Genomic DNA, 72,089 nt, shown 5'->3' with positions numbered 1-72,089 from the left:
CCGCCACAATAAATGATATTTTGAAACGATTAAAAGTTGGTACCTTTATCTATTATCTTTTTCATGATAGAACTAAGACACTTTGTTAAATAACCATACACTTCGTAGTTCATATAAGATAATTATAATTTATAAGATTACAATATGTTTGACTGTTTTCTTCTGAGCTGTAGTTTATACGTTTCAAACCACAAAACCGGCCAAATGTCTATGGTTTAACCGGTTCAATTTTTACTCGCCCGGTTTAAACTATTTAATTGGTTAGTATTCTCTATAGAGAAGAATTCAATAAACTGTTCATTTACAAGTTGGAATATGATATTCATTAAATTATAAATAGATTATACTGGAAATTGTATTGTAGTAAACTGCCCTTAATGCAATAATAACTAATAACAATAAAAAAATGAATTATGTATTTAACTCTTATAAAAACAATTACCTTTTTTTCTACTTCTTGTTGCACTCCAACTGGAACCAGCAACAAATCTAGAGTCTGTACACAGACATTGAATAAATTTAGTCCAACTATAAAACTACTGGATCGGAAAAGAGCGATTCTAATCATAAGATACCTAATGAAATCGTCGCTGGAATTGAGATACTATTGAAAATGAAAGATAAAGATCTCAAATATTGTTTTGTTCTAGATTTATAGCAATGAGTTAACCATATAAATAATTATAACAGAGTTTATGCCATGTATAATCAAATAAAGTTTAGTGGTTACAATATAGATAAATAGATAATCCTGTCTACCTCATAATATTACAATCTGCTCTAAAATAATATAATCCCAAAGGGAAAAAAAATCTCAACAATAATACATCAAACTCCAATTATAAGAAAAAGTCAACGGTGATTGGAGTCACCTTCTCATCATCAACTCTAAACTCGAAATCATTCTCTAACGGTGTCAAGTTCAAATCCAGACTGAAAATCCGTCTACTATTCACTTTCTTCACCACCGGTGATGAAGGTGGCAGAGACTGGTCAGACTGGTCATCGTTGGTACTCATAGCGGCCCTATGCCTCCTCATATGTCCGCCCAACGCTTGTCCTATAGCAAACTCAAGCCCACAAATCGAGCACTTGTGTGATTTGGGCTTAGTAGACAAAATAGTCTCCTCATGATGACCTCTCGTATGATCGCCATCAACAAGCCTAGGCTTTTTATGACTAGCTCTATGGCCTCCGAGTGCTTGGAAAGAAGAGAACTGACGGTTACACGTGTTGCACTCAAAAACTCGGGTAATTGAATCAGCACCGTATGCTGATTCAGTGCCATGTGAAAGTAGCATTAAGTAATTCGCCATGTTAGTTATCGTCGTGTCGCATGCTGCTTCTCTTGATCTCTTCATAGGTATACACACCATCTTTTAATGTAATGTGCCAATGCCTAGTAATTGGTTTAATGTTGTGGCTTGTGGAGTTGTGGGTGTAATGTGTATATATATATAGGTAACAAAATAGTGCTGACTTAGCTTACTTTGACCAAAGTGTGTGAAAGACGAAAATGACCTTTTCTGCTTGTGGGCCACGGCATTAATTAGAGAGTTGAAGTGTGAAGACAAATATATATGGGTGGGTTTGGTAGAAAATAATAAAAAGTAAGGGGGTGAAGTGAAACAAGTGGAGAAAAATGGTGTGAAAGTGAAAATAGTAGGTAGCTGCCATGAACCACGTAAGCCTGACCGAGTACATTGAGTTGAGTCATGAGTAAAGGTTCCAAGAATGTTCAAATGGTTCTGGAAAGGTTCAACTTATTGAGTCGGTTATGACATAAATAGCATAACATGACTTGCACCCAAAAAGCAAACAAAAAGAATTTGATTCTAGTTTTATATACAGTATATTGATTTTGAATTTTGAAAAATACTTTCTAGATTGTGCTTTTTTTTGGTTATTCTAATCAACTATTGGGTCGTTACGTTGTTTCGGTATGAATCATATTCCAGTGTTTTATAAGGCGTTAAACATTTAATTTATGTTACGTATAAGTTATCCATGTTAATCGAGTCATATGCCCATGCCCATGAGCACGAGCAAAAAATTAGGAAAGCTCGCTCGATTTTATTTTAACATTGTTTATTGTTATATGTGTATAATTAAAGTTATATCGTTTTATTGTTATTTATAATATATTCATTAGAGCATTCCCGACAGGTGCTCCTCTAACCTCATCTCTTTTATTATACTAAAATACTATATTTTTTTGTCTCTGTTTTAATTAAATAATACTTTTAGAATTACATTTTCTTTCATTCATTAAAAAATTATAGAGCTTGAACATTATTTTTTTTAAAATTTGCTCATTAACATAAACTTTTTTCTCTCTTGTCCGCTCACAATCATTTATAACTATTTCATATAATATAGAGAATCCACTTACATAAAAATAGAGGACATGTTGCGAATGCTTTAAGCCATATGTTAGATTTAGTAATTATTTGAATAGCCATTGAACTATTAAATCGGTTTCATGAATCAAACAGTTAGTCGTTAGCTGTAAAATGACTAAACTATTTATTAACTAGAAAAATGGATGAGATTATCACCATAGAGTAAGAGATATAGAATAAAATCGTAAGCCGCGATATGCAAAAATAATTTTTAGACTAAAATTTAAACATGTCAAACACAAGAACCACAAGTGGTAATTTACTCTATAATAAAATACATTAAAGTGTAAAAGTATCATATATTTATCATCTCTTTATTCTTATAAACAAGTTGTGTGAATGATATGAAATTGTTGTGAATATTAAAATTATTCATACACCAATAAGATTAATATTAATATTAACTTGTTAATGTTTTATGTTTTGCATTTATAATAGAGGATAAAGTAATAGAGCTATAGAAGTACTATACTTTCAAAAATCTAAAAATGTACAAATTAACTCATTTTTGATCAATAACTAACTTTTATCTCCCGTATTATGTAATTGTTTTATATTATTCGTTTTCAATGTTTATATATTTTATTATATTTTAATTTTATTTATTGTACGAAAGCTAATAATATACTTTGAATTTGATGATATGATTTCATAAATAAATGAGATGTTATAACCCGGTTTAAAAACTATATGGGTTTAGTAAGACTCATGACCCGATTATTTTTTTTTACTATAAAATTGCATATTAGTTATAAATAATATTTTAAAAAAAATCATATATTAATTATAGTGTATCCTAAATTTATAGGATTTTCATAACAAATATTTAGTGAGATTAATTTTTAATATAATCATATGTTATAACATGCTTAAAGGCTATCTGAGTTTGGTGAGACCTATACCCGTAAATTCGGGTCAAAAACATGAGAAGTCTTAATTTATAAATAAAACAATCTGATAATTTGAGAGATCGTAGGAAACGACCAGAAAACTTGCAGAGGTTTAGTGTATATATGTATTTAAGATAAGTTAAAATAGGGAAGTGAAATGACAACAAAAGGCATGAAAAACGAAATTGTGGTGCCACCTGCCAGCAATTGATTGCTCATTCAACACGTTATTTGCGGCTAGCTACCATGCAACAAACCCGCATTAAAATTAGTTGCATCTATTTCCATTGTTTACTACTTTACACATCTATTATGAGCTATGCAGTTAATGTGGTAAAAAATCGGTTAGCGGTCAAGGTTATTGCAGTGGAATAGCGACGAGAAAGCGATAATTTTAATATCATGCATCATATATATATTAATAGTAATGTCAAAAGTATAAAAATTGAAATATGTTTCAATCATAGGTAATGAAATTTTCCTCCGAGTTCACATTAACCAAGTAATTGTTGGTAGACGAAAGAGCGAGAACATGACTTTTTTAGGGTTTGGATAAAAAAACTTGTTATAAACAAATAAAAGATCAAATTTGAAGTTTGAGCTATTTTGATCTTTTCTTAATTTAGCCTAAATATATCAACCTTAAAAATCGGTGCTATGACAGCCATATAGGAATAAAAAAATCGGTCAAATAGCGGCCTGTAGTGCCGCTAATAACGGTTCCGCTATTCTGGACCGCTATTGGCACTGCTATTTTGCAAAGGTTCGCTAACCACTATCCCACTGCTATCCCACCGCTATTCCACCGCTATTGACTGCATAGATTATGAGGATTACACATTTACACCTATACTCTAATTCGGATGAATGTTTCGAAGAAACATCATTTAACTTGTTTTAGAAAAGTTGATTCTTGCGTTTTTGTCCACCCGATGAGAAAGTTTTTATTTCTCGACTATTAAAATATTTTAATTGGTACGCGCAAGAAACAGGTCAAATCCGTAGCTTTTTTGTTCCATTTCCCGTTAATGGAGTTTCTCAGTTGCTCACTAGCCTCTTATGTCCATATAAAGGATACGTCGAGTGTAAATACCCCCTTTAACTTCTTTTATGACGGTCTGAATATCTTTTACGAGAAAAAGAAGGAAGACCCAACTATTTTTCTTTCTAAGAAATCCTCAATGAGACTAGAACCCTCGATCTTCAGGCAAGAGAAACATTAGAAGACACCAAAATACCATTAAACCAAATTTCGTTTGGTGTTTACATTCCCTTAACTCATCATTTAATTTTAAAAATTACAAAACTACAAAGCAATAAAGCATAATCAGTTAATCACAATCTTGTCGTTTACAAAATCATAATGTTACAGAATACAGACTTTTGATGTTTACATGAAAAGTTTTGCGGATAATGATATTTAGTTGATTATGTCATGATGATATGCTAGTGGATCAACTTGGAGTCGAAAATCTTGTAATTACATAAAAGAATTTAAATGAATGGATTATAATATTATGAAGCTCCGTCATACACCTTCCACGCGGAAAATACACGCACCAGATATTACTGTTATGATTATGAATACACACTTAAAATATTTGACTCATTAAATATTTTATTTGCTTCTTTTTATTTATGACCGGATAAATGGTGTTAAATATTTTGCTTTAAAAAATCAGATTGTTGTCATAAGTGGTGTATGTGACTTTTTTCAGTTGATTTTAAAACATTGTAGTCCTTATTAATAGAGTTAATAGAGGATTAATATTACAGTCTACTTACAAGAACCTTTTTAATAGCCTTAACGTGTTTAATTAGTCGGTTACACATCACGTTTAACACCATTAAATGCAATCGGCGCAGCGACGTGAATAACACGTCACATTTAACATGATTATATATAAAGAGTTCAATAAACGGTTGACAAGAAATAAAGCATAATTACCATGATAAAATAATTTTTTTCAGAATTTACGATCCATATAATTTATAAAAGTATAAAGCCACACTGCTTTATCATATGTCATGTAGATTTGTTAACAGATTTAAAATAATTAGTTAAAACATGTTATCTTTTTTTTTTCTTGTCTCATCAACTTTTGACTAAATTTAGGTTAGTTTCATTTAAAAACTCAGACAAAGTTAAGAATTTATAGAAACTTTTAAAAACTAAATATTTTTTAATTTTTTTATATAATGACATTATTTTAGAGTAGTTTTATCATATTTAATATATAAATTTTTGATTTACATATATAAATCACAAGTTTACATATATGTAAAATTTATATAATAGCAAACTTTCATATGTGTAAAAGAAAATTAAATATGTGTAACAACTAATTTGTATAATTGTAATCATATATATAAATATAAAAAATGTATATTGGTTTTTAATGGTCCCAGCTATTACCTTTTGGTCACTACTGGTCCTAACTACTGAATTGGCTACTAATGGTCCAAACTTTTAAAGTATTTGTTTCTAACGGTCCGCGACTAACAGAATCCTAACATCGTTAGTTTTAGGTCACCGGAAAAACAGGTTTGGCCAGAAAACTCAACATTTTTGTCCAAAACATCTTGGTAACTTCGTATCGACCTTTAGGAACCTTTTAATAGTAAATGCCCCAATTATTGAGGTCGTCGGAAACCTTAGAACCATCGTCGGAATCGGTTGATGGTGCTCAAGTAGTGGTAGTTGGTTAGCGATGAGTCAATTGGCGGTGGTTGCGGTGTTCAGGTGGTGTTTTCCGGCAACAAATTTGAATTTTCCGGCCAAAAGCGTTTTCCCCGACGACCTGAAACTAACGGCGTTAGGATTCTGTTAGTCGCGGACCATTATGAACAAATACTTTAAAAGTGGGGACCATCAGCAACCAATTCATTAGTTGGGACCAGCAGTGACCAAAAAGCAATAGTTGGGACCATTAAAAACCAATGTACCTATAAAAAATGATAAAACTAAACTCAAATAATATTAACATACAAAATTTTTTATATAAAACGTTAGTTATTATGAGTTCCTTAGAGTTCTTAAATAATATAAGATTTCTGTAATAGTACTCATCCGACTAAATTATATATGATCCGAACTCATTTACCCCCAAACGCTAACACGATTAATTTTGTGTCAACTCATACCATGTTTGAGTATTGTGCTATGAATTATCAAACTCTACCAAAATACCATTTACCATATTTAATAATATTATAAATATTTTCCAACAATATAGAAATGAAATAACCATAGTAATGTACATACTAAAGAGCTTCATGTAGTAGTCTAGTGGCATGAATGTTTTGTGACATTGAGGAATCTTTCCTACAATGAATTAGCACTTTTAACGGAAAAAAGGAAGAAAAAAAATCTAATGTACACACTCTTGTTTTCCTTTTGGTAGTTAATAGCCATTGAGCATCTTATAAATGTAGTTGTAAAAAGAAAACAAACACGATACCTACGTGAAAACACATTAGAACATGCCAACTAGAAACCAATCTATGATAAAATATTATTTTTTAAAACTTTCCTTCTACTTCACACATATTCAATATTTGGCATTTAAATCAGGTTAATCATGCAAGGTGAATATAGAGTTTAAGACTACGTTAGCCTGTCGTTAAAATATTTACCTTTTTTTCATTCACAATTACATATAGAAATTAAAGGTATGTATAGTGGGACAATTCTCCCACTTTTGGGGCAATTTTTGTTTGTAACATATATAAAAGAGGGGCGACAACCAGGGGGACGTGTTTTTGTCGCCTGGTTTCTTGTTTCAATTATTATTTATTTTAATCTTTTGTATGTAGTATATACATACATGCATGCATACACACACACACACCACTGCACATCTAAACAAAATTCCTCTTTTACTGACCGGACGTCACATAACAAAAATCGCCCACAATTTATAACCCCTCACTGCACATAATAAAAGAAAATTGGTGGTTGTTAAAGCACATTAAATAACCCGCAAATTTAAACGACCTTATGAGTCGGAATATAAAATTTTAAGTGGCTCATGTAGTGTTGTCCTGAATTTTGGCCAACCCCTTGAGGAGCTAGACAGTTGTGGGTGAGGTAAGCTAGCTCCTTCAGTTACTTAAAAGGGTCACTACTTTTACATTACTAAAATATAATATATTTTTTGACCTAGGAAAATAGCATCTTGATATATAATATAACTGCAATTAACAATTAAATATTAAAAAACTTTAAAAATAACTTTAATTGGAATTTTAATAAGTAAACAAGCCGAGCTTGAAATCAACTAAATGCGAGCTTAGTTTTGTTTTAGCTCTAGCTATGTCTAATGCTCAATCTTAACACATCTATTTCATTATTATTTAGTTAACTTGTTGTATACATAACTATAACTATAGCTCTATCTATTTTTCAAGTCTTTTATTACAAAATAGGACCTCTCACAATCTAGGGAGTGGACTTTAGCACTCTTAAAAGAGGACTTTCAGCTGGGCTAATAATACTAATAGAGAAGTAGTTGCGTGTGTATTAAGATTATTGAATACAACAAGAGAGTGGACATTATTCTATGTATAGTGGTTTAATCAAAAAGTGAAAAATGTTCGTCATTGTCATGTATGCATGAGGGCTCTCACTAACTTTCCATCAAAAACCCATAATGGTTAAACTAACAACACAAGTATTTATTTATTTATTCATTTTATTAAAAGGTGAGGGTTGAATTTAATTGTTTGGATTTGTAGACGTGTAGCTGACCCACACGCTTGCACTCTTTCCCCGTTATTACAGTTGCGCCCTTTGTGGCTAAAGCGCCCTTTAACGCCCCTTCATCCTTGGTTGTAAATGCTTTGCTGAAATTGTGTTGGTGATGTGGTAGGAGCGCCTCACCGCACTTAAGAGGAGCAGAGGTGTCACACCCCGACCAAAGGCGGCGGAACATGCCAAGGTGTAACAATTGTCCATAAGCACATGACACTAATTAAAGTGACAGTATTTAATAAACTTATTTCATTTCACAACATCGAAAATGTCACATAACAATTATCCATAAAATAACCATAAACAAGATATCACAAAATATGGCAAATTTGATATTGTTCATTTTTATTAATATCCTAAGGTCTTTGATGTCGTTTTCTTCACAATCATAAATCAACCAAGATGCAAACCTGCAACATTTCATAAAATAAAGTTTGTCAACACAAAGGTCGGTGAGCAATTCATAAGTTTAATCATATTAGTATATAATAAAGATAGCCACAAAACTTGCATACGAAACGATAAATAAAAGTGGTAATTTGGATAAATAGATATCGCTAAACACATTAGCGACACCTAGCTATAAGGGGATGCCAAATAGTCTAGGATTTTATAGTTATCGTTAATTGCATTACGTTAACGACACCTTGCTATAAGGGGATACCAAATAGTCTAGGATTTTATAGTTCCACCAACCAAAAGCGATAAACACATAGGCATATAAGCATAGAACACCAAATCGAGCAATTATTTAGGTAAAGTATACAACTACGTTTGTAGTTTAAGATTCAAATATAAAGCATTTTGTTGAATAAGTATGAAATGTCACCCCCAAAATAAAAGATGGAAAATGGGGTATGAAGTACTCACCTTCAAGTAGTAAACTTGAAAGATGATAATTTGGAGATTTGTCGGAAGGACGAGTTTAACGCACAATGCCTAAAAAGAAAAGAAGTCTTGAATTTAGAAAGATTGTCTTGAAGGTCTTTAAACAAAATAAATGTTGAGAAATGTAAATAATTAAAGTTCAAGGTTTAAAATGTGACTATTTAATAATTTATAATAATAACCCTTTAAAAATGTAAGTTTGCTCGAAACCGGGTTAAAGTATCTAACCTTAATATTTACTCAACCTATGTTAGGTAATAAGGTGGGTAAAATGCAATAATGCAAATCCCTTTGGAATAAAGATACTAAAACGTGTTTTTTTTATTGAGTGTTCGGGTTGTCGGTTCGGGTCTTGATAATTGGTTAAACCCAAAGTCAACTTTCCAAAATATTGAATGTTATAAGATAACTCAATAAAATTTAATAAGACTTAACCAAGTATGTAGTTCCATTGTTTTAGAACTAACAACGCACGTTAAGCGAGTGTTCGGTTTTGTCGGTCCAAACTTTGTTATGAGATCAAGTTGGATCCAACATTTCCAAGTACTTAAGAAAATATTTAAAAATCAATTTGTAACTATTTTTAAAGAAATATACAAGTCTTGATGGCTAAAAAAAACACACTTGTGTGTCTTAAGCGAGTAAGAATCGGTTTGGTTCGGTTTCCATCTCACAACAAGTTCATATATGGTTTCCACGTGTCCAAACACTAAAGAACTTGTATAATAATGTACAAATAAAAAATACCAAAAGTTAACAATAAAATCTTTAAACAAAAGTTCGGTTTTCGGTTCGGATCGTGTTTCGGGTTAAGACCGAGGTAAGATTATACAAACCCGTAACCATAGAATTTGTAAAAATGATTTTAGAAATTTAGATCTAACAATAAGTATGTTTAAACAATTATTTAACAAAACTAGTAACAAAGTTAGGTTTACGGTTTAGAGCTATTTACGGTTAAACCGAAGCATAGACTCTTAAAAACCCATAACCATGGAACTTGTAAACATGACCAACAAACTAAAATAAGCAAGATTAATATGTATGAACAAGTTATATAGATGTATATATATTAAGGACACGAAGTCCTCCTTGAAGCCTTGCCTTATGAGGTCCGAAACCTCACCGACCAGAATCGGAGAAGTAACTACCAAAGGTAAACAAAGGGTGTATATTATATATATGTTGCAACCATAAACAAGTATTAATAAGGCTACATAAACTAATTAATATGAAAGACTAAAACCTTCAAGAACACTTAAGAAGATAACTTTGAATATTTGGTGTTTTAGAGAGTTTTTTTTTTTTTTTTTTTTGGAGTTGTAGCAAGGGAAAATGAAAAGGAAAGGTGATGTATATATAGGGTAATGTTGGTGGTCAAAGATGGGTGTGAGACACAAGAAGTGTGAGACACAAGAATTTTCATGCAAAATGGATCAAGACAAAAACACAAAACAACAAAAAAAATAATAATAATAAATAATAAATAAATAAAAATAAAAATAGGATGTTTTCAAGACCCAACAAGTGTGAAACAATATTGTAACATAAATCCATTATTTTGATTATAACATAAGCTTCGGTTTACAAATTGGGACGGTTTACATAATAAATAAATACAAAAACGAATACAAACAAGACCCAAAATTGACGAATGTCACAAGAGGACTTTCACCCGCCAATGGTTTCTGGTTATCGCATCACTAGTGTACCAAGAGGCCATCAAGAAATAAATGCAAGTCTACAATCGGATATGCAACAACAAAAAAAAATTGTCGTTAAATCCAATGTTTAATTTTGATATACTTTTTTATGTACAAACTACAAAGTACTAACATTTTGGTGGTAGTCGTTTGCATATTATTTAGCGTCTCATAAATAACACATATCCAATCCCCCCCCTAATATCTTGAGAATCGAACAGTCACCCCTTAGAATAGAGGAAGCAACAGTATCGTCACACCAAATGCCTTTCTGAATTCATAATCTAAAAGTTCTATCAATATGGTGTTAATTACAATATCGTACACCAAATGCCTTTTTGAATTCATAATCCAAAAGTTCTATCAATATGGTGTTAATAACAGTTGACTTGATGCTTTTATCATTAATGTGAAATTATTTTAATAATTTAGCAAGGCAATTATTTATGATCCCTTTCAAACGGCATCATTGATTCATTTCTTCGGTAAGAAGAAATTTTGTATATATAATTATTTCCAAAATTGTAAGTAATTTTTAAACCTCTACGGCTCTACCTAGTCACTGAAGTGTCGAAGCAAATTATAAATACAATATCTTAAATATATATAAACGAAACATCTCTGTATTCTTTCAAGCTACCAGATTGTTTTATTTGTAAATGGAAGCTTCTCATGCATTTGACCCGAATTCACGGATATGGGTCACACCAAACCCAAATAGTCTTTAAACGGGTTATAACATCTCACTAAATTAGAAATTAATCTCAACAAATATTTGATATGAAAATCCTATAAAATAAGGATATACTAAAAGTTAGTATTCGATTTTTTTAAAGATATTATTTATAATAAGAAACAATTAATTATATAGTAAAAAAAAGAAACGGGTAATGGGTCTCACCAAACCCAAATAGTTTTTAAACCGGGCTATAAATCTCATTTATTTGTGAAACATTTTTATCATCAAATACTAAGTATATTATTAACTTGTTTACAATAATAAATAAAATTAAAATCCAAAAAAATATATAAATATTAGAAACAGATAATGTAAACAATCTCGTAATACGGGGAATAAAAACTTGATTATTTTATATGAAAAAAAGACTACAGTTATCAACGTTTATAGATATAAATCATTATCACAATGCAAGTATAAAAGCATAATAATATGCCAATAACTCTTGATATATATTTATATAACAAAATACAATATATTCATGTTGCGTTTATATACGATGTTGAAAAAGGAAGTTATGGCTCGTTTGAATAAAATTAACTAAAAAAATTTGATTTGAAAAACCTAAGTTGAGTTGGCTCATATTTGTAACCGAGCCAAACTCGACCCAAGCTCAGCTCTGGTCATGGCTCGGCTCATTGACTCGATCAAATGCTTGCTTAACTTCAAAATCAAGTTCGAGCCTAACTAAACTACCTTATTTAATTTTGAACTCGAGTTTGAAATCATCCTGGCTTGATTTGGGCTCGACTCGTGAGCATCCCTAGATAGGGTGGGACGAGAGTACGCCTCTCCTCTATAGTCTATCCTAGACCCTAAAAGATAGAGCGACTTAATTTTATAGAATTAATTGAGGTAAATGAAAACTACATGTGGTATTGGTTACAAATTAGGGATGAATCAATAAATAACAAGCGGAAGGCAATAACGAAAAAAAATCAATAAATAATATAAGTTTCATAATTGTTTAATTTAAGTTGAAAAGAAAAAAAAAACATGACATGATAAGGGAAAGGTTAAAATACAAAGGAATACAAAAATCAAAAGTGAAAGAAAAATTTGTGATCACATAAAAAACCCCAAAACAAACAATAAAAATCATAACTCAAAATACAAATAAAAAATGAAAAAAATTTAAAAACTCAAATGTTTCCTCCATCATTCCCGCTTCGAAAAAAATGACGAAAAGACACAATGCCGAGATCAAAAACACAATGACGAAAATGAACAAAAGGTACAATATATTGTAAAATATAACACAATGCTAAACAAAATATAACACAATATTGAGTAATATAACACAATATCAAGAAAAAAAAAGACAAAATCAATGACGAAAATAAACACAAAACACATAAGCAAAAAGACACAATGATCTTTTTCTTTCAATATTGTGTCTTTTTTTTAACGAGGAAGAAGGTGGAAATATTTTTGTGTTTTACTTTTTTTTGTTACTTTATTAAATTTTGAGTTATTATTTTTATTATTTTTAAAGGTTTTTTTTTTGCCTATAAATCTTTCTCATTCTTATTTTTGTCCCATTTTATAGAATAACTTGAAAAAATGGTAATTACGATTCTTATCTGATTTTTTAGTTATTATTTTGCTTATTTATTAATACTTTTATATTTAAAAAAGTTCATATAATTTAAATATATAATAAAAGTTGAGTGACTTTAAAATAATAAAAAGACCTTTAATCCACTCTACTAAAGCATTTAGAAGACTTGTTTACTTTGTAAAATTATCCTTTTTTTTTAACTATTAAAAGAACAAGTTTTAACTAGCTAAAAAACAAGTAATGTAATTATTTATACATGTAACAATAGAAATTTATTAATAAAACTAATAGAACAGCTCGTTTATGAATATGTATATATTTTTCTAAACCACGAAATGAAAATACATCTCTAAATTGGTCTACGTCAATATGTACGCTTATTCTTCTTCAAGTGACTTTAAATAAACGGAAAAGACTTTAAAAAAGTCACATCATATGTCAAATCATGTATATTTTCCTGATTAAATACGTACTATCTTTTAGACAGTTAAGCTTCTATTTTTAAATATATTAAAAAGTTTATTACCCTTTAGACTATACACTATGGGCGCCTTCAAGGGGGGAGAAAGGGCGTCGTTGGAGTTGGAACACCGTTGGGGGGCGCGGTGGAGGCAGACGCGGAGGGGGGGCAGGCATGAAGACGACCGGCGGCATTGGTAGAGCTCTCTCTCTCTCCTCTCTCACATACACACATACATATATAAATATATATGCATATATATCTATTGGGGCGCCTAAGGGGCATTAAACCATAGCGGGATGGGCTTCGATGCCCCGGCTTTTTACGAGGCACTGACGTGGCGCTGTGGAGGGCTTCGATGCCCCTCACCATAGCATACAGCCTTATAGGCATATAGCACAGTACTTCACATGGTATGAGACAAATAAAGCTGAGGAGTTTATAACCCTTTAGTGTGAGAAAAATAAAAAAAATAAAAAGGTCATTACCTTGGCTTAATAACATAAAGAAAAACCTTATTCTTTTTTTACAAATCATTAATTAAAAAAATGGAAATACTTATGTTAATGGAAATACTTATGTTAACGGGTGTAAGGACTTTAATAGTAAAAAAAAATAAAGTTACAATAACTAGGAGATGTTAATTTAAAGAAGTATTTCGTACTCTACTAATAAACGAGCTTAATTTTAAGCCCAAGCTCGTTTAAGCTTAACTCAATTCAAGCTTTTAACAACTCCATCTTAAGTAGCTTGGTCCGTTTACATTACTACTTACAATAACCCCCCTGCATGACCATTTTCCATCCATTTGTACATGCGTGGAACAATGTTGCATGTATCTTTTCTCCAAGTCAATTGTTGAAGAAAAAACCCCTTCTTTCTAACGACTTGAAATAATTTAAACAAGTGTTTCGTACTCAAATTTCTCCGGCAGTTATCTAAATGCTTTTGACTTATTCAACAAACAATATCCACCGCCGTATACCTTTCATACTTTTATACGGTAACTTAATAAAATGGGAGTAGAGGAATCCAAAACAGATTTGGTGTGAGTAATGTGAACATCATTAGAAAGTGATTAAACAAAGACACTCTAATATCATTACTTAATTGATAATAATATTATTAATGTAAAGGCTCTTATTCAAATTGTGAAATGCATGGTCAATGGTCATGGAACTAAAATGGGAAAAATAATATAATAAAAAGTGTATTATATAATCCTTGGTGGCGTGTGTATTAGGTATAAACTAAAGTCTAAACCGGACTAAACAACCCATTTGGTGTTTGGGTGCTCCAAAATTTAATTTTTTATTCCAATTTAGACGTTCGTTTAATACAAGACTAATTTTAAGTAACACATTATTGAAGACATATAAACATATGTACTTATTGATTAAGACTGTAACTCCATAACCATTAGGGATGGCAATGGGTCGGGTTTGGGTTGGGTTTAGGTATTCCCAAACCCATACTTGGTTATAAAAGTGTTTCCCAAACCCGTCGGGTTTTAATCGGGTAATTACACGTTGGGTTTCGTGTTTTTCCATCGCGTTTCGGGTTTCCTATCGGGTTTTGACAAAATACTCGTAGGGTGCTCAAAACCCGACGGGTTTCTACCGGGGTTTTGACAAAATATAACTAATCGATTACAAAGATGGTTACCATAAAGGTAAATATTTCAAATAATTGACATAAACAAGTTTCGACAAATAATATATTTGGAATATAGTGTGTATGTGTGTGTGTATGTGTGTGTGTGTGTATATATATAGGGTTATCCTAAAAATAATAAGTTTTCTAGGAAGAGTAGGAATAAATCATAGCTATTGGATCATGTTAATCAATGGTTGAAATTTAAAATTACTAAAAACCGACATAGTTTCCTAGAGTTATTCTTTTACCATAGGTTTTAATGCCAAATGTCAAAATATATTGGTTCTTACCATTCCTAGGAAACTCATTATTCTTATTTGAACCATTTTCTATATATATATAAGCTATATCTGGTACATAGGGTATATAATCGGTTAAATGGGTCTATGTTGTCGGGTAATCTGGTATATTAGAAATCCCAAACCCGTCCCAAACCCGCGAAAAATTTCAAAACTAATCCCAAACCCGTCCCAAACCCTAACGGGTCGGGTATTACCCGTCCCATTTATGTCGGGTTTCGGGTTTTCCCATCGGGTTTGGGTTTCATTGCCATCCCTAATAACCACCTCTTTTTCTCTGTACGGTATAGCTGGTAAACACTAAATGTTAGGCAGTTCTTGCGTTTCCAACTTAGGGGCTGTTTGGTAAATCTAGTGCTGTATCAATAAAAAGTCTGACTAATTAAAAGGTAGTATCTTAATCATTCAACATATCTCTAAAACTTAAACATTAAAAGGCTTCATGAGCCATAAAGAGATTTAAGCAAACACACTCTACCTCTAATCATTAAAAGGCTACCAAACAGTCCCTTAGATTTTTATATTGAACGTGCGCTACATATAACAAATAGCGAGTCAATATTTAACATTTGTTATATGCATTTAGATTTTTCTTGTTTCTTTAAATTCCTTGGGAAATTCATGTTCTATAAAAGAGATCGTTTGTCAATATCTTTCCGGTGTTCACAGAAGTCTACACGATAATAAACCGTACCTTTAAAATCTTGGAAAATTCATGTTTTATAACAGAGATTGTTAGTCAATATCTATCCCGTGTTCACAGAAGTCAGCACGATAATAAACCGTACCTTCAAATGCTTATGTGTGCGTACGAACAGGTACAAAGGTCAAACACTCAAACTTTACGATGGAAACTTGCAAACACATGGCTCAATTTTCTTGATTGAAACCATATCATGGTGGGAACCTTGACTGCAACTGTTCCAAACTCCACTTAGTTCAAATAATGACTCAGCAAGACATGTTTGTGGTCCATACGATTGCGGTTTGTAACAACCATTCCGGCTCATGGTCCCATTCCGGCTCATGGTCCCGTGATACAAACAGATGTGCATAGGACTAATGTTGAACTTTAGGACAACCCGAAATAAAAGGAGTTGTATTTCAGCTGAATGAGACAACCACAACTGACTTAACACATATACGGTATATAGTAATAAGATAAACACATTAAACAGCTTCCCCTGAAACTTGCAAGGTGAACAGTTACTAAGATATCAAATGCATCGCTACGAGATCGAAGAGTTGGTGACAAGGAAATTTCATAATGAAGAATCTTTATGACCGTATACGACACAAAGGCGTAATATACAGGTTAAGTGTAAAAACTAGCAATCACAACTGTAAAATAACACCCAAAAAAAAAAAAGAAAATCTTGCAGCTAAAGTGCCATAAAACCCAAAAACACCAAAAAAAAAAGGTTCTTAGTCAACTCGGACATCAGAAAAAACACTCATTCTTCGTAACGCCAAAAACCCTTCCAATATGGAAAAGGCTGAAGTGAAAAGACGAGAAACACCGGGTGCTAAAAACGCCTTATTGGCCATGCACCTAGAGAAACTAGTCTTTACTGTTAAGCAGTGTACAGACACAAAAAGATGATTGTAATGTTCATAACATATATGGATGCTTCTGCCTTAGCTTCCTTCTGCCTTCATGTGCACAAAATCATAAATGCGATAACCAAAAAAGAACGATCGCAAAACAAACTGTGCATACTGCATTCTTACCACATTATACCATTTCGATTATGGATCCTTTCAATAAGGCAAGTGTATTTCCTCCTTTCGAAACAATTCTACTTAGACACCCGTTATATTTCTACCTTGTACTTGTTTTTTTACCTCGTTTCGTAAGAAATACCCGAGTAGAGTTTTAGTAAAGCATTGCCAAGACATATCATTGGCACAAACTGTCCTCCAGCTACAAGATTACATTAAAACTTAGACATAACATTTTAAAACTAGCTTCATCAAGCGGGCATCAATTACATGCATGGTTGCAAAAATCCTGTCTAGGCGCCGAATAATCCTCGATTAATCGCCAGTCGCCTAGTCGGCACCCCACCGATGATTAATCTCTATTTGGTCAAAATTGAAGAAATTAGATATAAATTTTGGTATGCATATGCATATTTGAAAAGCTACATATAAATTCCAATTTGATTAATCCCAATTAATCTAGTCCCTACCCCACCGCCCAACTAGTGCCTAACGATTTCTACAACACTAATTACATGTAAACTAAAACAAAGTAAAATTCACACATTATTCCATAAGCAAAGTGAAACTTCACATTATTTCAAACAAGACCAAAACTTAAGGCTTAATGACTTAAAAGTTAAAACCCTAACATCATTTTGTAACTCATGTAACAACAATGCACCAATTGGCTACAACTCGGTCATGAGTTGAATCGTTCGTATTTTGATCATCTAACGTTGTTCCAAACTTCTGCTTAAACGAGTCTTGTCTCTGTAACCACATCATATGCGCCTATATCCAACAATTACATATTTAGTTATTTAGGGGAAAGTTAATGTACATATTAAATTAACTTGCTAGCTGTGCAAATCAAGTGCTGTAATTTTACACACACACAGGCAGTGTAATTATGTAATTACATCGTTGCGGTATATATAATTACACTACTTAGTTCGCACAGTTTCACGTTAATTTAATTTGTATTTGATCCAAACCCTTAAAGCACCTCAAAACAAACAAACGATTAATCAAATTGATTGAAATAATAATAATAATAATAATAATAATAATAATAATAATAATAATAATACCTGTAAAGCAGCAGCCCAACCGATTAAGAAAGAAGCGAACCAGAATTTCTTGTCGTTCAAAAGCTTCTTCACAACAAATTTTTGAATACCCATTTTGCCGATTATAAACCCTAAACCCCCAAATCTTTTATTTGAATTTTGATTTGATAAGTTTATGTTAAAGGTAAATTACATAAAAGCCCTTCACGTTTGGCCGATTCAACTCTATGCTACACAACTAGAGATGTAAAAAAACCGGTTTAGGCCCGGTAAACCAGTTTCTAACCCGACCCACTTCAACAAAAAATGGTTAGGGAAAAACCGGTTTGGACTTCCACAAACCTGCCAGTTTGTATACTAGTTCGTAGTCGTGTATTTGAAACCGATTTTTGATATGAAAAACATGCAAAAAGAACCCCCCCCCCCTCCCCCAAACCAAACCCCCCAAAAAAAATACTCTTTCCTAACTTTAATGTAGGAAATCCATTAGAAAGTTCTATATGTCCAAATACATTAAAATGGCCTTTTAAAAGAACAATAAAATATTAAAAGAAACAATTCTTTGAGAATTGTAAAAGACTCGACAAAAAATGACATGAGATGTCAGAATTCATGTGCTAGTCTTTAAAACCCAAGTGACGTGATTTAGAGCAACAAAGAACCCCCCCCCCCCCTTTTTCCCAAATTGATTTTTAACCTTAACTAAATCGATTTAATAGGTTTGAACATTTTTCCTCGTAAATTGGTTTTGGACCCGACCCGGTTTTTTACCAACCGATTGATAACATGTTGACCAACCCGGTTCGGTGGTTTTCTTCTTAAATCGGTTTTGTGCACCTCTATAAACAATCGCCATTTTCAATTAAACCACCGTTACTTTGATGTTTACATAATCATGCACGTAAACATAAAATTGTCATTTGTTAACTTAAATTTTTAGTAACAATTTGATTTTCACTTTTGACTTTTACCATGAAAATAAATTGTTGGATCCTTTGGTATCGAAAACCAAAAAAAAAAAATACTATCTTACCGAAAAAAGCATGACCTCCGAAATATTAAATGCCAACAGAAATCGCTCTTGGTCCAATCCTGTCAGGTTAGGTCAAGTCAAGTTTTGATTCCATGATAGATCAAACAATGTGCATTATGATTTATGAATCAACCTTGTTTATCTTTTTACGGTATCTTATTAATTTATATGACTAATGTCTTTTTAACACGAAACGTCTTGTTTTTTAGTTCATCAAACATACGAGTTCCGGAGTTCGTACTTATTAAACTAACATAACTCCTAATAAACCTAGAGACCAAGGGTCCAATTTACAACCTTTTTGGATCAATGACAGCTTTATCCTAACATTAGACTCTTATATATAAGAGTTTACTAGATTTATAGCATTTGACACAACTACACTAATAGTTCTACTGCAACACTATGACAAGTATAATTAACAGTTAAAAATGATATGAAGCTTAGCATTTAAACTGCATGCATAATCATTAATCAACCAAACAAACTTATTAAACATAGAAAGAAAATTATTCCAAGATCCATAAACTTAAACAAAATCCAAACAACACTACTTTGTTTATAAAAAGAAAAAAAAAGATACGAAAACGGAAAACCAGAAAATCATATCATCTTGCAGAACACTTATGCACGCCATCATTTGCTCGAAAGATAACCGCAAATCTTCTCCCTCAGAATCGCACCATCATGATCATCAACTGAGTTACAAAACACGGGACGATAATCCACATCATGAGATCCTGAAAACACGATCGTCTCTTGAACTTCATCTTCCATATCAATAAGTATATTATGCAGTATGCAGCAAGCAGTAATAATTAGCGGTAACCTATGCTTATCGGGCCTCCACAATACTCCTCCAAGGATCTTCCAGTTCTCTTTCAGCTTCACAAACGCGTCGCTAGCTACCGTATGTGTTTTCAGCAACATTTCATTGAATTTCACTTCTGAATCCCAGAGTTGGTCACCTTGATATGGAGTTAATATCCATTCCAGCAGCGGGAAGCCCGAGTTACCAATGATATACTCTTGCACTTCATTCCCTTCAGAAAGTTTTCCTTGTTTCCCGTTTAATCTCTCCCCGTTTCTGCATAGTCCAATAAATGCTGACTCCGTATAGATATACTCATCAGTATATTTTCCAGGATACCCGGCAGTGACGTTACGAAACCTCAAAGTGGGGTCCACGATCGCTTGTAACGTCATGGATTGGTTGCCTTCTCGGTCATACCAAACTTCAGTTGACCGGTCAGCAAGTGACATAGACATCAAAATGTGGGTGGTGTCGATCGCGCCACAACAATTTGGGAGGCCCCCAATTTCCTCAAATTTGGATTTGATGTCCTCCATCTCGGCCTCGGTTGAAGGCCAGGAAAGATGGGACTGTATTTTTTCTATCAACGCGTCCACGAACCGTTTGGTTAGATGAGCAACAGTGGTTTTGCAAATGTTAAGTGAAGTTCCAATCGATAATAAAGATTCACCCGAGCCTAACCGTCTTAGAGCGACAGCAACCATATCATATAGGTTCAACCCGTTACCATCGAGGTCAGTGGGCTTAATATTCTTGCCCATGATTTCTTCTTTAACAAGTGAAGTGATATGGTCAAATGTTTTCATTGACATCTTGAACATGGCTTCAAAAGTTTGTGCGTCCGGTGATTCTTTGAATTCCCCTGAGAAGTTACATACAATGATCAAAATTAGCGTTTATCTCGATCTTTCATCGCACCATGAATAAAAAAGATCTAGCAAATTTTAACCTTGACAAATTAAGAAAAATATGAAGTTTCAAAGGAAATGAGAACACAAGCAGTTGTAGCAAAATACGGTATGATCAATTGATCATAACTTAGATCTTACCATATAATGACATCATATGACGGTTGTGTGTGTATTATCCGAAAAAGTCAAAGTGTTGACTTGAAAGATCCGAATCTAGTACTAAATGTTATTCGCAGCAAAAGTAATCCTTAGATTCGAATATAGTTGAAAATTTTGTCTGCGCGTGCGTAAAGCGTTGACCCTAAACACTAGATACGGTATGATGCTATCGTTGAAGCAAGTTCTTGTCGTTTTTGTTTTAATGACATATCGCGTTTTAATAACATATTCCATTCTTAAAGTTCATATTGTGTTATGTTGTAACTAGGTGTTCTAGCAGCATTTGTGTGTTAAAAACAAACAAATGTAGATTTGCATCTAAAAAAAATTACTGATATTTTTTATTGAAATAATCAAGAGACTGATCATATATGCTTAGATGGTTTTAAAAACGCTTAACCCGTAACCCGATGCTTGTTTGGGTCAGCTAAATATTACACAATCAGAACTTCTCAAAAAAGTCAACTGCAAGTCAACTGTTGAAATATGAGAAAGGTCACGGGTTCAAGCCTAGCACACCGTCTATTTGCATAATTGGGACCCAAACCGTAGCCGAACATCGAGCCATCGAGCCTGAGTGCACCATGAATTCACCCAAAATAGGTGTAAAACAATTTGCCCAAAATAGGGTTTACCCAAAATAGCTGTAAAATAATTCACCCAAAATAGGGCTAAACAGTCAAAGTTTGACTTTTTAGTGTGAAAGGAGTTGATTTTATGGTCAAAGTTGGTGGAACTTTGCCTTTGTAACATTTAAACCATTAAATGGTATTAAACTAAAGCTATTTTGGGATATCATAAAGCAACTATTTTTGGGTGAATTTTGATTCTGAAAATTGCTAGGTTACAAGTTACAACATTTTAATCAAATATTTTTAATTATTAAGGATTCATGAATTCATATTTAACAAAAACTCAAAATCTGCAGGTGTTACCTATGCTGCAAATCATCAACACGCCAATATAACGATCGATTATTTTTACATCAAAAGTATCAAAAAAAGGGAAAAAAAATGAAATTGGACCAAATCAGCACAAGAAACACATTCTACACACAGAAAAAAAATACATAAAAATAAATAAAATAAAATAAACACATGAACAAGAAACATTAAATCATACCCACAAAGAATAAAATGATTGCAAACAGATTAAACATTCACACAATCAAAATACTTTAAGAACAAGAAACACAAAAATCCCCTAAAAGCATCATATGAATCCTCCTCAACAATCACATTCTACACACACAAATATTAAAATAAAAAATTAAAAAAACAAGAAAATAAAATAAACACATGAACAAGAAAATATTAAATCATACCCATAAAGAATAAAATGATTACAAACAGATTAAACATCCACACAATCAAAATACTTCAAGAACAAGAAACAAAAATCCCCTAAAAGCATCATATGAATCATCCTCCACAATCACATTCTACTCACACATATATAAAAAATAAAAAAATATATAAAAAAATAAAACAAGACACATTAAATCATACAAATATACAATCATACCATACAAACAGATTGAGCATCAACACAATCAAAATACTTCAAGAACATCAAACAAGACAGACAGACACAAGAACACAAACAAATATATGAAGATAAAAATAAAAAACATACCATGAAACCTTTTGGAGAAATCATGCCACCAATCGGACGGTTGAGAGTGAGTTAACGGCGGAGTGTAAGTGGTGGCAGCATGCTTCTTTTTCGATTTGGAACCTCTGGTGGGCCCCATTAGAGCTAGAGAATCAAACACAACACAAGTCAACAACCTATGTTGATTTTGATTTTTTTAAGGTAAAGTCAAACCGGTCTATGAAGAAAGAAGAACAACATCGGGATTATATGTATATGTATATGTATATGTATATGTAATATACAATTATGATATGATATGATGGGTTCAGGTTCAGATATATTATTGTCAGTATTGCTACAATTGTGAGAATTTGATAACTGGATTTAGTAATTTGGAGCATTTATTAAAAGGAGAAAAAAATATGTGTATATCACATGGAAATATGCAATGAGTATTAAATTTAATTTTGTGTTTATTTTTTTTTATATTAAATGTAAAGATTTGTTAACTAGTTTGGGATTGAATTTGAATTCATCAATGTGGACATAAGGATATGTTTTTAATTTTTATGTTGAGTAAATGGGAAAGGAGATATAAATGCACTTGATGATTAGTTAACACTTTTATTTAAAACTCTATGAAAATCAAGGATTTTTTTTTTCTGGGTAAGATAAGAATGTTACTTATTATTGTAAATTGTTACATTTTTTAATGGCAAACTCAAGTACCATAAACTTATTCAAAAATTTAGATCGTTTTTTTTATAATGGGACGTGAACCGTCACAACAAGATAGTACATAATATATAACATCTTGATACCGTTAAGCTACAATTATTTTGGTAATTGTTATATAGTTTTAAGAATATTAAAATCCATTTAAACTGGTGGAAAAAAGTATTTGGGAAACATAACATGTAAACTTCTTTATTTAAGAAATACTAAGTTTTTTTAGGAGTAACTTTTTCTCAATTTCATTAACGACATCTTTTTTTTTTTATTACTTTGAAGGCACTCAAATTTAATGGGTGGTCCAATGTTGTAATTTTCTTTTTAATGTGTTATCTTTTTTTTTTTTTTACTTCTAACAAAAACTGTAAAAGTTTTGATTATCGCATTTCATATTTCATTATACATGTTGAGTAAATATAGACAGCTGAGATTAAATGCATTTGCCTTTATGAAAACAAATGTTTAATTCCCAATGGTGTTTCATCATCATAATTTATATTAAAACAATTTAATGATTACAAATTTAGAATATTATACTATATGAATAATATGTCAATAGCATGATAGTTAATTAAAGAAGTTATATTAACGGTTGTACCTTTTTTGTTCATGACCTAATGGTTTAGTGATATAATGTTTACCCCTTTAAATGTAAGGTGGTGAGTTCATAACCTTGCATAATACAAGGTTAAGGAATTTTAGATGAAAAAAACTTGTTATTCACACGACAATAACAATAACAATAATGATAATAATAATAATAATAATAATAATAATAATAATAATAATAATACTTTAATTGTGGCAAAGAAAGAAAAACAACAAAATTTGGTAAAACCTAGTATATCGGTATCAAAATTCAAGACGGTATATAGTGGTGTCTCTTATCGTGAGGTTGAGGGTTCGAGAGTGTGTAGATTTAGGAATAGAATTAACGAATGTGTGTTTCTCACTCTAAGAAAAAGTAATGCTATTATTTTAACAAAAAATGCTCTTTATTATATTAACAAAATTTGATTTATATTAGTCAAGTAATGACTAATGAACCACAGTTACATGACTTATTACATCTCCAAGACTCCATCTTCAATCCAGCCCAAAAAGTGCAACACGGATCCTTCTCTAGTTCAGCCCAAATAGTGCAATACAGACCAACCCAGATTAACCGGTCCAACTGATCGGTTCTGTCTTAGAAGCATTGGTAAATGATTCTAGCTAGGTAGCAAAACCCGTCAAGCAAACACGTGTATTCGTTAGATATCAGTTAGGTTCGTTATAATAAATGGTATCAGCTTATGACACCATAACTGAACAAAAATATTAAATTCGTCAACACCATAATAAAGCAAATTAGCATATTTAAAACAAAAAAGCACGTGTTACGGTAGCAAATAAATTAGTAAGCCACAAAAACATAATTTTTTTTAAAATAATATAACATATTTAAAGAAAAATAGAGTCGTTGACGTGACACCGTAACAACCTGCCACGTGACCCAATCAACCATAAATCTCTCTTTTGTATTCACTATTCATACCACATATCTTGATTTTTTATTGACTTTTTTCGAAATAAACAAGATTCGGTGGATCAGAAACAATTAATTAAGGATAATTTTTTTTATGGAACAGACATATCAATATGCGTGAATAATACATTTTCTTCTACTTCCATTCTGATGTTAATAGGGCTAGGACTTCTTTTCCCGACGGCAACAAAAAGTCTTCGTCACATGTGAACTTTTCAGAGTGTTTTATTGTTAAGCATAGCCATGATGTTTTCTATCAATCTGTCTATTCAGCAATTAAATAGCACATTTGTCTATCAATATGTATGGTTTTGGATTATCAATAACGATTTTTCTTTAGAATTCAGATGCTTGATCAATCTACTTACTTCTATTATGTCAATATTAATCAATTAATCACTACTATTGGAATTATTGTTCTTATTTATAGTGATAATTATATGTCTCGTGATCACGGATACTTAGAGATTTTTTTCCATAAATTTAATATGTATTTCCTTTCAGAAAGATAACACTTACCTAGTTGTCTCAAACTATATAATAGCAAATGAACAAACAAACCCATTATACAACAAATCAAGCATACCAATTATAAAACAACCAATATACCCTATACCAAAACAATCAATCCCTCATAGTCCCATTGGACTCCAAATCAAGATCACTAACAGTCTCCATATCAACACTCTCGACGTCGGGAATCCGGTCAGGAATGTCGGAAATACCCCTCATACTATCCGCATCGTCCACATCCGCCCACTGAAACTGAAGAGCATACTCCAAGTTCCATAGCACATCTCCCATTGATGGCCTTTGATTACCATTTTCACTCAAACACTTCTCAGCAGTTTCACCGTACTTTCTTAAAGATTCAAGATTCACTTTACCCATTAAACTTGGATCCATAATCTTTGCTAAATCACCTTTCTTTTGAAAGTTCATCGCCCACTCGGCTATATTCACTTGCTCTCTTGGTAAGCTCGGGTTTATGGCCGGTCTTGCGCATAAAATTTCTAGCATTACCACGCCGAACGAATAAACATCTGACTTTTCGGTTAGTTGTTGTCGACGAAAGTATTCTGGATCTAAATACCCGAAACTACCCTTCACTGCAGTGCTGACGTGCGTTTGATTCAAGCTCGGCCCGAATTTTGACAACCCAAAGTCAGCAACTTTAGCTTCAAGATTCTCGTCTAACAAAATGTTGGTTGTTTTCACATCTCGGTGTATGATCGTTTCTGATACACCCGTGTGAAGATAATGCAACCCTTTTGCAGCACCGATCAGTATTTCAACCCGTTGTTTCCAAGTCAAAGGGGGGAGGTTTGACCCGTACAAGTGTCGTCTGAGGGGCCCGCCAGCCATGAACTCGTACACAAGTATCATTTCGTTTAGTTCCTCGCAGTAGCCGATTAACGAGACCAAGTGTCTGTGGCGAAGTTTGGATAACATCTCGATTTCCGTTTTGAATTCGACTAAACCTTGTTGGGATCGCGAGTTGCCTCTTTTGATAGCGACCACGAGCCCGTTTTCAAGAACCCCTTTGTAAACTTTCCCGAACCCGCCTGACCCTAATAGCAAGCTTTTGTCAAAGTTTCGGGTTGCTTCACGGACCTCGGAAAATGATATCATTTGACCTAGACTATGTAAAACCGTGGTGGAACCGAAAGTGCCTGATGAAAATTTGTTTCTTGAATCACCAACGTATGTCGGGAGAGGCGACCACTTTAAAGAATCGTCTTCTTTAAGCTTCGTTTTGCGTCGAAAACACAAGAAACACGTAAACGATAGCAAAAGTATAAAAACTACAAAAAGGCCACCCAAACACGAAAAGATCAGAATCATCATTCTTGTATTCTTGCTTTTCTTGGCATCGGTTGAATCAAGATTCACACCGAGTCTCCCATCAAGACTATCTCTAGGATTGCTCATTTTCATAATCTCCAAACCGTTTAAAAGCGCAGTCGGTAAATAACCTGTTAAATGATTCGGGCCAACTTGAACCAAAATACTATCCGAATCCATCGACACATTGGTGAAAAAATCAATATAATAAGCAGCCTTTAACCCTTTTGCCCTTTGTGAAATATCTAAAGATTCAATAGCAGATTGATTGTTTATATAAACATTAAACACCAAATCATGCAATCTTGTCCCAACAATATCACAAAAATGCAATCTTATAAAGTAACCAAACCCGTGTTCGACTTCAAACCGCCACGAAATATTAAACCTCTGGTCACTAACACGCGCATCCGCCATTTCTTCAGCAGTAGCATAAACCCAATCTGGAGCAATATCATTCAAAACCCCATCACGAACCCGAATCAAATTCGGATTAACGGACGCATTACGAGCCGCAGCCGGATTAACAAGAAAAGATTCATCCGATTCCCATTTCCGCCATAAAGAATCAATCTTTGGTAACAATCTTGACCCACCCATATCCACCCTATAAACTGTCTCAAACCCAACATGAACTGGCAGCTCATAAGCACCCCCTAACGGAATCGGAACCACTTTCGAACTTAATACCTTATCGGGCACGTAAAGAACTTCTATCCCGTTAACGAAAGCAACCGAATTCTCCCATGGTAACAACCCAAGAACCAATTTTCCTAAACCAGTGACTTCAATAACATATTCTTTAAAAACAGTTTGACTTTGACTTTGATTTTGACTACCCCTAAAGAAAGCAAACTCATGAATCAATGTGATCCCATTTGCTTCAACAGAAAACACAGCAGAATCAAGGTCAAATCTGGTGTTCTTAACAGGGTAAAAATGTAATCTTAGCCAATGCCTACCAATTTTCTTGGTACTAAAAGTATAAATAGAACTACTAGTGAAAACCCTAGCTGAAGATAAGATTTTGGGCACACCCATTTGAGAATTGGACACAGTTGTGTGTGAAATTGGTGATATATTGACATGGGTATTGCTTAAATCAGGCTCAAACACCCTACCATCTTCAGATTTTACTGGGCTTGTTTCACCACAAGAAATCAAGAAACTGTCAGTATGATGAGTGGTTGATGTGCAGATCATGAAATGAAGGTAAATGGAGTACAAGAAGGTATAAAGTTTGAATCTTTTTGAGTAAATCATTGATAATAATTAATAATAATAATCAAAGATGTGTGTTTTGAGTGGTTTGAGTATATATGATATTATACCTTATGGACATTGCAGAGGAAGTGAGGAAAATAGGCCCATTACAGGCAAGTTGTAGGTGTCATGAAACAAATAGCTGGTTACAATTAGCAGGGGGGGGGGGGGGGGTAGGGTGGGTTGGGGTGGGGGTAAACACACCTCATGAAGATAAAGGATTTGGGATGAGGATTAAAGGGGGTTTATGGGTGGCAGCTGGGAATGCTCTACAGTCTATTATTGGCTTTTATTGTTTGCAAATTACATGTTATGTTACTTATTAAATAAGGCAAGACATGTTGGTTTAAACAAATTTATGTTAGTATTTTTTATATTTGGTATTATTTATTAATTAAAAGATCTGATTGTGTTCCTAATGATAAGACTCTTACAAATAGCTTTTGTTTAATTAATCACCATGTATTCATTTTTTTTTCTTATCATCTCGGTTATAACCAGTTTTTATCTTAAATACATATAAACAAAATCTTTAAAAGCGCTCTTTACATTCTCTCAAGTCACCATATTATTTTATTTGGAAATGAACGTTTTTTATGCATTTGACCCGAATTCACGGGTATGGGTCTCACCAAATTCAGATAGCCTTTAAATGGGTTATAACATCTCATTAAATTAAAAAATTAATCTCACCAAATACTTGATGTGTATGGATATACTAAAAAAGTAAAAAATTATATCCGATTAAAAAAAGATATTATTAATAATTAAGAAACAATTTTATAGTAAAAAAATAAGCGGGTCATGGGTCTCACCAAACCCAATAATTTTTAAACCGAGTAATAACATCTCATTTATTTGTAACCCTTTCATCATCAAATCATAAATATATTATTAACTTTCTTACAATAAATAAAATTAAAATCCAAATATATATATATATACATATATTAGAATGAATAATGTAAAACAACCACGTAATGCGAGAGATAAAAGCTAGTTTGATTATAAAGGGTAGTGATAAACATATATGATACCACCACTCCTAAGACTCTAAGAGTGCATAGCAACATGTTTAATTGTTTATCCTATCATACGAGTAGCATGAGGTTATACGATATGTACGACTTTTGCAAACCTTGACCTTTCACACTATACATGACGTATAAAACAAACTTTTATATCATACAAGCATATGACTTTTGACCCGATGCACCATTGTCAAATCAGTCAGTTTCTATTAAGTTATGCGAACACATATAAACAGCTCGTATACCATTTTTTATGGGTCCGTATTACCGTATAAACATTTTTGTCATGTTATACGGGTTAAACAGTTCGTTATATTTGAAGGAAAAATCACCTGACTAGCATGGCTTATTAGGGATGTGTCAGAGCATTCTCATCCTATCCCTCCAAATGTTTGTGAGGGAAGTTTATAAATTATAAGATGAGTTTTGAGTGGTTGGGAGTGTAAATTATAGAGTGAAGAGAGAAAAGGTAATGATTTTTATTTTTTTTGTAAATTTTGGAAAAAAGTAGTGATTTTTTGTAAATTATAGGGTGGAAAGAGAAAATTGTAATAATAAAAGTATAAAAAAAATATTATTAAATTAAACAGAAGGAAGAAATGTAGTGTTTTTAGTGTAATTATAGAGATGAGCATGGGGGATATGTTGAGAATGCTCTAAATAGTAAGTATATCACTTGTGTGTTTAACATAGAAGAAACCAAAATTGTTGGAGCATTCCCGACCAATTTCCCACCATATATCCATATATATCATATAATTACACTAAAAAATACTGTATTTTCTCTCTCATGTTTAATTAAATAATGTTTTTTATATCTTTATCATCATATTTTTTTATTTATTTTAATCACAACTATTTTATGAAAATATTAAAAAATTATACAGTATCTACAGTGAAACCTTAAATTTAGCTTTTCCATATAAATTTTCTCTCTCTTCTACTCACAGCCACTCATAACCATATCATATAACTTACAAATCTCTCTCACGTAATTTTAAGGAACGGATTAAGAATACAATTAGAGAATAATTTTATTTTATTGGCATATTAGAGCATTCTCATCCCACCCCCTATCCCTAAACTAAAAATTACACTAAAACTCACTATATTTTCTCTCTTCATTTCAATTAAATAATATTTTTTATACCTTTTATCATTACCTTTTCTCTTTCCTTCACTCACAACCACTTTCAAAATATATTAAAAAATTATAGGGGATGAACAGTAACTTTTCAAATATACAGAAAAATCACTACTTTCTCTAAAATATAAAAACTCTTCACTCACAACACACTAAATCACTCACTAAATTATAAAAACACCCATCACATAAAAAGAGGGGTGGGATGAGAATGCTCTTACTTTTGTATTAGTTAATGTTGTTATTAAATTACAAACTCTTGTTAGTCAGATGACAGTTTGTCTGTTTACTTGCGGCTCGAAAAACAATGGAAAATCTAGCTTCCACTTAACTGTTTGAATAATTGTTTAATTGACCGACACAAAGGTGGGAGAAAAAAAATATCTATACTTTAGCAGATTAATTTATTGTCAATCTTAAATATATGGCTTATCAGTTATCACAGTATTATTAAGGAGTGATAAACACAAAAGGACATATATATATTTTTTTATTAAGAATAACTTTAGTATTTGAATATATAAAAAATCTTCAAACAAAATGGAATACGATTTAGATTTTTCTGATGGAATAATTTCTAATCATGTAGTCTAAATTTTAATACAAAAATATGTCATTCAAGATAATTGCAAGTTTTTTTTATGCATCGAAACATAAGGCAAGTGGGCAATAAGCTATGCCGCTGCCACTTAAATAGCTTTAAAAATTGGGGTACCATTTATCAAAACTTGTTTTTACATGTTTTGTTTGCACTTGAATGAATAAATAAATGTGATGTTTTTCATAACATTATATTTGTTTGTTACATACTTCACACGTACATAAAGTTCATAAAATATAGGAAATGGTGAATAGAAAATCGATTTCCTTTGGTGTTACATGAATGTGGTTTCTCATTTATGTGATATTCTTTTTATCGACTTTTCTTCACCACATAAACTTCCACCAATATTTCATTAAAACCCCCCAACATTATTTGAAATAGTTGCAAACAATAGCTTATGATTCTTTTTTTTTATCTATATTCTTATTTTAATATGACACGCTACCAAAAATATAAGATCTATTAGGAGATATTAGAAAGAGAAAAAAAAAGCGTAAGAAATATTAAAAAGCTTTATAAAAATATATAAGTAAATTGCAGAATTAAAGAGTATAATTTAATTATTTTATTTAAAAAAGATAATTTCATTAGGACGAAGGGGGAAGCTTGTATTGTGGCCCGGGTGGCTCCGGTCACCCCCGTTTTTTTTCTTAGCAATGTAAATTTATGTGTTTTCATCTGAAATTTTTTATATGTAATGTAAATTAACTCGTTTTCAACCGAAAACTTTGAGTCCGACCATCCTGGTGTTTTCATCCAAGCTTTGTCACTAATTAAAACAACGATAATGTAGAAATATACAAGGCCATGTGTCATGACATCGTGAAACATGCGACGTGCCAAGCTAAGTGTGCATGGTAGGCGCTAAACACCGCCATAAAGGGGCTCGAATTTGGACGTGGGAATAGCACGATCTGAGTAGCGGGCACGGAGCATGTGATTATTTGCTTTTTCTTAATTTTTTTAAAAATATTAATCATATATAAGTAATCATTTTACTCACTCATCTCCCAATCCCGTTTTACATTTCATCCTACTATAACATATGTTTTTCATATGAAATGTGAAATGTAACCCATAGTCTACGTGACGTTTACTTAACAAACTCACATCTCATACTTCACACCTCCCATATCACATTCACTAATTGAAATTAATATTTATCAAATTTTGTCAGAGCATTCTCATCCCATCCTCTATCTCCAAACCAAAAATTATACTAAAACTCACTTTATTTTCTCTTCCCATTTCAATTAAATAATACTTTTTATACCTTTTATTATTACTTTTTCTCTTTCCTTCACTCACAACCACTTTCAAAATATATTAAAAAATTATAGGGGATGAACAACAACTTTTCAAATATACAGAAAAATTACCACTTTTTTTAAAATATAAAACTCTTCACTCACAACACCCTGAATCATTCTCTAAATTATAAAAACACGCCTCACATAATATAAGGAGTTGGATGAGAATGCTCTTAGCTTTCGTTCTAACTTTTTGTCTGAAAAAAAGGTTTCACATCAAAAGGCGTGATGATTAATTGATTATTAATACATCACTCTTAAAAAAAAAAAAAGAATATGTTAGTACATAATACATTTTAATTTTATTTGACGGATAATGAGATAAAACGTTCTTGTATACTTCAAAGGTTAGCATGTAAACCTTAATATGGGTATTTACATATTTCCTATATCTAAACTTTGAAATTACATATTTCCTCAAACCATGCTTAAAGAGCATTGTATATTTTACATTAAAAGTTTGTATTTTGGAGAAATATGTAATTTACATAGTTTAGGAAGGGAAAATATGTAAAAATATAGTTTAGAAAGGAGAAATATATAAAAATCCCTTAATATTATGTAAGATATGGAAAAGGGAACCTTAAAGTGCTTACTTCTTGTTTTAGAATGTTGTAAAAAGGCGTTAAAAAGAAAAAGAATGTCTGTTACAAATAACATAAAAACATATGAGAGAGTAAAATAGATAACTTCTAAATTTGTCACTAACTTTTAGACCGTTTGGTTAACGTGTAGATCTTTGTGGAATTTCATGCCATTTTTAGGGTTTTGAACTTTTAGGTGACTGAATAGGATAAAATCTAAAAGCTTAGATTAACACCGTGATCAGGGTTGTCTCAAACCTCTCATACAAGGCTCGGGCACGGTCTATGACATGGTCAAGGCCGGCCAAAGGGGGGTCAAGGTTGTCAACCGTCCCGGCCGACACTCCAGTAGGCCTGATTTAAAAAAAAAAATTATATATATTTTTATGTAAACAAATATGTAATTTTAGAGCATGTTTGGGATTGAGTTTGAAAAAAGCTAAAATAAGAAAGACTTTTGTGATTGCCAAACACATTTTAATTTATTGGCTTTTTGAAAGCACCAATAAGCCAATAACTATTTTTCAAACTCAATCCAAACATGCTCTTAATCTTTAAATTCAATTACACAACCACTAGCTAGGTGTGATGGCAAATGTGTATCACTATCAAACAAAAGGTTATGGGTTTTAATCTTGAGACACAATTTTTTTTTGAACAACCCAAATTATAAAATTTTATTTAGGCTTTGGCCCAAAAAATTTTTACACATCTTAGTGACGGCCCTGGACATGGTCTTGACAAGAGCATGAAATTTTATTAACTTTTATTAGCGAATAGTGTTGAAAATCGCCTAAGAACCTGAAAATATAAATAAGTCTATTATACATTAAACAATCTAATAAAATTTATTTGGATTTGGGCCATTGAAGTAAATTAGTAATGGACATGGACAATCAGTTTTGTTAAAAAAAAAATATTTGTAAGAATCATTTATTAGTATTTATCTTGGGCACTTAAAATCTCAAAGACCGTCATGTCTGTGATTTTGGCCAAGAAATGTAGAAATGATAAAAAAAAATGTATATCCAAACATCTATAATATGATTAATATCTTAAGTTCATAAATTGTTAGAATATGATTGATTAACTCATTAACATGGTTGATATTCTATATGAAGCTTATGCCTTAATTATTAATAATTTGTATTTCACTCAAAGTGTACATTTAATGCCTTTTCAATTAAGGTTGTCAGGTAGATCCGTGATCGCGTGGAACCACGTTACTAATTCTTAAGAGCAATACCGACTTGTTTAGTTCGTTAAACTATAGAAATTACAAGCAAATTATTTAATCATCAAGTTGGTTATAGTATATTCTTGTTTTATTTGTTAAAAATAAATAAACACATTAATTATAAATTATAAATCGAAGTGCAACTATTCTTTATTGGTTAAAAGCATCTTAATTTAGCGGGCGTAGCTGGGGGGGGGGGGTCCATGAGCCGTATCAACGACATAGAAGCTTATTGTGGTTGATTACGAGAGAGGGGAAGGGGTGTGTATGTGTCAGTGTCTGTGAAAATTAGGAGAGATATAAACGGATAGAGGGGGCCACACCAACATGGCAGAGCGCTATATAACACCCATTCGAGATGTTCTAAAACTAACTAACTAATTTCAAATTAAGACGTTTCTGTGCAGCTTCAGGATCTCTAGGTAGTGCAACTCTTAACCTGTCTTGATTTAACGCTTGTGGTCAATTACAAGATATATCACCCGTTGTTAATATGGCAAGTGTCATGAAAGAAACTATTTGGTAGATCTTCCTTTTTAGAGTACCCAACAAGCATTTATTAGAAATGAATAAAAGAATACGCGCGACAACACAAACTAGTTTGCTGGTTTTAATGGAAAGATTGGTGTAATTCTCTTTGTAATTTTTTTTTGTTTTGGCTCTAGCTTCTTGCAAGTTTGTCGGTTTTAACGCATGGGCTTTTAGAAGCCCGACCCGCAGACAACTAAGAGTTTTGGCCTCACCGGGTTTCTACCTAAATTCCACGATATCATTAGGGCGTATTGGTGATTTGGCGTAACGATATAAAGTTTGTTATACATTGTCATTTGGGGACGACAGTTGCATTTTGTAAACAATGGTATTTAACGCCTTTGTACCTAGGGTCGCTTAAAAAGCTCGAGGCTCGAAGCTCCGGCCGTGGCTCGCTCGATAAAAGGTCGAATAAAACTAGCTATAAAAAGTTGAAATAAAACATCCTGAGCTGATTTGGATCATTTTTGTAACCGAGCCAAAATCGACCCAGACTCGGCTCGTTGGCTCGATCTTAAGCTTGTTTAACTTCAAAATCGAGCTAGAGCCTAGCTAAGTTGCCTCATTTAATTTCGAGCCCGAGCTCAAAACCACCCTAGCTCGATTCAGGCTCGACTCGTGAACAGCCTTGTTTGTACCTACTAATCCCTTGGGTCTACTGCCACCACTAGTTGACTATTACTATTGTTTGGAGTTGTATAATTAATAATTGATTCTAATAAACTGGTTCTGATAGAAACCTAAAACCAACATCATGCTATATATGAGCCTCAATTCTTAATCATGTTTGAATTCACTTATCATAACTTGTTTAATTAAACATGCTAACCCATTAATCTGTGTCCAGATCGTTTGAAATCTAGTGCAAGTGCTCGATTTATGATTACCCGCTATTTTCGATTTTCACAAGAACAATATACAAATCATAAAGTACACTACCACACTCAAAGCCGCATGCTTTATCCACCAAGATAAGTCATTAACAAGTTAATGATGGGCAAAAAGAGTTAAAAGGAGTCTTTAAACCTCTTTATATACAAAAAGGATTACAACAACTACGTTCACTTAATCCTCCTTAAGCCTCTTAAAACTTCCACAAAACTTAAACCGATATACAAATGTACAAAAAGTCGAATAATAGAGAGACACACGACGAGAACCTGACAAACAACACAAAAACGCACGCACACCTCAACACTAAATTCTATGATCCACAAATCAATATATCATGTAAACTCACCAACATTCTGACCTGTACCTCCAAAAGAATAATATGCACTCTAAAACCCTAAGCCTGAATCCACCACCACCATCGCCCGCCGCCACCTGCCACCGCCATCACCACCACCATCTATAAGCTCTTTCAGAACCACAGATGACTGATTTTAGCAAATCCCATGTATTATATCCATCTGGTCTATATAAGTCTATGCGGGCGCATACCCTTTCCAAAGTGAGGTTGCATTAACCGAACATACAAACTGTTTTTCGCCATTAACGAATCATGGGTCCCGTCTTCAACGATCCGACCCCCGTTTAGAACAACAATATTATCAACATGTCTCATCATAGCCGCCCTATGAGCAATAAGAATGGCGGTTTTGTTTCCCATGACTAAAGTATCAAGTGCTTCTTGAACCACCCGACTGGACTCCGACTCAATCGATGAGCTGGCTTCGTCTAATAATAATATTGGTGCGTTTTTCAACACAACCCGAGCGATTGCAATCCTCTGTTTCTGAAACGGGGTTAAATCCACACCCCGCATTCCCACATGAGTGTCGTACCCGTGAGGTAAGTTGCTGATGAAATGATGAGCATTTGCTATTCTTGCAGCCTCTTTAACTTCTGCCTAGCTGGCATTATGCCTCGCGTATATGATATTTTCCCGAATTGTTGTCGAAAATATTATCGGTTCCTGTTGAACTAGACCAAGGTGATTTCTCAACCATCTCAAATTGAACTGCTTTAAATCCCGTCCGTCTAACATCACTTGACCCGCAACCGGATCATAAAACCGTTCAATCAACGATATAATCGTGCTTTTCCCAGATCCCGAAACCCCAACAACCGCCACCGTTTGACCACCATTGACTTTGAGACTGAAATTACTCAGTACAAGAATCTCGGGCCGTGTCGGATAAGAAAAGTCAACGTTTTTCAACTCAATGCTTCCATAAACATTTGGAGGTTTTAAAGCGGAAGTATCGTCTGGCTCGATTTTCGGTACTCGATCGATTATTTCGAAAACTGATATCAAAGATTTCCTTCTTTTGAGAATATATGGAGCTAAACCAAACGGTTCCACAAGGGCAAAAGTGGCAAAAGAAAATACCATGAATTCTTTGAGCGCGGTTGGTAGATCCATATAATCGTTTTTAACGCAGAGACCAGTGTACCATAAAAGAACAGCATTGCATGCAAATAGAAGAAACTGAGAAAACCCAAATGCAAAACCGATGGCCATCCCATGAAAGAAACTTTTATAAAATATCTTGCTTAACTGCAATCTGTAAAGCTCCATAACTTTGTTACCAGCACAGAATGCGACAACAGTGTAGATATTTCTAACTGCATCTTCAAGAACTAATGATGCTTTCCTGTGCATTTCTTGTATTCCTTTTGAAAATCCAGCTAGCCATAATTTCTGTAAAATTTTATGATTAAGGCGTGCTATATAGTATTTAACTTTTAAGATAATTGCATATTACCTGAGCAATGGCGGAAAGAGTGAGAACAGGTAGAGTGGCTAAAGCCACGAGAGCCAAACGCCAATGTAGAAGTATTCCTATTAATATTGCAACGATTACTGCTGAGCTGTCTTGAATTAGAATTGAAAGTCGGTTACTGAAAGCTGCTCTAACAAATGTTGCATCGTTTGCTAATCGCATTGAGAGCGTATCAGCACTGTTTTCTTCTTCATCAAACCATCCAACTTCATTTCTTAACATTGCTGTACAAAAATAAAAATCTAATTACATTCCGGTTGTATTGATTAGTAATATGATTATAAAAGCGATATAGAGGTTGTATAGATTAAAAATATACATCTTGTAACTTTCAAACAAGTTAACTTAAAATTAATATAGGGAAGAACAATCACTTGCTAAAAATGAAAGTTACTAACCAGAAAACATCATTCTTCTAACACGTTCAGTCATCTTTTCCCCCATAATACCGAAGTAAAAATGCTGCAAAAAGTTTGCTATTACAGTCACAACACCCATGCAGGCAATGATTAAGCACCACTTGTCCACGTCATGACGTATGTTAACGTGACTGTCGATTTCATTTCTGTAATATGCTGTCACTATTAGGGCAATCACATAAGCAAGAAGCGGGTTAAACGAGCCAAATATTGCAGCACCCGTACTTCCCAAAACAGCATAAAGCCATTCAGCCAAACTCAACTCTATTAGTCTCCATATTGATGGTTCTTTTTTCTTTTGTTTTTCTTTCACTGGTTGAACCCTAATTGGTTTTTCAGTAAGCTGAGAATTAGGTCGACTAAAAGTTTGCGAATGCAAGCGTTCACTTTGGGGATCCGATGTCAAAAGTGGTGAAATTGGTGATTCGGGATTAGACCCGTTAGATGTCTGTCTACGAATAGCATGAATATCAAGTTTTGGTAATTCTGGTAATCGTTTTTCAAAACTATCTTGTCTTTTTATTGTTGGTTCTTTGTCGGTTCCATCTAATGGCAAACCGTTCTCCTTTTCAGCAGGACTTGGATTTCTTGGTGATTCATGGGACCCATACGCGGAATCGTTAGGCCTTGACGCATGCAAGTTTGAAGCTCGTTGAAGCGATGGTGATTTGGCAAATTTAGGAGATGATGGCTCTTGAAAGTTTTGACTTTCTGAAGAATCTTTTTCAATTTGCAAAGCTGCAGTCTCGTTATAGGTCCTTGCTGGCATCCTACAACAAAAATAAAGTTGTTTAGTCAAATAATAAATTGAGCTAAAAAGGGGTCAAACCTAACGTTTGAAAAGTCAACCTTCTAGGGAGCTTAGCTGCTTCTTCACATCTTAAAAGTTCTGCATAAAGACCATCAGAGGCTATTAACTCATCATGTGTGCCAATCTCCATTAACTGACCATCTTCCATGACAGCAATAAAATCAGCATTCTTTATAAGAGAAAGCCGGCGAGCGATTATGATCGTTGATCTGCCAAACATCAACAGATCCAACGCCTCCTGAACCGATCTTTCAGCTTCAAAATCTAGTCCACCAGTGACCTCATCAAGAAGAAGAATAGACGGGTTTGAAAGCACAGCCCTAGCAACCGAAAGCCTTATCTTTTGCTCTTCTGTTAATGATAAACCAGCCCTACCAACCTGAAATGTAAGAAGATATTCTTTTTTTCTTAAAAATAAGATTTTAATAATAAATAAAGATAACCCGCGTTGGAATTCTACCTGTGTGTCATATCCTTTCTCGAGTGAGGTGATAAATGTATGCGCATGAGCGATTTTAGCAGCATCTTCAATTTGAAGTGGCGTGACATCTCTGCCATAAGCAATGTTATCCCTGATACTCAAGCTTAATAATGCAGGTTCCTGAGTGACTAACCCAATTTAACTTCTCAACCATTCTAATTTGAGGTTTTTAATATTCTCGCCATCCAACAGAACTTCACCTGAATAGCACAAAAGATAAAAAAAGATTAAGATCATGAATAGTTTCAGGAAAGAAAATTTACAGAGATGAAGTTTAATTAATACCTAAAGTGGGATCATAGAACCGTTCCATAAGGGGTATGATGCTACTTTTACCAGAGCCATTTCTACCCACAAGTGCCACTGTTTTTTTGGCAGGGACAGTTAGGTAAAATCCACTTAAAATAGGAATTTCAGGACGTGACAAGTAACTGAAATACACGTTTCGAAACTCGATGTTCCCTTGGACAGTAGTGAGAGTGTTTCCATTATGATCAACGGCTGAAGATGAACGACTAATCATTTCAAAAAGTCGGTATGCAGCGATTCTTCCTTGCTCAAATGAATAGAAGTTGGTTGCAGCTTGATTGAGTCCACTGTGGAAACCAAATGGCATTAAAGGAAATCATATTCTTAGTTAACAATATGATTACAATCATGTGCATGTTTTCAAAAAAATGCTTACAGGCCACTTAAAATGATAGCAAATAGAGCAGTTATAATTTCTCCACCGTGAGCTTTTCTATGTGTAACCAAAAACCTTCCAACATAAAGCTGCAAAGCACAAGAGCAAATTGCAAGCCCATACGTGAATCCAAGCCCAAGTCCTTGAACAAGACTAATTAATATACCATATCTTAATGTAGCTTGTAGTGAATTTGCATAAGAATACTTTGCTAATGTTTCATTTGTAAAAGCATATAATGTCCTAACAAATGAAATTGCCTGTGAAATTAAAAGTAATACTCCGTTAATAATTCAGAAAGGCAAAAGGACAAAACGGTAAACAGGAAAATGAAGTAACCTGTTCAGCAACACTTGCTGCTTCAGCATATGCATCTTGAATATTCTCAGCAAGCCTATGAAGAAATATATTTGATATTCCTCCTGCAGCCACAATGAATGGACCAGTGGCTAAAGTGATGAGAGCGATTTGCCAACAGTTTATGAATCCAATTGCAAGGCCACTAAAGAATGTAGCCATGTTATGAATATAATTTCCAACCTGCAGAAATATAACTAATCAGATATAAGCAAATATTGGTGAAAAAACTGAGAATTGTTACAGCTGAACCTACTTTTTCACTTAGTGCTGACTGGATAAGCAATACATCACTCAATACTTGGCTCACAATGTCTCCGTTGTTCCCATAAGTATCAAAGAAACTCATATCTTGATTAAGTAGTACTTGCACATATTTTGACCTGATAACAGCAGTCTGCCTTTCTCCAGTAAGAATCCAACATGAAACCTCTAAGTGCAAAAATACATATATTAAAAGAAAATGTTAGTTGATAAATAGAATCATTCAAGTAAAAGAAAGTGTTTAACTACACTATTTACCTATCCAACCAGCAGCGAAAACACCACCAGCAATATAGACAAGGATGAGAGCAAGCTGTAAAATTATTAAAAAAATCACTTAATGGGAAAAAGAAAAATCAACCTCACATGATTACATCAACCATGTATCCTTCTACATAATTACATCAACCCTAACAAAAAAAAATCTATTTTGTTGAACTTCAACTAACAACTGGAACAAGATCTTAATTCAGTAAGTCATTTTGTCAGTTATACACAACCTTATTCAGTAAATTTTGAACTGACCAATACCCTTATCTTGCCATATGTAACATTATCGTTCTTTTGCAACTCCAAATTACAACTCACAAACTACATCTGGGTTACAGGCCACACAACCAAAATAAAAGACATAAATGTAAAGGCACGTTCTTAAGAGTAAGCATCAAGTCGTCAACTGATCCTATAACCTTGAGTAGGATGTGAGCCAACCAATCAACAGTATTAATTTCCAATACAAAGTTTAGCATCAACGATTTCTTTGCATATGGTCACAAAGTACCCAGACCAAATGAAAAATATATTATTCTTAAATGATTTACATGTGTTTCTTTGATAACAAGATAAATGTCTGACATATATGCATCTGGCATATTCATTATAGGGAAGAGAAGCCTAAAAATTGTGTCATGTGGTATATAACCAACGGTTTCTAACAAGATAAATGCATCATGTAGGGACCACGCCGTAAGAACCAATACTAACAAGTTACCTAATTCTCTTCTATTTGGACTTCAGTTATGAACTGTAAGCCGGAGATCGCAAATGTCATTATCTCACTTTTAAAATACATAGCTGCAATGTAGAGATGTGTAAACTAAATAGTGACAGCATCCAAGTTCAGCTTGAGATTATTTGAAAGTTTAAGGTTAATATTCATTGTGGAAGCATTGAATTTAATAAGTAACAATGCCATGACTCATTTATGATATTTCTGTTAACATATGGATGGTTGCATGGCTTAATTTAGTCGTGAAAAATCAATTTGTATTGAAATTAAATACAATGCTGCAAGTTTGGACTTAGAAGGGACTGCTTAACATACATGCCACTATATATGCCAATCTGCTTAACATACAATTAACCAGTCTAACTTCCATAAGCGCCAACATTGTATTTAATTTCAATACATAAAGTTCCGATAACTAAATTAACCAATGGTACGATCCATATATTAACACAAACATCATTTGCTGTCACTATTTACACAACTTCATCTCTACATTGCCGCTACTAATCCTAAAAGCGAGATCATACTAATTCGCCATCACCAGTTCGCAACTCCTAACTACAACTTAAACTTCAAATTCAGTTATAACAAACCTAACAAACTAACTAACAAATTCAAATCAAACTTGCCTCTTTAAACCTATCAAACAACACATCGGCATCCTCCTGACCGCGCCCGAGCATCTGCACAATCTTCGCAAAGTAATGAAGATAAATCACCAACGCCGTCCCGTGCGCCGCGGCCGCAACCGATCCGACAACCATAAGCGCCCAATCGAGCCTATCCGCACACACGAACAGTTTCGAGAACGGCACGGCAGCGGGAGGCGGTTCGATCTCCTCAGTCTCCTCCATATCGTCCTCAGCTTCAACAGCCACCGCATCGGTACTTGCTTCCATGTACGGCGACGGCGACTCCGGCGGCTCTGACACCTCCGATACCGGAGTTAGAGGTTGTATGTGCGGTGGGGACCACCCGAACAAGCCTCTGGATACCATCATAATAATAATAGGAATTTACAAACCCTAGGAAAAAGTTGTTAGAAGTGATTAAGGGAGTATTAAAAGGCTAAAAATGATGTGGAATTGAATGGAAGAATTGTGTAATTGTGAATTGGTGTTAGATTATTATGAGGTTTTTGAGGTCTTCAACTTTCGCTCTCGCACACACAGTGATGGTGTGAGAGAGAAAGCTTAAAAGTGTGAGTGAGTCCGAGTTGGTTACTCGGTCAAATAAGGCGTGAAATGAGTGAGTTGACTCGGAATCGAAGTTTTTTTTTTAACCATTGTTTGATGAATCGAGTGTTGTCATAAATGGTCCTTATGTTGTTGATTTGGTGTATAGTGAGTTGTTCATGAGGAGTCAGGGTGGGTTCGAGCTCGAGATTTAGATTAAACGAGGCAGCTCGATTAGGCTAGAGCTCGATCTTAAAGTTAAACGAGTCTAAGATCGAGGCAACGAGTCGAGCAATGACTCGAGCCGAACTTGGGTTGAGTTTAGGTCGGTTATAAAAATGAGTCAGCTCGGCTCAAATCGTTTGAAATCAAGTTTTTTTAGCTGGTTTTATTCGAGCAAGCTACGAGCTTTTTGAACAAATTTCACTATAGTGGTTCTAGATGTCTGTTTGGGTTGGGTGTTTATGGTTTGCTTTGAGGTCGTGGAATATTTTAAACTGGTCGTCACTGTGGTTTTGAAATTTGTTTTTTTAACCTTTGCTTGTTGGCTTCAAAATTTTCAAACCTTAATGGATGTATTGCTTTATTGTTTATAGCAAGAGCATGTCGTGTAAAACCGAATGAGACCATGAAAAGTTTGGGCTATTTGTTTGAAGTGAATTAAATAGCCCAACTAAATCTCGACATCAATTGAGTCTTCATGTCACAGTCTAACATTATAATCTAACCCTAAGTTAAAATTTTAAATTTCGCTGCTAAATTAATTGAGTTCCCTCACCGCTCATGAGTGCTCTTCGCCTCTCCTCGACATAGAATGGTTCGAACATTGCATATCCACAAGCTCATTCGTTTAGTAAGATTTAAAATAAAATTGTTTTCTTGGTCTTAAATAATGCTCTTGTTTCTTTTGTTAAAAGCGAAATTTCATTCTCATGCGACAAAAACTTAAAATTTGTTAGAAATCCGACAAATATCTTCTATTATATGCAATTCTCAGATTATAAATATACATATGAAATTACAAACAAAATACATAGCAAAACAAATTAGACGTTGTCATTTATTGAAAAAAAATCCTATGCCACATCTTTATCAACTAATTGAATAGCCGTGTCAACGATTGCTACTATCGTTATTTATTATCAAACTTATTAAAAACATATGTTGTTAATTGAAAATACTATCGATATCGTTATCATTTATTAGAACAACACATAATTATTGATAAAAGAAACACTAATATTTGAGTCCTAAAAAATGAACTAACAGGCATACCTAACCGGATTGCATTATTCACATGTGTTATGTTATGTGTAACATGTAGTCGATATTTAATGATACAATTCCGTAAACTGAAATAGCATTTACAAATTATTAGAGGTGGGCAAATAAACCGGTTAACCGAACCGGTTTGGAACCGATTGAAACCGTAGGTTTGGAACTGGTTTGTAATTTTCTTCATCAAAACCGGTTTAAACCCGGTTAACCGAACTGAAACCGGTCAAAACCCGAACTGAAACCGATCGTAAAATGGTAAGAAACCGGTTTTAACTCGAACCGAAACCGATAATAAACCGATTTTGACTTTTTTGACCAAACCAAACGAGTTTCAACCCAAACCAATTTTGAGTTTTAAACCGGTTTGTGCATCTCTACAAATTATAACAAAAACACTCGAGGTGTTATACTAAAAAAGTGAAAGTTTAGAGGTTTATAATGAAACTATTATTGGTACTGGAAGAAGTGTGTCATTCCAGTCCTCGAGGACGGCTGTCGAGTAATTATTGGGTGACGGGATTAGCAAAAAGTGTATCGAGACCAGAAAATTTCCTCGTATTTTTTTTATTTTATATTTATTTTTTATTTTTTATTTTTTATTTTTTATTGTTAAGAAATTAAAAAAGCGGGGTGCGATGATTGAAGGTGCCAGTCCATTTTATCTGTTGCATTTGCCCTTTTATGGTCCATGACACCATCATTCATTTCCTACTCAAGAAACATATTCATATATTTATTAAAAACAGAAGAAAAAGATATATGATTACTTAAAAGGTATGTATTTTATAAAATGGTTTTGAAATATTTTCCTTTCACGTCATCATTACATGTATTGTTGATCTATATGTTTTGAAAAAGAGCTAGTTTTGTTAGGTCAACAAAAAAACATCTACCTTCCATCCAAGTTAAGATTGTAATTTGTAAGCCAACAAAAATGTATATATGAGCGCCTCGTCTCCGAGATTTTGGTTGTCCAATCGAGTATTAAAAAGACAGGTCATTATATATAATTTGTTCATCCAAGTATGATAATTTATTGTTATTGTTTAAAATTTTAATATGTAGGTTTGTGAAGTTAACGAGTTAACTGACTTTAATATGCTAAGAGTTTTATTGAAAGGGCTTTTGTAGAAAAATAATAAAACAATGTTAGCTTTTTATGATATGGTTTATTAAAATTTAAAAGAAATATTCAAACGCTTATAAATAAGAAAAAAAATACATTTATAATTGTAATTTTACCTGAAAACAACATAAACCAAATAAAGAAAACCATGGTCAAATTAACTATTTTTATTTTTATGATACTTTTTGGATATTATGTCCAAACAAAAACGTGGCATTTATTTAAATTAAATTAATGTTTGGTGCAGAAAACTACATTTCAATAATGAGCCCACATATATATGCCTTGAGTTGTCGTTTTTAACTACTTTTCTCGTTCATCTAACGAATCTCACACAAAATGCGACCTCTAGGATCCAATTAACTAACTACTTTACTGTAATAACTTTTACTAAATAATTTTTAATAAAAAGTTACATGATTTGCAAGTCAATAAATAAAAATATATTTCAAAGCTCTATTTCAATTACTTTTTGGCATCTATATATTTTCTTGTTATTCAATTTCAAGTGTGATTTGTTAACAGTTAATTAGGTTGAGTTAGGCTACGTCTTTTTGTCAGTTGTGTTTTATTTTGACTTGTTTCGGGTTCGTATTAAATAACTTTTTATGCCGTAGCATTTATTTTAAAGAAAATCACGAAAATAAATATATTTGAGTAGTACATTTATACGTCGGTATATTTATTATTATTATACAAGTTTTATCTTTATATCTATAAGCCACAAGAAATAAGTTTTTGAATTATCCTTAACTCACTTCACTTTATGTCCGTCTTTTGTTTATGATATCTCATGTAGTCATGTTGCATTTATTGTTCATGTTTAGTTTATAATTATATACTTTTTAACTACAAATTTTTACCCAGACATCATCTAACCTTGCACTTGCTTTTCATATAACGATATATATTTTTTTTACCCGGAACTAGTTCCTGCCCACAAAAGTCAAAACCGGGTCGGGTATGAACCGGTTCCTGGTATAGTCGGGTGTTTGACTGGGTTTTTTCGGGTTTCGGGTAGGGTCAGGTTTTGACCGGGTATTTCCGATTCTAGTTCCGCCGATTCCATGTCGGTTCCGGTTCCGGGTACGGCTCAAGGGAGAAGTCTAATACCAGGTAGAAACCGGTTCCGGATCAGGTTCAGAACCGGATATGTTGCGCACCTCTAGGCTCGCGTTGTATAATTATGGCTTTATGGGTGTAGATGAGCCCACCCAAGCCCAAACTTGCAGACTCAAGCTCAATTTATTTTAACTTCATTAGAGCTTGAACAAAATTTATTAGAGTTAAATTAAAAGAGCTCAAGCTTAGCTTATGAACAGTGTTTACTTTAGTTGTATATATTGATGACAAAAATTTTGAATAACACCTTATTTTTTGTCTAAGAACAATTATATAAACTAATGCTTAGTATACCGACAAAAAATCATATAAAAAATAAGGTTCATGTAACATAGCGAACCTATGTAAGTGAGCACAGATACAAGCTCCAACTCATTTAAAGATGACTTAATTCGAGCTTTTCGCAAGCCGGTCTTAAGTACTACGCAAGCACATCAGGCTTGATTAATTCTCAGATCACGATAGTGAACGGGGTTAGTGGTATTCAAGGCAAATAGTTGATAGTTGTAACTATCAAGTAAAAAGATAAAGAGAGAGTTCACTTGCTCTGCTATTTAAATAAAGGTGACCATCGAAAACAAGATCAATAAAAATGACAAAAAATACAAAAAAATAAAGCCTTGGAACAAACTTACTTTGGGTAAAAATTGAAGTTCAAGATGCAATGTAATTAATAAAATGACAAAAATACATGCAACAAAGGCTTTAAAACTTTTAAAAATTGAAAGCAACACCAACTACCAAAAAAAGGCAATGATCCATTAATGTCTTTGATCAAACAAAAGAAACTTTAAACTCTATTCCAGACAACAAAACTAACAAAAGTATCGAAAATGACAATACACGTTTAGAAATGCAATAAAGCTTTAACTTAGATGATTCCAATCTTGTTGGCAACATCCAACGCATCATAATCCGGAGTCAACCGCACATAAGCTTTCTTCGTTCCATCAGGCCTACATAGCATTCAAACAAACCATAAACTGTTTGACTCCTAGAAAGATAATAACCAAAAACAAATAAAGGTTGTAAACTACAGAAATACCTGATCAAGGTGTTGACTTTCTTGGTTTGAATGTCGTACATCTTCTTGACTGCAGCTTTGATCTTCTTCTTGTCAGCACGGATGTCAACGATGAAGACAAGGGTGTTGTTGTCTTCAATCTTCTTCATTACAGACTCGGTTGTCAAAGGGTATTTAAGGATCTGGTAGTGATCCAACTTGTTTCTTGGTGGGGCGCTGATGCGGGGATACTTTGGGTTCCTGTCTGTCTTTAATGTCCTTGGGCGGTGGAAGGTGACCTTGGTTCGGATCTTCTTTGCCTTCTTCTTGAAGGTTGAACCGGTTTTCACAGCCTTGGCTGCCTTCAAAGCTTGAGACTTTGCATCGGCTTTCTTTGTGGTGTCAGCTATAAGAAAAATGACAGTTAAATCAATCTGATACAAAGAACATAATAAAAAAAAAGAACACAAAATGAACTGAAACCAAAAAGCCCTCATTTTTAATTAGGAGTGCATGCGAACCAAGCCGCTCTCGAGATCAAATCGAGAAAAAGCTCAAAACAAGCCAAGCTTTTCCCAGCGCAAGCCGAGTCCAGGACTCAAATAAGGCTCGTTTTGTTATCGAGCACGAGCTTGAGCCTTGTATGGGGAGCTTGTGTAGGGCAACCGAGGCTTGTTATATTAAGTTTTACCTTTTTTAGACTTCTATAATTCAATGTATTAGTTTCACATCACACAACCAAGCTCAAACCAGACTTAGGCTCTTTAATGTACTACACAGCTTTGCGCTTAAGGTTTTCTCAAAATATATAAAAACAATTAAAAACATATGTAAAGTAAGGGTGCAAATGAGCCAAGCTGCTCGTGAGCTACTCGAGATCGACTCATTAAAAAGCACGATCGAGTCTGAGCCCGAACCTAAAAATAAGCTCGTTTAATAAACGATCCCGAGCCCGAGCTTCACTTATTGAGCTCGAGCTGGCTCGCGAGCCTAAACAAGCCTGTCATTTATATAATTTTTTAAAATACATATTTAATAATTATTAATTAATATATATAATGTTATGAAAAAATAAATAAAAATAACTAAATAATTATTAATTCATATATATAATGTTATGACAATAACTATAGAAAAAAACTGCACAAATGATCTAAAATCTACACTCTTATGGTTGTAAAAGCATTCTATGCAGCATTTAAAAAAAGTAAAAACTAGTAAAAAAAGAGCAATTCAGCAACACATGCTTCTGAAGAGTACAACATATCCAAAAAACTCATCATAGCTCATTAACCGAATAAACTATATGCACATAAATTGCTAATAAACACATCTACATTTGCAATAGCATACTCAACAATAAATTTAAAACTAAATCCTTTCATAATTAACCTATCATTTTAGCTCAAACAAACAACTTTAACAGGTAAATTGCAGCTAATATTTTCAGTATTCAATAGCTAACTAATCTGCACACACACAAATCGAACAATAAATGCATTCCGTATATTAATAAAACAATCACAAACCTTTAGGCGCCATTGCTAACAGAAGCTAATCGAAAAAACGGTGGCCGGAGGGTTTCACTATGTGCTACTACCAGTGGCCCAATAAGGCTATAAAACCATTTATTTCTAAAATAACATGTTTTAAAAAGAAATCGTATATGGAGGTGTTAAAAGAAAAGAAGACTGGAACCATGATTTTGTTGCTGAATTACCAATCTCGAACAGAAAATATGCGAAAATGGCACGAAGTGATATGGCTATAAACACCAAGAAGATGTTTTTCGTTTCAAATTCAACAACCGCGCTCACTGTAAGTTCTGATGCAAAAATGTTGAATGTTTTCATGATGACACCGAAGCTATAAGCAACTGTTCGAATGAAGGATGCTCTTCACATTTATCAGATGTTTCGTTTGAACAGGTAACACTCAGTATGTCTCTGATAGGCCACAATTTTTTTTTATTTAATTTATACAGTACACATTTAGAGACTCATGGTTACTCGTTACATTTTGCAGGATTTACTAGTTAGCTCCAACGAAGATGGCTCGGTATCTTCAAATTGTGTGCATATTGATGAAGAGCATTCTGATGGTACTGTTGAGATGTATCAGCGTAGTCCAAGTTCAGTTTTGGAAACCCCGTTCGGAGAAGACAGTTCATCTGCTGTGGAAGCTCAAAAACTGATCTCCATGGTTAGTTTATACAAGATTAGTCTTTTTGAATCGTAGCTTTATAGGGGTGTGCATTGGTCGGTTTTCGGCTCAAATCTAACCAAAAACTGAAAATTTGGTCTTTGAGTTTTTGAAAACTTTCAGTATTGGTTGTTTACGTTTTTGGTTTGGGTTCGGTTCGGTTCAGTTTTACCATTTGGGTCGAAGAAAAATTGACCCAAAATAATGAATTTGTGTCAAATCTTTTTGTTAGTTAATAGTTAATTGATTATTGTACATTTGAGCTAAAAAATTTGGGTAACGTTTTTTGTTTATTTCTTATAAATTACTTAAAATCAAACTATAAAATGAAAACCCCTTATGTTGGTTCGGTTCTTGTTTTTTGGTTTTAATTACATGCAAAACTAAACCAAAAGTTCGGTTTTTATGGAAACATAAAACTAAATCGACGATTATGGTTTGTATGCGGTTATTTCGTTAAGGCTTATATAGACGTAGTAATGCATCAGCCTTGTCTGGTAACGGGTCAAAATGAGTAAATTTTTATTTTTTTAGAATAAGATTGACCCGAAACAAGTTGCCTTCAAAATATTCAATTTTTTAATGATATTAGTGTAAAATCTAATAACATTAGTTATACTACAGTATCTCATATGACCATATGAAATATGGTAGGTCTGTGGATGCAACTTCAGCTTCTAAAATCAGAATCAGAAGAAAACAACAGCAAGCCAGAAACAGTTACTTCGAGTGACGACGAAACATCTACTTGCACCAATCAAAACGCAATCCCAATAATATTATCCGGAGCCAAAGAAAGTCGGGATTTTTCATACATGCTAGACGTACTAAACGAATCAGGATTTGAACATTTTAAAAAATGGCATACTTCAGAATGCATGGCAGGTCCTTCGGTTTTTGAAACATTAGAGAAGAAATACGGGAAGCAGGAGTTATGGCATAGATCAGAAAGAAGGCTTCTGTTTGATCGTATAAATTTAGGAATGGCGGAAGTTGTGAGACCGCGTGCAGACGTTAATATTTGCTCGAAGCCTTTGAGAAGGAAGATGAGAAGTATGTTGAGGTGAGATGTTATTGAAGAAGAACTGTGGGCATTGCTGCTCGGTCAAGGAAAAGGAGTTGGCGACAGGGTGTCTGAGAAGGCGGTCGGGAGAGGATTGTGGTTTGATCCGGCGGACGAGTTGGATTCTCTCGTGACAGAGATTGAAATGTTTTTGTTTGATGAGTTAGTGTCTGAGTTTGTCTCGATTTGAAAAGTCTAGAATGGACGGGTTGAGTATGGGTCAGATGGTTCGGGTCAAAACAGGTTCTTTTTAAATTTTTTAAGGGGTCCAAGTTGGTTGGGTAGGTTGGTCCGACCAATCAACGCATTTTTATTCATTTTCAAAATTTATAAAAAATATTTTTGAATTGGTTTATAAGTTTGAAGTATTTGGAAACAATTTGTGTGACTTCTGTCCTGTTTGACTACGTCGACCCATTTGAGTTTTCGGTCATTTTCATTTATTATTATTTTCTTTTTTGGAATTTTGGTAGTTCTCATCGGAGATAAAATAGGATATAGGAAAGCTGATCCGTTTTAGGTAAACGGATCAAAATTGTTATATTTACCACGTTGGTTTGTTTTTTTCGTTAAAGAAAGATATAAAAAGTTGTTTGATGACGATTGAATTTTTATATAGTTTACCTGTGCATCGCTATAGAGTATAGATTGTGTTTGTTTTGCCTTGTATCAATTTTTGGTAGAGTTACAAATTATGGTGAGATTATTTTGAGAAATATCTATATAATTTCACCAAATATCTATACACGTCTAATGCCAGACGGTGCTCAATAAGCACAAATGTCAACGATGATTATAATATCAAATAATAAAATGTATTCGCACTTTATAACGATATATTATATTTCGTTAATTCTAAAAATGTTACAAAATAAAAAGAGCACTTTATGGAGTTTAATTTATCATCATCATCATCATCATCATCATCATCGTACGCAGTATATCCCACCAATAGCAATGTTATGGTAGGGTCTGAGGAGGGTAAGATGTAGACAGCCTTACCTCTATCCCATAGGGATAGAGAGGCTGCTTCCAGTGAGACCCCCGGCTCGATAGTAGTTTTGCATCAAGCCTTGGACATAAGGCACATAGCACTCAATCATCGGGACACCGGCTGATTGGTGCATGTGCCCTTGTCTTTCGGCTATCAACGCCACCACATGATGCCTGATTAACCTTCCGCCACTTTTAACGTTATTTTCACGAGATTAGTACAATAACGTCAAAATTAGTGTAATTTTACTTTTGCCCACCCGAGGGTTCACACATATATACATTATATGCGCGCACCGCAAGCAGGGCGTAACACGCTGGCAATGGATGCGGATGTAAAAGAGAAGGTGATCAAGGACCTGGACCGGTTTGTGGAGAGGCGGGAGTATTATAGGAAAGTTGGAAAGGCGTGGAAGAGAGGGTACTTGTTGTACGGTCCCCCAATTTATACATATTTATTTATTTTATCTATTTAATTAATTTTTTTCTTTCTACAAATCAGTTATTGTAACCGGTTTCTTGGTTAACCAGTTCAGTTATTAACCGACCAGTTTCATAGGTTAGGTTTTTACTTTTTAAACATGTTAAAATCATTAAACCGCTTAACCAATAAAGGTTAGGTTTTTACTAACCAGATACTGGCCAATAACTGGCTTAACTATTAATCGATGACCCAAAAACCAATTAACCGACATTTGCACCTCTACTTCCATTAGTCCGTTCGGGCTCCACCCCTCCGAACTTTTAAGGTTGTTTGGGTTAAGTATAAAACTTAATGGGCCTAAATGGCCAAAAATTAAAATATAAAAATTAGAGTAAAAAACATGTCAAAAAAAAAAAAAACAGAGTAACTGATGATTCTAACGACACTGACGACGATCGTTGTTGGAATCTGCTGAGTGCAATTGACTGGCAGCCTCAACGTTTTTCAGGTTTGTTTATGTCTCGTATTGTATATTTGCCCCTGTTATCAGCAACTCACGAGTGTAAATGAGTTTAACTATACGAGTCACATTTAGCACACCATGTGTTCGATGAAATGCCTCAATCAAATCTTTCTTTTTGTTTAAGTTGTTTCGTCTTTCGGTATGCATTATTGGCTAAAAGTTTATGGCTTTTTGGATGATATGCACTTGAAGTGACCATATGGGTTTGAATTGGTTTCTAACTTTCTATATGCATTGAAACAGTTGCATGTCAAAGCTCAGAGATTGTAGAATTCTTGATAATATTTTACCGGTGAAGTGTGATACTCTGTTCGATTGTAACCTGCTGCCCGTTCGGTTTTTTTTTTTTTGCTGCTGCTGTTTTTATTTCACTTGCTGTTGTTCGATTATTTTGCTGCTTTGAATGCTGCTGGTTCAATTATTTTGCAGCCTGCCATACTAGTTTGGAAAATAAATAAGGTAAAGTGAGTGAATAGTAGGTAAATATAGCAGGCCTGTAACTTTTATCAAAATGTGAGTGTTAAAAAGATGATGATTTGATGCAGGGGTGTCGATGTAGATGTAAAACGAATGCTGGCACGACCCGATCCCCCTCGTTTTGGATGCAAATTAACTGATGCTTAAAAGGTCTCTCATCTTTGCATTTTGCCGACAACCCCTTTTCCGAAACGGTCTACGTTTGATTAGATAAACATAAAGTTAATGACAGCAGCTCCTCATTACCGATCCATCTTCACCCAATTCCTCGATCCATCTCCCAAATGGCAAAAAACTCCATGCTCATATTATCAAAACCGGCTCCACACATTGCTCGTTTATCGCCAACAGCCTCGTTAACTTCTACGCCAAGTGCCATCTCTTACCCGAAGCTCATCGTGCTTTTGAAAGCATTGAAACTAAGGACGTCGTCTCATGGAACTCATTAATCAATGGATACTCTCAGCTTGGTGGTCACCAAAACTCTGTTGTTGTAATTCACCTTTTCAAGAACATGATGAGCCAAGAGCATTTAGTGCTACCCGATGCGCGCACCTTTGCCGGTGCGTTTACCGCAGCGTCAGCTTTACGAGATTATTTTGGAGGGAAACAAGCGCATACGGTTGCATTTAAGTTGGGGGGGTGTGAGGATGTTTTTGTTGGTAGTTCTTTGTTAAACATGTATTGTAAAGCGGGGCTCGTTGAAGATGCACGTAAGGTATTTGATGAAATGCCTGAGAGAAATTCGATATCTTGGGCTACCATGATTTCCGGGTATTCGATGCTGAGGATTTGTGATGAAGCTTTAGAGCTTTTTAAGGAGTTGGTAGCTTGGGAAGAGGAGCACGTGAACGAGTTTGTTGTCACGAGCATTTTAAGTGTGTTTACTTTACCTGAATATATTCACATTGGATCGCAACTTCATTGTCTTGGACTCAAACACGGGTTATTATCTCACGTGTCTGTCGGTAACGCAATCGTCACAATGTATTTAAAGTGTGGAAGCTTGGATGATGCAGTCAAAGCGTTTGACTTTTCAAACGATAAAAACTCTATTACATGGTCTGCAATGATCACCGGTTATGCACAAGGTGGAGATTATAAAAAAGCAATTGAATTATTCTCAAAAATACATTTTAACGGGTTAATGGCTAGTGAATTTACACTAGTCGGGGTCTTAAATGCTTGTAGTGACGGTTCAGCTATTGGTGAAGGAAAGCAGACACACGCATACTCGATTAAACTAGGGTTTCAGTATCAAATTTACATAATGACAGCAGTAGTTGATATGTATGCTAAATGTGGCTTTTTAAACGATGCTCGAAAGGGATTTGACCAGTTACAAGAACCAGATGTCGTATTATGGACTTCAATGATTGGAGGGTACGTTCAAAATGGTGAAAACGAGTGTGCGATTGACTTGTTTTGTAAAATGCAAATGAAAGGTATCTCACCAAACGAGCCAACAATGGCAAGTGTTTTAAAAGCATGCTCAAGCCTCGCTGCACTCGAGCAAGGAAAACAAATTCACGCCACTACTATTGTTTGGACTTGAGGCTCCAATCGGAGGCGCTTTATCAACAATGTATGCTAAATGTGGTAGCCTAAAAGATGGAGATCTAGTATTTACCAGAATGCCGTCACGGGATGTCGTTTCTTGGAACTCAATGATTTCAGGTCTTTCTCAAAACGGGCAAGGCGTTGAAGCACTTGAATTGTTTAAACAAATGCAAATTGAAGGTACAAAACCAGATTATGTCACTTTTGTTAATATTCTCACTGCGTGTAGCCACATGGGAATGGTGGAAAAAGGATGGGAATATTTTAATATGATGTCGAATTATGATATTATTCCAAGATTAGACCATTACGCGTGCATGGTTGATCTTTTGAGCCGTGGTGGGAAACTTAATGAAGCAAAAGATTTTATTGAATCGGCGCCGATTGATCATGGTCTATGTTTATGGAGAATATTATTAAGCGCTTGTAGGAATTATCGTAATTATGAGTTGGGAGCTTATGCAGGAGAGAAGTTAATGGAATTGGGGTCACAAGAATCTTCTGCATATGTGTTATTATCTAGTATTTATAAGGCTCTTGGAAGATCACATGATGTTGAACGGGTCAGACAGATGATGAACGTTCGTGGGGTGAGTAAAGAGCCCGGGTGTAGCTGGATTGAGCTTAAAAGTCACTGTCATGTGTTTGTTGTTGGAGACGAGTTACATCCGGACGTTAAAGAAATACGTTCGGAGTTGAATAGATTGAGTAAAGTGATGAAAGACGAAGATTATTATCATGAATCTGATTCAAATTTTGTAGAATTGGAGGTGTGAGATGGATGCTTTAACTGATTAGGATCATAAATCATACTCTATGGTCAACATTTTTTTTTTTGTTTTATTTTTAATACTTGACAAACAGGAAAATTGCAAATACATGTTTGTGTGTTTGTGATCTTAAACCTTGAATTGATATATGTATTTGATGATCTGATAATATACCTGTCATCTAAATTTATGATGAAGCACATTCAGGTATATTTTGAATTTTTTTACCAGCATATTGCACTTGTATTTTGTTTTTTATCTATGTTGTATGCGTATTTTGTGTGCATACTTAATACTATGGGTGTAAATGAGTGGAGTCTGAGCTTGAAACCGGCTTGTTTAATTTTGAGAGAGCTCAATGGCTCGTTTAATTTAAGAGAGCTCGATCTTGGCTTGTGCCTTGTTTAAAGCTCTTTGAGTAAAACCCGATCGTGCTTGTTTAGCCTAGTCAAGCTTAAAGCTTCAGCTCGAGCTTGTTTATTAAATGAGCTCCAATTTAATCTCCAGCTGATTAAAATCGTTTTGAGTTTTTTATGAGTCAATCCTGAGTAGCGTAGACAGATTATGATTATTAATTTATTATGCATAGACGTACTAGGATACAACGTCTTGACTTTTCACACAAGTAGAAACCCTAGTTATGATTATTATTTATGTAGAGTGTCGTTTATGGTCTTTTGCTCTCTCTCCAATCTCGAGTGTTTTTGGCTGATTCTCTCGTTGATCCACCTAATAATATCACCAAAAACGGTATCAGTGTTTTCTGTAAACTCCCCGTATGTAAGAGCGTGCCACATCCCAGGGTACAACTTCAAAGTCTTGTTGGTTGTAGAAGCAGACTCATATAAAAGTTTACTCGTTAAGGGATCGGTCACCTTGTCATCCTCTCCATGCACAACCAAGAACGGCATTGTTACTTCTTTCAGCCTCTTTTCAAGGTCTATGGCCACATTAAACAATTCTACAGCAGTTTGTAGGCGCACACGACCTTTGTAGCATAACGGGTTGTCACGAACCTATCACAAGGATTGAATATGAATGTTTCAAATCATAGAAATTAAATCAAATCAGTACCATAGTTAGTTAAAGTTGTTTACTTGCTGTCTAATTTTAGGATCTCTAAATGCAAGCTCAATAATATCTTCACCCGGGACAATCCTCCATGTTGGTATGATTTTATTAAGTTGAAATAGAATGTTCATCACAATTTCTGATGGCCTCGAATTGACTGCAATCTGAAAACTTAAACATCAAATTTGTTAACCAATTCTATATATAATATTTCTAATATATACTTAAATTTATTTATTTTGTCTTTAGAACCAATTCTATTGTATATTATATAGATATTTTCACTTTTCTAAGCAACAGACTTGGTGAATTAAGCAAAACATGTGTGGGTTCAAGTGTTCAACCAAAACTGACTACAACCCACTTAAATAAAAATTAAAATTTGTGTATTTTGTATTAGGTTTAGATTGTATAAAGGTAGGGTCATAAAACAGGGAAGTAGGCCCAGAAGCTCTTAGCCCATTAGACGCTTTCGAAGGTCATTCCTGTCAAGAATGGTGCCCGTGGAAGACACCCGCCCAAAAGCGGAAGTACTATCAATCATTCTAGAAACTTGTGGAAAGCATCTGCAGGCGGGTGAATGAATAAGATTATACAACTGCGGGAAACACTTGCAGGCGGAAGAACAAGTGAGTGCAAGAGCATTCTTCTAGAAGCTTGCGGGAGCCACCTGCAGGCGGAAGAAAGTATGACTTCAAATTTGCATGGAAAAACAGTTAGTAACCAAAAGATTCCTTAATAGTGACGTTTACCTTTTCAATAGAGAGCATGCGATGGACTAACCAGTAAGGAGGAGCCGGATATTCCCCAACGGCCCAGCACATGGCCAGTTGTTACTTCCCATTAAATCCAGCCACATGTCCTTCTAGGTAAAAGAAATGACCTTTTGTATAGTGTCAACTTAACCAATTATTCTCTCTCATCCTTGGCTATAAATACTCTCTCAATCATCATAAGGTATTTATTTACAACTCCCAGTATACATCAATCACTTTTATTGTTTTAGTACTCTCTCTCTAGAAAAAGTTACTTATTCCCCATCTTGTCCATAGCAAGCTCACGGTGGTTTGTTTTGCAGGATACAGATCCGGATTTAGCATAATTCTATACTCGTTTTATCTAATCACATCCTTTAATTCCTAACCGGTTGAACTATGGATCTAAGTCATCTAACCCTAGTATGTTTCGGATCCGTGCTTCTTCAGATAGTGTGAAAAATTCACATCCTGACCATACATTGTAGCTCAGTTTTCCTTTTTATTTGATAAACATAGCATAGTAGATATATTTTAGAGCAATCACACTTGTTGAACCTATCTATAATGATAATGAAAATAATATGACCATAGTTGAATCATCACAAATTACACTACTAGAAGTATAGAGTGAAATGAGTGCACACACCTTACACATGGGTGCAATCAAGACTCCACCATCCCAGAAGTTTGGCTGTGTCCTATGTAACCGGAGAGCCATTGCTCCTCCCATGGATTCTCCAAGCAATATCCTTAATTTATTTTTATTCTCTTTTCTTTCTGAAATATAAACATCAAATAAGAAGCAAAATAAAACCCCAAACCATGTTATTGTAAAATCAATACTTGAAACAAAATATTAATGTATTTTTTCAGGCTTTGGGTCTTTTTTTCTTTTTTTTTTAAATCTATCACCATAGTGAAATAAATTTTAAAAGTGAAATGGTTATATTAATAACAAAAAATCTAAATTAATTATAATAAAACATAAACCAATTTTTAAAATGTAACTTATTGTTAATGTAATCAGAATATCAGATAAAACAAATGATTATGTGTGAGGACGAATGTTGGTTGGTTGTTTTCCATTTTTGCTATTTTCTCAAATTGAATTAATTTAAATTCTTTATTTAGAAACTGAATAAAGAACACAATGATTATCCATCAATCAAGGAAAAAAAAAACCAAAACGTCATCTTGAATATTTTTTTACTAAAAACAGAAATAACAAATCAAGATCGAACCCAATCTTGTTTTAAATAAATAACCAAATAAAATTTACCACAAATGCTTGTAAAAAACTGAAAACAGTCATAAACAAGATCATCAAAACCACCGATGAATCCCTTAATTCCATCAGATTTTCCATGGCCTTGATTATCTATTCCATAAACGCCAAATCCCGCATTTACAAGCCTCATTGCAGCTCCTGTTTATTCAAATTTTATTTGCTTCGTAACATACATATTTTAACAAAAAATAACTTATTTCAGTTAAATAACCTTTCATGGAGACACTACACTCCATAGCATATCCATGGTTAAGAAAGATTAAAGCTTTTGGTTCGCAGTCGGCTGGAAGCCATCTGCATGTAAAAAGCTTCATCCCCTTTGAATTTGTAATGAACTCCTACGAATTAGTAGAAAAAAATGATATATTGATAAGTGATTGTTTACACGAATGAAAAACAAATTAATGTGAAACTTGAAACAAAGCGTTGGTAAAATAATATTTATACTTTACCTCATAATATTTGACATTTGAAGATTCGCTTGCCTAAAGATTGTGAAATATTAAAACAAAAGGAATTTAATCAACAACTGTGACATGATATGAATTTGATTATAAATTATGTGAAATTGTGTGAAATTGAAGAATATGGAAGAACATAGACATACCATGAAACAACGTGTGCTTTAGAATATGAGAAGATGAAGTGATTATAGATAAGGAAGTTGGTCTCTACTTATATAGAGAGGGCTTGACTGACCAATATTACTATATATTTATTTGGATAAGATTTGGATAATGTGAAATGTTAAAATACAAACGGTTACAAAAATAAGAAGATCGAAGTAATCTAGTTCATTAATTATAGATTTGAAGAATAGAGATTAGTTTAAGATGAAAACGTTGATGGTAAGGGCATAAAGTTAATAACCAACATTTATTGACTTTCTCTCTTTACATTTAAGTCACATTTTGATTCTCACAACTTTAAAATATTCATAAAAAATTCACAATAATAACAAACGTTTTTTTTTATTTGAGTATCATATTGTTATATATATAAAAAAATTAGTGGATAATGTTGTAAAAGGCGTTAGGCGGTCCTAGACGGTCGACTGGGGAGTTGCGAGTACTCGAGAGTAGTCGGGGATTACTCGGAAAATACCTAAGGAGTACTCGGCCGAGGCGGGGAGTACTGATCTAGGCGGAGAGTAATCGGGGAGTACTCGGCCGCCTACTCAAGAGTTTTACAACATTGCTGGATTTTTGTACATGTGTTATTGATTGGTAATTGGGTTTTCTACGCATTGTGCTATAGAATCTGGTTATTGTGTTTTCCAATTGGCACCCATATTAAATATAAAATTTAAAACAAAAATTACGTCATTTTGTATTTTTGTTCATCATTGTGTTTTAGTCATTTGTGTTATGTTCATTATCTTTTGTTCGGGATTGATATTATTACATTAACTTTAAGAAAAAAAAATTATTATGTTCGTTGTGTATAACGTTTAGGTCATCGTGTGATATGTATTTTTCATTGTGTTTTATGTTTCGAGTCATTGTGTAATATGTATTCGTCATTGTGTTTTATGTTTAGGTTATTGTTTAATATGTATTCGCCATTGTGTTTTATGTATTAGATAATTTGCTGTAATTTTATCATTATATTTACATATTAGGGGTGGGGTAGGGTTATTGTAAAAACAATAGTTTCGTGAGAAGCATAAGAATAAATCTAGGTCCTTGGATCCATAATCTAGTGGTTTAAAATTATAGTCTCTAAAAACTGGATAGTGTCCTATTTATATGTTTGGTGCCATATTTTAATGGTATGGTTTATTTTAAAGTCTTCTCGCATTTCTCACAAAACAATTGTTTTTTTATTTGAATCATCTTCTACATATTAGTCATTATATATACATATTGGGATTAAACAACGGTGTTATTAGTATTAGAAAAAACAAAATAATAAGTAGAAAATACAATGACGAAAAAAGACACAAGGACAAGCAGGAAAACACAATGACATAATTTATGTTTTAATTTTTATATAATAAAGTCCTACTCGTATTAAAGATAAAAAATGATTGTTATTATGGTGCATTTAAAAAAAATCATATGAACAAGTTATAGACGTTTTAAAATGATTAAGGAATTGAATGTCTTTGTGTGGAAAGATAAAATATATGTTATTACTTTTATGCTCTTCCAACTGAGTTTTTTTTTTTTTACTAAAACAGGGTGGGAGGAAAAATTATTTACTAAAATGGGTGATTTCAAAAGTATTTACCAAATTAGGTAATTTTTAAAACGAGTTTTGATTTTTATCAAAATAGAGTGGGAGGAAAAACTATTTACTAAAATGGGTGATTTCAAAAGTATTTACTAAATTTAGTGATTTTTGAAAACCCATTTTTCTAATTCCTAATCTCATGAGATGCAAATATTTTCTACAGCTTTTTTTTATCTAAATTTAGTAAGCCAAACTTATAATTTATTATGTACTCTAATATTCAACACATGCACACAATTAACTTGCTAAACTTTTTTTTAGTTAAACTAGTATTCTTAAAAAATATGTTAATCTAATCTGAAATGATCATTATACCTGTTAAGCAAAACATTTAAACTTATTATTATTATTATTATTATTATTATTATTATTATATATCAAAAAGTAACTTTTATCAGACTCTCATCTTTCACTATTCATGAAATGCGTGGACAACATTAAAACACCTCAATAACACATTTTCATCATGTCTCTTCTCTACTAATTAATGACCAACACAAATCAAGAATACACATGTTCACCTCTAATGAAATAACCCCAAATCAAGAAACCAGTGGATTAATTTGAGATCCCACAAACCGATCTCTCACTCTCTACAGTTTGACCTCCGGCTGTATTCGTCCGCAAGCCGCCAATCAATGGTATTTGTTTATGTAAACACACAGTATATAATCGTAGAAACACACCCGTCGCAACGCGCCGGTAAAAAAGCTCGTTATTATTATGATGTAACAATTAAGACTTAGGTTTATTCGATTCGACAAGTAAAATGACTTAGGTTTATTATTATCTCATGATTTGGCGGTTTATTAACGACTGCAATGGTTATAACCGCCATGTCAAGTGTTCTCCGTTGTAAACATTTACCAAGCAATCAAATACTGGAACTTTGTAGTTTGTTCACTCACAATCACACACACACGATTCTTCTGGCTTTTATTTTGTTTATCAGTTTGGTTTCATCAATACCATTATTATTATTATTATTAAATAATGCACGAGCCGCATGACAGATTTTTGTTGCCCTCTCTCAATCTTTCATCATTGTACTAGCACACTTCATGGTCCCTCAATGCACAGGGATTGTATACTCCTTTTTTTGTTTTTCACGGCCACTTTCACACAAAGACGTACATATACTGATATACATGTTAAATGTTTGCAACTTCTACAACTTGGTGTCCATTGTTACTTAAAAGACTTTTTAAAATAATAATATTCCAATTTCCAAGATATATATATATATATATATATATATTATTGATCCGTCATTTATTATATTAATTATCACCCTATGGTGAGTTTACTTTCAACTTTAAGTTATATATAAGTTGATATAGATGATCCTACATTTTCTAAGATATTTGTTAATTGTTATTATTGTCTTTGTCTCATTTGTTAACTAATTTAGATATTGGCCTGGAGATGTACTTATCTGAATTTTGCAAATGACGCGTCTCTTTAAATTGACCAATGTAAAAGCAGAATAAAAATATTCATTTTCCAAATAAAATTGTCTTGTTAATAAACGATATTTCTACTTGCATTAGATTATTTAAATGCATCTTTTCTAGCTTATTTGAACTTTGAAGTCAATTATTTAAGCACATCTTTACTAGCTTTATATTCCAAATAAAATATTCAATTACTGGTAATTTCGTTTTGATTTAGTTTTTTGATTTGTGAAGTATGCGATAACTGTTAAGTGAATTATATGTATATATAACCTATAGCTAAAACTTATGTTTCAAAATCATGCATCGCGTGCATTTCATTTATAACGAATTCCTTACAATAAATTACGAATAAATGAAAAAAAAACGCGTGATATGCCGTATGCGAGCTAAAAGCTAGTTTCTTATAATAAGAAACTAGCTTTTAGCTCGCATACGGCATATCACACGTTTTTTTTTCATATATATATAGAGAGAGAGAGAGAGAGGGAGAGAATCGTAAATTAAAATGTTTTTTTATCATGAAAAACCATATATAGTTATATTTGTAAGTTTCTGATTGTTGTATCATTCTTTCCTTTACAAAAATGTTTCACAATCACAATAGAACATAGTAAAATCAACACCACAAGAAACGCTAGAATATTATATTCGTTTAAAGAATAGGTTCGGCGGACCCGCTAACCTTAATTTGACTTTTGGCCATTCTTCATAATAGCAAGTGTGTTAGGTTGATAATGCATAAATGGTATTCAGATCATGCTATAAACAACTTATAGTGAGGGTAACTTAAAAAGTAATAAAATATAAAATTACAAACCTTGATATAAAGAAGATAAAGACTTGGAATACATAAATACTTTGGGATGGACGGAATGGTGAGAAAAATATAAAATATATGAAAACATACATTATTGTTAAGACTATGTTAAAATCAAATAAACGCAAACACTCAAAAATAGAATAAAAATTTATTACTTATTTGATCGACAATAGGTTAATATGAAATGTGTTGGATATGGCATAATGTTATCCATTTTTATTTCGATACCTTTCATTGTTTGATAATATATAGATTTGCAAAATTGGCCAGAATATGAATTTTGAAAGTGAATCAAATTGACCCGTGGCCGTCACGGGTGGAAATATAAAAATCATCCAATAAACATATAAAATTTAAAACAACAAAGGTACAAGTATGACCATCTTTTGAAAATAATTAGAGTTACACAACATATTTTAATGTATTCAATGTAGGTGTAAAAACATGTAATTAAAATATTACTAAAAATGCATTAAATTTAATGTTAAATATTTTATGTTATTATTGAATTATTTTATTGATAAGAAAATTATATAATGACTTGTTATTCATGGAAATAGAAAAATAAACCAATAGGAAGAGGCTATAATGTATTTTTTTAATATATATATATATATATAGATTATTTACATTTTATTTGTTTGTTATAAATTTTACCATATTTGATCATATTTTTGTGTTCACTTTTAAGAAAATAAATGCAATATGGGGCATACATTTACCATTTATAAACATGACTGATCCACTTGTTATACTTCCGTTTCACAAGGTAAGCTTCAATCTGCTAAGTTCATTTAATCTAATGAAAACAAATACTAAAAATGGCATATGTTTTCACTCGTATAATGGCCAAAAAAAAAAAACGGGGGGGGGGGGGGGGGGGGGGTAGTAGAAAAAGTGGCATGTCTCATTCGCAACAAATTGTTTCTTTGGTGACAATCTTGTAAGTTGCAACTAGGAACGCAAATACAGCACCTAAGAAATCAAAATCACAAAAACCTAGTGAATGTCATCCATACAATTCACATGCTATATCAAGGTCCATATGTGTTTGTACAAAACCCACAAACTATAACATTTTAATAGGACTGCCTATAAATAAACCGAACGTTCGGTGAATTATTCGTGAGCCATTCAGTGGGAAGTTTGTTTATGTTTGTTTATTTAATAAACGAATGAACATGAACAAAAAATTTGTGTTCCTTTATTTAAAGGAACGAAGATGAACACATGTTCTGTTCGTTCATTTATGTTCATGAGCGTTCGTTTATGTTCGTTTATGTATTAATAGAAAATAATTAAATATTATCTGAATAAGTCATCAGCTTAAAGTTTTATATTTGTTAATTTGTGTTCATTCAAAGGTTTTCTTTTAAGTTTGTTTATATTTGTGTTCATTTACATTTGTTCATACATGTTCATTTATCTTTGTTCAGTTATGTTTATTTAGATTTTAAACAAACGAAAACAAATGTCCATTTTTAAATAAACGAACATGAACATAAATATTTGTTTTATTAAGTGTCCGTGTTCTTTAAAATTAAAAGAACAAACACGAACATGCCCTTGTTCGTGTTCATTTGATTCGTTTACATGCTTCATTATTCATGTTGATGAATACATTGGTGTCAATCTCTAGGCTTTGCCGATTTGATTTGTGTTTGTTTGTATTCGTAAACCGTTTGTGAACACATTAATTTCCTTAATGAACGAACACGAACATAAAATCTTGTTCGGTAGGTGTTCGTGAACACATTATTTTTCTTAACGAATGAACATGAACAAGGCCTTGTTCGTGTTTGTTCGGTTCGTTTACAGCCCCACATTTTAATACTTATATATACCACGTCGTCTTGATTGTATTTCCGGAAATAACCTAAGGTGGTTGATGACTTGATGTCATGTTACAGAAATTCAAGGATTTTATCGACTTTATTATAAGACATCCATACCTTCATATCAAATCCATACATTTTGGCCACTTTTCTTATAGTCACACACTATGACATCAACACTAGAAAATAGCAACTCGATTTTAGACTAAATACCAAAATGTTACGCTAACAAGAGTCGCCCCGTTCACATTCGAAAAGGGAGTTGTTTTTCTTTATTGCATGATGTTTATCTTTACAAGCTTTAAATAAATTTCAAGTGTTTTCTTTGTGTTTGTATCACGCGAAATATTTTGGAGCCTACAAACATGACCCATTTTATAAAAAAAAAAAATGAAAGTAGGGTCATGAAAATAAAATACACAATTAAAATAAACCCGATACGTGAAAGTAAATTAGACATGTAAAAGTTAACTTATGAATGAAAATAAAATAAAGCGTTGGTCAGTTATACATTTTTAAAGTTATTATAACTAATAATACAAGAACATAAATTTAACAGAAGTTAACTTATGAATGAAATTAAAATAAAACGTTGGCCAGTTATATATTTTTAAAGTTATTATAACTAATAAAACAAGAACATAAATAAATATGTAAATAACTTTGTGTATTTCATATCTACGAAAGTAGAAATTCATCATCATACATTAATTTACGAGTTATGCGGTAACACAATATAAGTTATTTAAAATACTTTCTCATGGTGTACATATCAAATATGTGGTTGTTTATTAAGGAAATAATTTTCCGTTACACATCAACTCAAAACATGTTACCGACTACCAACTGGTAGACTGGTAGTCATATACCTCCAAGCCTCTCAAAGCTCGGGTGTGACATAAGTAGTTATCAATACATATTTCTCATAATTCGTTATAGTTGGCTTAAGTTTTGGTTAATTTACTACTAAATTTCCGGTTTTTATGCTCTTGATATGTATCGTCAATCACCCTTGGAACTCATGGTAGGTATTATAGTACTGCTAAGATTTTCTTATCATTTATCATTGTCCTATTCCTATATATGAGTTATTTTGAATTTAAATATATATCTTATGGTATCAACCTTATCCCAATGGTTACGGGAAAGTTTGATGTGATTAAAATTAATTAGATTTTTTTTATGACGATGCTATTGTTATTACTATTACTATACTGTTACACTATGTTAGGTACCCGTGTGATACACAGGTTGAACAATGTTAACTCTGTAAATAATTGAAAGATAAGTGAAATAAATAGCAAATAAAGTTACAATTATAATTCACAAGCACATAAATAATTCATAAATCTTTAAAGATTTCATTGTATACGGCATTTGATATTTTTTATAGTCCCACATATTACACGGGTTAATAAAGTAAAGTTACAATTATAATTCACAAAACTCTAATGATGCGGATGTAATGTCCTCACAAATTTGATTCACCCCACAAACAATGTTGCATATTATTTTGGATAAGCTGTCCACAACTTTATGCTCAAAATAGTATCTAAAAGTTTAAAATGTTAAAAAATTTAAATAGAGACCACAAGATAAAATGTTCGTACTAAAAAAATCCATCCTTTTCAAAGTGTATGTAAGTTTGACTAAAGTCAAACTTTCATATCAAAATTATATAGGGTAGTGGTTATATCAAAAAGCTAACACCTCAATATTCTTAAAATAGATGCGTATCGCTATGTTCAACTATTTGTAACTAAGAATTTCCACGTTATGTGAAGTAACCATATTGATTTCAAAATGCAAAATTTGGTCATTTTGACTCAAAAATCTAAACATACATCAAGTCATTATGAGTCTAAAAGTCACTTTGACCCCAAAAGTCAAAACCATACTAATTTTGAAATGTGATTTATGACCATAACAAACATGAGCATAAAAAAATAGCCGTGAACCAAAAGCTGCAAATTGATAATTGCATTCTTTGCTCAGTTTTTTGAATTAAAAGCCATTACACTTTTAAGAATAGCCTAAATTACAAATTTTAAGAATAAAAAACGACGATCCCAAATTTAACCTTCAGATTGGTTAAAAGTTTATCACACACACGTATATGTATACAAAGGCAAGTGGAATGATGAGTCAAACAGGTTAAAAGTACTATAACAAAATATTTAGCGTGAAATAATCAACAACAATATGTTTGACCCGTGTGTGCAAATTTATCAACAACAAATTTATAAACTACAACAATAAATTTATAAAACATATCTAAATTAGTAATGGACAATCTGGTTAAAAATACAACACGTAATAATCAAGTGTGTATAACCTCCTAAAGTGTTTTACTAAAATTTTGGATCGCAACTGTAATTTTACTTTTTAATTTTATAATCATATCTCAGGTACACTAATTGCTTGTGCAATACAAACTAATATATAATATGTTGAACCCATCATATGTTTTAGATGGTCAGCATGGATGCAACTAAAGATTAAAACAAAAACCTGAAATACAGCAACAAAAAGGGAACCATCATTTGAAAATTGTGAGCAATAGAGCCTGGGTGGTGAATTGTAAGACATGTAAGCTAGAAATGCAGCAAAAAAAGGGAACTTTCAACTCTACACTAATATATATATTTGTTCAAAATAAATATATAAATTGAATGTTTTTTAAAACTTACTGGTTTGAAAGAAAGATTATATAAGAACAAACAAACATGGTTCCAAACAATTGGAAGATTGATCGGAAATTTCCAAATGGTCCAGAATTAAACCTTGTCCCTTCAACTTTGACATTCTCATTATTCACCATCTCAACTTCATTAGAGTTTTTAGAGTTATAAATAATCTCAAGGCCTTTAATGGAAACCAGAGACTGTTATGTTTCTTACATTCTCAAAACCGGTTTGGTAGTTCCAGAAGGGAACTAGTGATAGAACCAGCGGGCTGGGTCAGTTTGGGAACCGGTTTTGCTGTAAACTATTTATTGGTCAAACCGGTTCGGGTCAGGCTCCAGTGAGCCAGTTCCAAACCAGTTTTTTTAAACATCACTAGTGCCAACTGCCCAATACTCCAATAGTAGGGTTGTTCACAAACCAAGCCAAACCGAACGAAGGCTTGCTCGTTGCTTGGCTCGTTTACAACCGAAACGAACGACTGAAATGCGAACTGAGTGAAAATCAAAACGAGCCAAAATCGAATCGAATATTTTTGGATCGAACATCGAGCAATTTCGAGCATTATTTATTTCTTTTTTACTCTAAAATTTTCAATAAAAAACATGTTTGATGGCTGTAAATAATATACTTTGTAAACAAATTAGTAGTTTTTAGATAAACATGTAATATGTCGTAAAGTTTTAGGATAAATAAGCTTTAAGTAAGATATAATGAACATGTAAACAAACTTCTAGTATTCTAAAAACTTGAATCAAACTAATGAAACTATAAACTAACGGAACAGGAACAGTTTAAAAGGGTTTAAAAAATTGTATACTTATATTTTGTGTGTTGTGTATATATTTATATATTTGTTTATATATATATAAAATAATTAAAAATATTCGAGCCGAATCGAGCAGACTTTTGCTTGTTGCTTGGCTTGTTTACAAACCGAACCGAGCAGATCGGCTCATTTACAATCAAGCACAAAAACGAGTGAACATTTTTCGAGCGAGCGACGAGTGATTTCGAACGACGAGCGATTTGAACGGCCTTATGAAATAGTAATTGGGTTAAGCTAGCCCTCAAGGTCGATTCATCATGTTTTAATTGGGCTATTATAAGTGGGCTTATACTCCACGTAGCTCCATCCAGCCCTACATATATATATATCAGCCTTAACCACTCCTCCATTTCTCTTAGCAGCTAGGGTTTCATATACTTTCAAGCAGCCGTTGTTCACTTCACCTTCAGTCAATGGGTAAAGTTTTCAATTCTCATTATACAGCTAATAATAATAATCGTTTTCGATTGTTTTCATTTGATCTGATTGATTGTTGATATATATAATAATATAGCTCGGATCAAGGTTCATGAGCTTCGGACCAAATCCAAGGGTGACTTGTTTGCTCAGTTGAAGGATCTCAAGGCTGAGCTTGCTCTTCTTCGTGTCGCTAAAGTCACCGGTGGTGCTCCCAATAAGCTCTCCAAGATGTATGCTTCTCTCTCTCTCTCTCTATATATATATATATATATATATATGTTTTGTGTATTTTGTTTATTTGATTATTAGTTTTCTTCATTAGGTTTTATAAATTAATTGCTTATTATTCACTATATTTAGATTTGCATTTGAAAATTGCAACACATCAACTTTCTAGTATTATGCAATTGAAGCTCAGTTTCAGCTAGTTCATTATTTCTTAATAAATTTATTTATATAAGTAATTAAGTATTTAGGTTTTGATATATTTTGAGAAATAACTATAGAGTTTAGCCTGTGCAGTCAATATAAGTGGTATTTTTGGTGTTATTGGCTCTCATTTGAAATATCAGTCAAAATATCGGTACCGGTAATGTATCGGCGATATTGACCGATATTTCACTGAATATTCTTGATATCAGTGTTTTTAGTCTTAATTTTAAACTTTTAATGTTTAATATTAGTGTTTAACTGTTGGTGTTTTGCAAGTTGCAAAAGGATAATTTGTTAATAGTAAGAGAGTATATTGAATTGTTAGTGTTTAACTGCTATATATATATATATGCATGATATTAAATTTACCGATATACCACTGATATTCCACTGGGATAATTGATATCTCAAATATCGGTCCTCGACCGATATTTGATATTTTTCCGCATTAACTGCTTAGACCTTAGCTGAGCGAAAGCTTGGCTCGAGTTTGACTATGCAGTGTGAAATTAATGTACCGTTCAAAAGAGATAAAACTTAAAAGACAAACCTAAACGAGCTTCTCATAGAAGGATTGTGCTTGGACTTGATAACTAAACGAGCTTCTTTTGAGGCTTGGGTTCGGCTCGTTTCGTGTTTTTTATCGATCCAATCTTGAGTAGATCACGAACCAATATTGCTTGTTGATGATAACTGGTTTGATTTTGCAAAATGGTTAGCATTTGAGTTGCAGTTAATGGTGATAAACTCTTTGAATTTGGATGTTGCTTGGCTATACAGTGCTTGTGCATATTCAAGTTTGGTTAGATGTCTTGTTTTTAAATGGGGATACGGTTTTATTCTTGTTATTGTTGATTGTCTCAGGTTCTTTTAAAGTTTGTACTTTTGAATGTTCTTGTGATTTCTAGCTTTTTTGGTTTTTAGCTTTGGCTTCTTGGGTTTTTGAATATTTATTACTTTTGTATGCTTTGCAGAAAAGTGGTGAGGACATCAATTGCGCAGGTGCTGACTGTGATTTCACAGACTCAAAAGGCTGCTCTCAGGGATGCCTACAAGAACAAGAAGTATTTGCCTCTTGATTTGCGTCCCAAGAAAACCAGAGCCATCCGTAGGCGTCTAACCAAGCATCAGGTATGGTTCTATGTTTTTTTATTGTATCATCTGTTTTTATGTTGACTCTTGTAGTTCTTTTGCTAGTACTACAGATGCTCTTAAATTGATACAACCAATTGTAGCAACTTTTTTTATTTTGTACCAACTTGGTTAAATACAAATAAAAATATTACCAAACTATTTGTAGAGCATGTGATTTTTTGAATATGTGGAAAAGTGGGATACTTTGCAACTATTTAACAATGAAAGGTGAAAGCTGTACATATATCAATAAAGGATGTTTTATTTGTTATTAGTTGCCTGTGGCTCAATTCAAGAACTATGTGGGTTGTTAAGCTACGTGATCAGGTTGTGTCTGATTAAATGGATCATTCTTCGGCTAGGTATGACATGTGACGAGACGGCCAATGTAAGATTAGTTGCAGAATGAGCCATTGGATATGACCTGACTTGATTGCATTTTTAAGATTCCTATATGGTTCTCGAATTGAGATCCAACCTAGTCAACTAACTATCCAACTTCGTTTATTCAAAAATGTGTGGTTTCACTTTTATTGTTAGATAGATTCTCCATTTCCCCATGTTTCACATGTTCCCACTATCCAATGTTAACGGTATTTCTTGCATTTGTATTTAACTAAAAGTTGGCTTTATTAAAGGAACATCAAAGAATTTCTCGCATTCGAAAACACTTGAGGTCCAAATTTTAAGCAATGATAGTGATACGGGTTTAATTCAACAAATTGCTATATTTTGATACAGGCTTCATTGAAGACCGAAAGAGAAAAGAAGAAAGAGAAGTACTTTCCATTGAGGAAGTATGCTATCAAGGCGTAAGGTCGAAGTTATCAAAGAGGGACATTTAGGCGTGTAAACCTCCTTTTTTGTTTTTGAGTTGTCGAATTCATGGGTAATATGTGTTCACTAGTTTGGTGGCAACAACTTTGGACTTTGCTTGTTTATGTTAAGTACCTGTTTGAACTTGTTTATTAAACGCAGTTTACAGTTATTTATTTGTTGGTATTTGGTTTCTTAAGTACTATATTTTGATAGTAGTTAAATGCCTGTTTCTTTCGATAACTAGTTTTATTCATGTCCGGTGGACGGGTCATTTTACATAATAATATGACAAAATTGATTGCCTTTCAAGTATAAATATGATGAGACATGGTGTCAAATAAAAGATTTCATTAGTAAAACAATGAAAAGGCGATGTTGTATGATTATGTGATCTCGATACAAAGAGAAACGATAGCAAAAAATGCATGGTAATTACACTTATACTTCTTTAGTTCTTGATGTAATTAAAAGTAAGTAAAGAAAAACAGAATTGGACGATACAAAATACATAAATTCCTAAATTTAATAAAAATATTATAAACTTTAGAAAATACAAACTTACACATATTGACAAATAATGTACAAGCTATTGGAATACATCAGCAAAGAACCCAATGTTATCATTCAGCTCATGCTCTTACTATCCTAGAAACATATCTAATAATCAATTTTGTCATCCATACAAATTTACAATTCCAGTGTGTATATAAAGGTGGAAAAACATAAACATATATGTGAAGAAATAGTTATGTCGGGCAGACGATGATCGAATTGCACTGCTGATCTTGAACTAAATCCAAGCGGATGCTCACTACTTGATGATCTAAGAGGTCTCTTAGCTTCTTCCATGCACCTTAAAAAGTCAACTTTTGATATTAACTTTTTCAGTTGGTAAATATGATATTATTTAAGTCTTTTCAACCACATATGAATTTGTAATGCTATGAAATGTAAGCAATCTAGTCATTTAAAAAAGAGAGAACGTCGGTTTTGGTCCATGTGGTTTCTTAAAATTATCAATTTTGGTCCAACAGTTTATTTTAGGCTTTTATGGTACAATAGTTTCAATTAACTATCAGTGTTAGTCCAGCCCACTAACATTATCCACTAACCGTTAGTTAATACAACTTTGAGGGGCTTTTTTTATATTTTTTACAAACTTTTAATTCATATAAATATTTGTTTTTTTCTACTAAATATAAGCTTTATACTTTTTGTTATTTTCTAACTATTATGGTTTATTATATTTGTTTATATATAAATATATACTTTTTATTTTTAAAATATTTTTTTGAAACAGAAACTTTTATGCAACTGTATGTTTATTTATTTATATTTGAATACTTTTATTTTACTTTTTATAGCTGTAATAGCATCTAGGCTTTAGAA

General features: G+C 33.1%; 2 protein-coding genes and 7 pseudogenes across 4 annotated transcripts; 2 read left to right on the top strand and 7 right to left on the bottom strand.

The window, feature by feature from the left end:
- Positions 1 to 752: 752 nt before the first annotated feature.
- On the bottom strand, positions 753 to 1,385 carry LOC143554137 (zinc finger protein ZAT11 pseudogene; annotated as a pseudogene).
- A 24,082-nt stretch (positions 1,386 to 25,467) lies between these two features.
- On the bottom strand, positions 25,468 to 28,125 carry LOC143554172 (receptor-like protein kinase THESEUS 1 pseudogene; annotated as a pseudogene).
- A 7,336-nt stretch (positions 28,126 to 35,461) lies between these two features.
- Positions 35,462 to 42,204, bottom strand: LOC143554173 (ABC transporter B family member 6-like; annotated as a pseudogene). The gene is made up of 12 exons (XR_013138946.1): positions 41,832 to 42,204; positions 40,452 to 40,506; positions 40,186 to 40,361; positions 39,912 to 40,112; positions 39,573 to 39,832; positions 39,173 to 39,483; positions 38,867 to 39,087; positions 38,445 to 38,785; positions 37,575 to 38,365; positions 37,159 to 37,400; positions 36,983 to 37,094; positions 35,462 to 36,881 (listed from the first exon to the last, which is right to left on the bottom strand). The product of XR_013138946.1 is annotated as an ABC transporter B family member 6-like (transcript).
- LOC143554160 (ABC transporter B family member 20 pseudogene) lies at positions 35,728 to 36,215 on the bottom strand (annotated as a pseudogene).
- On the bottom strand, positions 36,300 to 36,815 carry LOC143554159 (ABC transporter B family member 6 pseudogene; annotated as a pseudogene).
- Positions 42,205 to 46,682: 4,478 nt separating the features above from the next.
- Positions 46,683 to 48,475, bottom strand: LOC143554171 (large ribosomal subunit protein uL23-like). The gene is made up of 3 exons (XM_077044008.1): positions 48,436 to 48,475; positions 46,949 to 47,312; positions 46,683 to 46,859 (listed from the first exon to the last, which is right to left on the bottom strand). The coding sequence occupies exons 1-3, from the start codon at positions 48,446 to 48,448 to the stop codon at positions 46,775 to 46,777; spliced, it is 462 nt and encodes a 153-aa protein (XP_076900123.1). The 5' UTR covers positions 48,449 to 48,475; the 3' UTR covers positions 46,683 to 46,774.
- A 4,338-nt stretch (positions 48,476 to 52,813) lies between these two features.
- Positions 52,814 to 54,979, top strand: LOC143554170 (pentatricopeptide repeat-containing protein At2g33680 pseudogene; annotated as a pseudogene).
- Positions 54,980 to 55,565: 586 nt separating this feature from the next.
- On the bottom strand, positions 55,566 to 58,605 carry LOC143554157 (caffeoylshikimate esterase-like). The gene is made up of 6 exons (XM_077043999.1): positions 58,488 to 58,605; positions 58,247 to 58,373; positions 58,027 to 58,173; positions 57,394 to 57,524; positions 56,016 to 56,153; positions 55,566 to 55,934 (listed from the first exon to the last, which is right to left on the bottom strand). Exons 2-6 carry the CDS (start codon positions 58,347 to 58,349, stop codon positions 55,566 to 55,568), a joined length of 888 nt encoding a protein of 295 aa, XP_076900114.1. The 5' UTR covers positions 58,350 to 58,373; positions 58,488 to 58,605.
- Positions 58,606 to 68,399: 9,794 nt separating this feature from the next.
- Positions 68,400 to 70,778, top strand: LOC143554156 (large ribosomal subunit protein uL29y pseudogene; annotated as a pseudogene). The gene is made up of 3 exons (XR_013138943.1): positions 68,400 to 68,545; positions 69,722 to 69,878; positions 70,623 to 70,778. The product of XR_013138943.1 is annotated as a large ribosomal subunit protein uL29y pseudogene (transcript).
- The last annotated feature ends 1,311 nt before the right edge of the window (positions 70,779 to 72,089 follow it).

Source organism: Bidens hawaiensis, unplaced genomic scaffold (assembly GCF_021521415.1).
Source record: "Bidens hawaiensis isolate Kalapana, Puna unplaced genomic scaffold, B.hawaiensis_p1.1 tig00017563_1, whole genome shotgun sequence".
NCBI classification, from domain to species: domain Eukaryota; kingdom Viridiplantae; phylum Streptophyta; class Magnoliopsida; order Asterales; family Asteraceae; genus Bidens; species Bidens hawaiensis.
This window is presented reverse-complemented; position numbering and strand designations above follow the sequence as displayed.

Bases quoted from the DNA above. Each gene is read 5' to 3' on its own strand.
- LOC143554171 (XM_077044008.1), bottom strand. The intron at 46,860-46,948 runs GTATTTCTGTAG...AATGCTATGTAG, and splicing joins AAAGTCAACACCTTGATCAG to GCCTGATGGAACGAAGAAAG.
- LOC143554157 (XM_077043999.1), bottom strand. From the start codon at position 58,349: ATGAAGCTTTTTACATGCAGATGGCTTCCAGCCGACTGCGAACCAAAA. The intron at 58,174-58,246 runs GTTATTTAACTG...TTGAATAAACAG, and splicing joins GTGTAGTGTCTCCATGAAAG to GAGCTGCAATGAGGCTTGTA. The intron at 55,935-56,015 runs GTAAACAACTTT...TCCTTGTGATAG, and splicing joins ATCCTAAAATTAGACAGCAA to GTTCGTGACAACCCGTTATG.